The sequence below is a fragment of the Lactuca virosa genome, chromosome 5, assembly GCF_052849685.1.
Source record: "Lactuca virosa cultivar CGN04683 chromosome 5, Lactuca_virosa_CGN04683_v6, whole genome shotgun sequence".
In the NCBI taxonomy this organism is placed as follows: domain Eukaryota; kingdom Viridiplantae; phylum Streptophyta; class Magnoliopsida; order Asterales; family Asteraceae; genus Lactuca; species Lactuca virosa.
This window is the reverse complement of record NC_136430.1, coordinates 67,280,938-67,353,026: the sequence shown is the minus strand read 5'-3', so window position 1 is coordinate 67,353,026 and position 72,089 is coordinate 67,280,938. Positions and strand designations below refer to the sequence as shown.

Genomic DNA, 72,089 nt, shown 5'->3' with positions numbered 1-72,089 from the left:
AGTACTGAGGTAGTACTCAAGACTACAGAGCGGATCCAACAGGCTCCAGACTGCTCAAAGTCGGCAGAAAAACTACGCCGACAAGCGCCGTTCAGACTTAGAGTTTCAGGTGGGCGATACTGAAGGTGTAGTGGCAGCACCGCAAGGGTTCAGAGTGGACATGGGAGACCGAGGAGGAGATGAGGGAGCACTACCCGGAGTTGTTTTCAGACGCAACAGACTTCGAGGACAAAGTCTAAGACAAGTGGGGGAGAATTGTAACGTCCGGTTTCTGGTACGCATTTATTTACAAATTATTCTTTTTTATAGAGCTACTCGACGAGTTGGAATCCCCAGACTCGTCGAGTAGAATTGAGTTTTGGACACGGGTTTTCAGCCACCTACTCGACAAGTCAAGAGCCCTCGACTCGGTGAGTAGGTCTGTTAAAGTGAACCCCTAATTTCGGGGTTTCGCACCTTATTTAAGCATCTTAATCCCCACCTTTTGGCCTCATTTCCAGCCTCCAAGTCCCAAACCCTAATCCACGAAAACCTAGAGCTTTATTTGAGAGTGTGAGCCATTTTAAGTGATCTTTGTGCACTTTTGAAGCTTGTGGAAGAATAAGAAGATAGAAGGCTCAAGAGGGAAGGAGTAGATCCAGAAAATACACTCCATTTGCTACATTTTCTGGTAATCAAGTCTCTAACTTGATCATTCATTCTTTAGATCTACTTACTTCCATTTTATAAGGATTTTGGTGCAAGAACCTTGGTCCTTGGTATTTGGACGTCCCAAGTGACTCATATTTCAGATCTGGAATCTAGGAGGGGTTCCATGGCATAAAGGTGCAAACTTTATGGCCATGGAATCCCCATGCAAGCTTATAAGCGTTAATATGGCCTTTTTAGCCCTAAGAGGCCATGCTTGGAAGGAAAGCTAGGAACTTTACGTGTCTAACTGATGTTCAAAGCCTAGATCTAGAATAGTGTGCTTTGGTTTAGGGTATTATGGCTTGTGGACCAAGATCTATGTTCTATAGAGTGAGGGTTTGAGCTAAACCCATTAAGAAGGACTAAGAGCGGGTAATTTTGGAAACTTTCCCGTTAAAAGTGTATTCCCAGTGTGTAGATGAAGTTTGGAGCTTGGACCTGAAGGGTAGGAGCTTAATCCATTGAGATGGCTCAATCAGACGGAAGAACTCAGCGAGTCCATAGAGGGACTCGATGAGTTGAGTTGGTTTGTCCCGTTTTTAGCTATGGTTTTATTAATAATTAAAAACGAAATTTTTGGTATGTATTTTTGGGATGTTTCACAAAAAGGCCCCGTTATTATTAGAAATATTACCAATAGTTAATGACCTTGGACACTATTCCAACAGTCTCCCACTTGGACAAGTTATCAACTATACGAGGACCAATATTTCTCTAATAATAAACAGAGAGTTAGCCATCCAATGCAACTACCAAACTCTTGATCTAATCAAGTTTCAGTCCTTAGATAAGTGATCAATTATTCCTTCGTTCTATGATATCTGTATGAACTCGAGACATGGATAATGGTCAATCTCAGAATTCAAGATGATGTTTCTCGATATAGATTTGTGAAGATTGTATCTAACTACTAAATTGAACACATCAATTCCAGTCAGGACTCGGCCAAGCACTTTAGATGTCAGCACCAAATCATCGAAGGGCCCGTAGAAACCGCTTCTCCTATTAAGGCAGAAGGAACGAATAAACTTCGACTACATAGTTTTTGTCTATTTCATCATGTCACACATGGACATACCCTTTATAACTACCAGTTACAGATAGCGTTGGAGTAGACCAATGCATAACAGAATCATAGAGCAAAACCCCACATGTATCTAGGTTTGAAGAATAGAAAATATTATCGTCTTAGAATTACTCGTGACTTATCCATGAAGTAATCTCTAAGCGTGGGTTGGTCCAATACTTAAATCTCTATTAAGCACTCATGAGTGTTAGCGCAATCTCTATGCTATGTCCAATCATTATGGACAATCCATCAATACTCATGACAGTCTTGAATCACTACTTACTTCCAAGAGTATGACCGACTGTGGACGTTTGAGTAAATTAATACTCGAGAAGTGGGTTCCAAACATACAAAAATGAGAACACAGTGATAAGCTAATTGAAATGACTGAACTTCATCATATATTAAGATCTCCACATAATAATCGCCAAATCGAATTAACACTTATACTACTTAAGTTCTCAAGTTTAAAACAAACCAAACTTTGAGTGTTTAAGCCAATTCATTTGCAAATCTAATGCCTCTCGACTTTGCCTGGCTGTCAGACTTGGTCAGTGACATTGGCTTATGGAATGGATCGACAAGATTATATTTCGATATAACTTATTGACTATGATGTCTTTACATTTGACTCACTATCAAATGTGTTGGTACTTACTGAGTATGTTTCATGTGAGCTTGTGTGACTTGGGATCCATACTCGAGGTAAGTTCACCCTTATAGTCACAAGAAACTTCAAAAGGACCATCAATGATTGAAATTCAACAAGGATGTCACCAATGAATCTCTTTTAGTCACATTGTTTTCTTTTCATTTTAACCACTTGCAATATAATCTAAGTTTGTTAAATCCAATATGGTATATTTCCTGGTACTCTTCCAAGCTAAAACTTCATCATTCAGAAAAGCATGAATTCTGACTGCAAATGAAATCGTCTTTATCAGTGTGGAACTGAGCATCAATGTAACTCTTACAAAGATCTCTTCCATATTTTCAAGATCATTTCCTCTATCCTCTAGGACACTTAAGAATGTTTTTGATCTTGATTCGTTGATTCTTGCCAAATTGATCTAATTCAACTTGTCATGCTCAAGGCATACGAGTCATTAGATCGGGTACATGTCATGACATATATGATCGCTCCTATAGCAGAAGCATGTAGGACACGAATAAATTGCTTTAGCTAAATAGTAGAACTGGGACATTAGCATCGCTCAATGCCAGGCCATATTTTAATAATCCTAAACTCCTTTTTGAGTTCTGCATGTCGAGTTTCCTCAACATTCCATGTACTTTGGCTCAATCCAACGAATCACTTAGATCTATCTCCATAGATCCTTATTATGTACGTGTGTTTTATCTCCCATGTATATCATAGCGAAGCAATTACCATACCAAGCCAAGCTTTTACACTTGCTAAGTTAGAATATAGTTTCCTATGAATCGTACATTATCTATGTATAATACAAGGGTGACTACAGTGCTCCCACTAGCACTGACATATATATGGCTTATCTATGTTTCTCGAAATTCAAACTCCTTGAACTTTCTCATTGAAACAAAGATTCCAATTACTCCCACTAGCTTTGACATATATATGGCTTATCTTTATTTCTTGAAATTTAAACTCTTTGAACTTTCTCATTGAAATAATGATCCCGCTTGCGAGATGCTTATTTCAGTCCATAAATGAACTTATTAAGCTTACACATCCTTCACAACCTTTCTTGGTTTGATTATGTGTTTGTTCCTATCCATGCTTGTTTCTTCTTGAAGATCCACTTATACCTAATGGTTAAGGCCAAGTGCTTGATCTACCAAGTTTTCACACACATAGACTGAATCTTGCTCTCCATGTCCTCATTCCATGTTTTAGTCTTTAGAGCCTACCATAGCTTCCGATAACTGGTACACTCTGATTGCTCGATACGAGTGACTCATTCACCTTAGTAATATAAACTATTATATAATTAGGCGTATGACGTCCTCTATCGGATCTGTAAGGAAAAAGTGGAAATATGTCAGTTTCCTTAATATCTCTTTCAATTCTGAATTGAATGTTATGTCCAACTTTAGGCTCTTCGTTGGTTGACTCTCGAATCTTATCAAGAGCAATGTGGCTCCCACTAGCCCTTTTGGAAATCAGTCCCCTCTCTTGGAAGACTACCCTTCGAGCAACATACATTTTGTTCTTAGAAGGATTGTTAAACAGTTATCCAAAATGCTTGATGGGTTCTCCAACGAGATAACACATCTCTATTCTAAGTTCTAGATTGTCGTGCGCTTCACGAAGAGCGTAGGCCTCATAATCGTAGACTTCCATATGTGGTATAGAGGACTGAATCCTACTTCACATATCATAGAGTGTTTCATGAACCTTCTTAGTTGGTACAAGACCAAAGGACTTCTCATAACACTATTAATGGTACATTCCATGAATTGTTAGTAAACATAGAGCGATTCATCCAGTACAAAATCAATGAACGATTTGTTTCTCTATCCAACTAACACTCCTAGTGGCAGTATTTTGGGTGGAGATAGATCGTGAAACTCTTGCACAATTACTTAGATGATCAATAAGGTTTTGGACTGAGATTCTCACTATGAGTGTCTCATCTTATTGCCCAATTGATTCTTAACTTCGTTTTATGAGAGCTAAACACCTAAAATTTTCCAGACTCACGTTCATACGCAGTTGGTTTTACCATGTATCGTGGTTAATCTGAACGGTCCATTGGTGCAAACTAATCAGATATTCACATCACCCAATGATGTAATCATCATCTATCTTGATAAATAATATTTGCATTTATCATAAGACTCAAGGTCAAATGATATCCAAAATCCGATCCAATTGGATACTTGGTAATGCATTTCTCATTTATGTATTCAAGACTATGATTCCACAAATACATTTTACCCAAAACTTTTGATGTATTTGAATAAGTACTTATTATGGTCAATCTGAATGGTCAATTAGGTAAACTAACATCAACAGATATTCACAATAACACATCTTATTCAAATATTCGAATCAACTTTAAACTATTGCTACTATATTAGTTTCATAGATTTCATGACTTTCCTTTAACATGTTAGAATGCTCTTACATTTAAATAAGTCAGAACTATCTCATGAATCATAGTATAAACAATTTCAATTATAATACCATAGACTAAACATTTGGAAAAAGTTGTCTTTTGATCCTATCATCAACATACCTTCTCCATGTTTCAGTCTTCTTACTTCATTTTAGTCACTGCACATTATTGCAAATGTTAGTACTTAAACCTTAGTAAAATACTCAAGGTTCAAAAGTAATGTTCTAATGGCATTATAAATTTTATATATTTGATTGAACACCAAACTCAAGAGAACTAGTTATGTTGTGATCCTATCGAAAGTAGCACGGACTCGCGATCCATGATCAAATTTAACTTCTTCACGTTTTAGTCCTTTCACCTCAAATATATATTTTGGGAATGTATGCTTTCTAAGTCCTTTCTTGTTATGGAAACGAATAGCTATCAGAACATGTCTTAGAATAAGCCTTTCTTTGTCCTAGGTATTTGGGCCTAGATTAGGTATACCAACACTAATCACCTTATAAACCATGGGTAATTGGCTTTCTTCCTCTTGACACTTCTACTCATGATAGTAAATTTGTGAGAGTGTTTTGAAGTTTGAGTTTCTCTGAATGGTCATGTTAGTTCCAAAGGAAACCTCAACATGTTACACAACTCCTTTATAGGCATTCCAAGTTGTTCAAATCAAAGTCAGAATAAACAGATTATATGTACATGTCAAATTAGTCAACTCCTAACTCAAGGAAATTCCATTTTACTTCAGTATGTCATTTTACAACGTACATTTGACAATTGCTCTTTCTAATATATTAGAATGCAATGTTTGGAGTAACATAGGAAAAGCTTTATCAAAGGCATGATCTTTCTTTTTGTTTATGAGAACTATTCTCAAACTACGAATTTAGACAAGATTGATCATCCTCATAGCTAATCCTTTCAAAGGTTTTATAGCAGTAGATTTTAGTGGATAAGGTTATAGACATCATTCAATATCAAATTCCATTATAGTTTGTTTTACTTATCCTTAGAAAATAATCACCCTAAATAAACATTATTTTAGAAGGCTAGGATCCATATTTGGCTTCATGATGTGTAAAGGGATGTCGTAAACACACCATAAAGTTATTTAGGTAGGCAAAACCTTTTGCCAATTTCGATCACCACGAAATTCCTAGATCTTTGAGATTCAATGACATGTTAATCTCGGATGATGTTCATCTCAAATTCAATGATGGGTTCACCGCAGATCACTAAACAGATGGTGAATCGACCATTCAAAATCGCATGGTCCTCGGCTCAAGTTACACTTGAGATTCGCGAGTTCCACATCATTCTCTACTTATACTCTTAAATTGAAGCGTCGGTTAACCACACGAGCTCCATCAACAAGTTATAAGGAGAATGTGCAACTTTTATGGATAACATAAGATTCACATTAAATAGATTGTGAATTAACCATGCAAAAATCGCATAGTCCCCGGCTCAAGTTACGCTTGAGATTCGCGAGTTCCATATCATTCTCAACTATACTCTAGATTGATGTGTTGGTTAACCACACGAGCTCCACCAACAGAATATAAAGAGAATGTGCAATTTTCATGGATAATATGAACCTCACATTCTATTAATAAAATGGGATTTTGTTTTATACTTGTATTTGGAATACTTTTAGATTGACCATTATCACTATCAAACCCTTTCGGTAACTCCATTCTCAAAATGCAATAGGGCGGTGAGGGTGGTAAGCGCGAAGCATATTAAAAACCGATCTTATTAGGAATCATAGAGACCTCCTTAGACCCCTACATCAGAATGTGTGATCCTAGTCATGGTAAGACTGATAATGTCAATATTTAAACATGTGAGGGCGCATGTTGTAACTTTCTTATACATATAGTAGATACAATTCTAATATATATAAATATAAGGGGCAAATTTAAAACCTTTTTAATTTAGTTGTCTATTATTAAATTTAATTAATTGCAAGGACGCAATGTAACCATTAATAAATGAGGGATTAATATTCAAATTTATAATCTCTATTATAAATAATATTAAATATTTAAATTCACTATTTAAATAATAAATAAATATATAAATATTCAAATTCAAATCTTTATTAAATAATACTTAACATTTTCCAGATTTAAAACATTTTAAATTTGGGATTTATCCATATTAGATAAAACTTCTAATTTGAAAAATGGAAGGAAAAATCGAAACCCTAATTCTGTCGTGCTCACGTCGTGAGCCCTATGCTCTCACGTCGTGAGCAGCGATTAGGTTTTAACACTTATGAAATTTTCAATTATTCTTCTTTCATTCAATTTCAAACAAGTATTTTTAGAAAATATAGATCTAGGGTGAATGTAATCATGAACCAATGACTCTGGTACCACTGTTGGGTTTTCTACGCATCAAATACACTCTAAACTAGGTAGCGGAAAAATCGAAACTACGATATACCTAAGTGTACATGCAACCTATGGATCTATGGTTTCATGCTAATTACATTTACCCTAGAAAGCATAAAAAAACAAAGAAGAAAAAAACATACCTCTTATGTAGCCCTTGATCTCCATGCTTGAGATCTTGATCCTCCATAAAGTTGCTTGGAGAAGAGGACCCAAACCAGAATCCCTCTAATGTGTAACATCCAAAAATTCAAGACCAAAAATTTTATTTTAATTAAGTTATTATATAAAACCAACAGTATAAAAAACATTCATAATAATATCTCATGTCAAAACCAAAGTGTCAATAATCAAAACATATTATCATAAAACCATATCAGAGTGTAATCCCAAAGATCTCATGTGCGGAAAACATAGTGCGATGCGCTACGAATTAGACCTGTCAATGGGGTGGGTTTTGACCCTTATTCGCTCCAAACCCGTAAGAATTTAACGGGTTTGGATTTTAATTTTTTATTCGTTTACCCGTTTACCCTTTTAGTAAATGGGTCGGGTATGGATCATTGTCGATCCGCTCCACTTATGACCCGCCCCATTTAATATATATATATATATATATATATATATATATATATATATATATATATATATATATACACACACACACGCACACACACACACATATATATATATATATATATATATATATATATATATATATATATATATTTATGACAACAAAATATACAACTCGATGTTTAAGTAAAATGTGATTTTTATTGTATTGGACTTTGAGTATTAATCAATGTACATCTTGTTTAAGTAGACATTTTATCTTTTTGAGAAATATTACTTTGAGGAACACATAAAAATTATGAAAATTTAATATTATAAAAGGGTCGGGTTAATGGGTCGGGTAGTCGTTGATTCGGTGGATACGGGTATGGATTCGACTATTCAAGACCCTGAGGGTTATTGGAGCGGGGCGGGTCATGTTTTTATTTTTTTAAATGGGTTTGGATCAAGGGTGATTCGCTCCAAACCTGCCCCATTGACAGGTCTAGCTGCGATCAAGCCGGCTCCTTTCCTTTGAAAACGAGTACCTGAAACCAAAACTGTAAACTGTAAGCACGAAGCTTAGTGAGTTCCCCAAATACCACATAACATACATATCAACATACTGCCTAACATATATGGGTGCTGGCCTACCCCTTCGGTCTCTTTCAACCGGATATTGTCTAGCATATGAGCACATAAATCACATACTGTCATACATAACCATGAGCCATACATATATCATAATCAATAAAGATGTTATGTGCCAAACATAGTCTTGCCATTATGCCACGGGCCTCCACGTGGTCTTTCTTGCCAAGCCGGGGGCCACCCCCTCGGTCTCACAGATAAGTGCCAAGAGCCACCTCCTGGTCTTCCATGCAAGCATCACAAAGACAACTAGCATACATACTACTCTACTTAGCTAATCAGCATATAGTGTGCCAGGAGTCACCTCCTGGTCTTTCATACATAATAACATACAGTGCGCCAGGAGCCACCTCCTGGTCTTTCATACATATTGCCTAGGGCTAACCCCCGGGTCTTCCTACCATACATAATAACATACTGTGTGCCAGGATCCGCCTCCTGGTCTTTCATGCATAATGCCTAGGGCTAATCCCTGGGCCTTCCTATCATACATAAAATAAATGGGTCGGCATTGGTGCCTTACACCCATACAAACAGTGAGGAGACTCACCTCACACTGTTGAAGTCCCGCGGATAAAGTTGTGGCTGCTGGCTGACAGATTCCCGAATCTGTCAACATCAAAATAACACCCAATTAATAATTGGGTTCCAACAAATATCCATAAGTCCACGCTTGGGGTAAAAGACTGCTTTACCCCTATCTTATCTTGATTCAAGCCCAATGCCCAATCCAAAGGCCCAAAAGTCAACTCTAAGTCAAAGCACAACATATGGCCCAATTTTCCAAATTAGGCCCAAACATTTACATGGTCTTATGCAAAGGCCCAACCATTAAGGACTTAATCCATTAAGGACTTAATCCATTAAGTCCATCACTCTACTAGACAAATCATATGGTGTAATCGGGCTTAATACATAGTCCAATTCCAATGGCCCAAATGTGTAACATCCCCAAATTTCGAGGCCAAAATTTTTCATTTTTAATTAAGTAATTCATAAAACAGTTCACCAAAACATCGTCAATATTACATCAACTTATAAAAACCCTAATTTCGTGTCTCAAAACCATATCATCAGAAGTAATGAAAATCAGAGTACAATCCCAGAAACTCAATGCGGAAACCATGTGTGTGTGTGATGCGCTGCTACACCGCCGGCTCCTTCCCCTTAGGCGAAGAGGTACCTGAAACCAAAACTAAAACTGTAAGCACGAAGCTTAGTGAGTTCCCCCATCATACCCATACCAAAATAATACATGACCCTCAGTATCTTTCAACCGGTAACTGTCAAGCATAATCGGGAGCTGGACTCCCCCTCGATATCTTTCAACCGGTAACCGGGAACTACCCTCCCCTTCGGTATCTTTCAACCGGTATCTGGGAACTACCCCCCCCCCCCCCTTCGGTATCTTTCAACCAGTAACCAGGGACTATTTCACCCCTCCTACTTCTAACACATAATAAGCACAATAAGCATAACAATCATAACTATATCAAGCACAGTAAGCATAACACATATCAAGTCCTAGATAATTATCACAAAGATAATCATCTAACCAGTACTCTTACTTGTGGGCCGGCATTGTGGCCGTAGACCCACCCCTACTAGGAGAAGACTCACCTCAAAGTCGTGTAGTGTCCGAACTGTCCTCGGCGTGAAAACAAACTCTCCTCGACTCCTCAATCCCTACATGACAACCCCATCTAAGTTATCAACTTGTATTGGCAACCCTAACCAGGGTCAACTCAAATCTGGTCAAAGTCAACATCCAGTTGACTTGACTCGCCGAGTTGGTCTACCAACTCGTCGAGTCCATACTTCTCTAAACCAAACCAATCATCGTCTCTACTCGTCAAGTCTACCAAGAATTCGACGGGTTCTTCTTCAATCATACCATCGGGGTCATCTTCATCCGACTCGCCGAGTTCCACCTTGAACTCGTCGAGTTCATCTCCCTCATAAGAATGTGTCCAGTCTATGACTCGCCGAGTTGTATGAACAGCTCGTCGAGTCCATCTTCAAAGATTGGAAGATTGCCTTGGACTAGTCGAGTCTGCTCAAACACTCGTCGAGGCCCATGATTCCCAGGTCTATAATCTCGTCCATCTTTTTTGGGTCCTTCTCTAGACTCAACCAGACCCCCAAATCAGTAAGGGTTGGAGAACCACTACCCGACTCGTCGAGTCCCAAGAACAACTTGCCGAGTCCACTAAAGTCCATGTCTATAAACTCGATTTCTGTCAAGCTCATCTCATCCAAAGGATAGATCTGACCTCCTAGGGCCGATATAGCACGTAAAGCCACGAACTTTACGTCCATGCATGGGTCTTTTAGCCCTAAAGGACTACAAATGATGTCTAAAAGATGCATGGGGCTCTCATGGCCATAAAGTTGGCACCTTTATGCCATGAGACCCCTCCAATGACCAAGATCTGAAGTCAATACTCCCTATAACACTTCACAACCCGGAAATAGCTTAGAAAGCCCTAAATATACCCAAAATCCAAGCACTAAAGATGAATAAACACATGGAAGATCAATGCAGGAGCTTTTTACCTTAAATGAGCTGGAAATGGAACACAATCTCTGGATCTCCAAGCTCCAACTTGAACTCCCAAGCTCCTTTCCCCTTCTCAAGCTTCACAATCCACCAAAATGCACCAAAATGGCCATAGAATACTCAAACAAGGCTAGGGTTTCGATATGATGTCTTCTGGGAGTATAAGGGACGATGGAGGCTGAGATAAGTTGTTTAAATAGGGTGCAAACCCTCAAATTTAGGGTTTCACTCAAACAGTACCTACTCGCCGAGTCGGTCTCCCGACTCGTCGAGTATGTCAATTAAACTCCCCGCGGATCACGACTCTACTCGACGAGTTGGTCCACCAACTCGTCGAGTCCCAGAGAAAAATAAATGAAATTCTTGAATTAAATACATACCAGGAATCAGGTGTTACAAAATGTGGGTCCCGATAAGTCCAAGCCCATAATTCCAAAATTAGGGTTTTCTAAACCCTAATTAGGGTTTCCAACCCAATCATAGCCCAATAGGCCCAAAATTAAGTCCTTACATCCATTAGGGTTCATTAGGCCCATTAGGGTTTCACTAGGCCCATTTTGTCCAAGCATCCAAAAATCAACTACACGCGAGCAAAAGCACACCGCCACCCAACACGGCGGTTGGTGGCGGCAGCCACCACCTCACGGTAGTGGTTATGAGATTTCTTTCCATTATTCCTTTATCGATTACATCATACAACGCAAAAAACCCCATTAACACAAACGAACTAAGCTAACTCACACACACACACAACCACCTTGTGGTGGTCGGCGGTGGTAGATGGTGGCAGCCACCACCTCACGGTAGTGGTGGTGGCTCTTCCGTGAACTCCGTCAAAACACCCAAACACACACTCATCGAAATTACACACGCAAAGCGCACGCACCCAGCCACCTCTCACGGTGGCCGGTGGCGGCAGAAGAAGTAGTATCGGCGGCAGCCACCATGGTTGGCTGCCATGGTGGCCCGAGCGATCTCCGGCCAACAAACGCACAAACAAACGCTAACATGATCTGACACACACACCCATACGTGAAATGACCCACACAACACCGCCATGAACAGATGCGAGTCAGCAGTCAACACCAAACAAAGAAACGCAACCGCAACCACCTTCTCGGCGACGAGCAACAACCAGAGGCGACAACAACATGACGGCGGCGGGCGTAGGTTGAGGCAGCAACAGAAGAGACATGAAGAGGGAGCGTGCGACCCACCCACGAACAGCAATAACACCCACAAACCACGCTTTTCCCGATATCGTCGTGACTCTTCGTCTTCGCCGGCGACGGAACACGGTAGCTGCTCCGGTGATCCTTCAGTGGTGACGAGGAGGTGACGGCTGGGAGGGTGGAGAAGATAAGTTGGCGGCTGAGTTGTTATTAGGTATAGGGTTAGTGAGGGCACTGGAAGTTATATATACCCGACACTCACTCAAACTTCATTCCATAATGTCACAAATGGTCCCTCCCCATAGGATTCTTTTCACAGAAAGTCCATAATTTAGTCTTCCCACCCCTGCTTACACAATTCCTTTCATATTTAGTCCCATAGTTACCATTTAGCCCCTCCTTTACAAATTATTCTAAAATAAAGTCCATATGTTACCCTTTTAACCCCAACCTTCATAACTCTTTACAAATTGAGTCTGAAATTTACCAATTAGCCCTTGCTTCCCATAATCTATCCATTTTAAGTCCCAATAATTTACCAAGTGGTCCCTACCTTCATAAATATTTACAAAACCAATCTAGAACTTACACTTTAAACCCCCAACTTCTAGATTATGCCAATTTACTCCTCGAAACCAACACCTTGCTATATAATTATTGATTTGGGGTTACTATTCGTTCATTAATTTATTTTATTTATTTATTTAATAAACGGAGTGTTACAACTCTCCCCCACTTACCATTCCTTACACGCTAAACCACTCAAGTAACATGGTCAGCATCCTGGCACACCCTAGCCTTCCCCGGGGTAGCCGTGACCAATATTCGTAAAGCCCTAAATCCGCAGGTGAACGAATTCCTCACAACGAGAGCACATCTACTCCGTCTGAAATCTGTTGTCTCGAGATGGTCTGAATCCTTAACAGACCACTCATACTAAATCATTATCGTTGAATCCAGTCTGTTTATCCCTCAACTGATTACTCAACTTCTAATAGCTCGAGGTTCCCACTATAAAACAGGATCACAGACCTAATTATCCCTGCAGATCACTTATACTTGGCCATCACTCAGCTAATCCCGATGTGGGTGTCTTATCACTTACCAACCAATCAGTTTCTTCGTCCGCACCTGCAAGCCTGAAACACTAATACTGCCCGAGACAACATGCTGCCACATGGCTGCTTTCCAAAATCTTCTGAAACCTTCCTGGTCTCAATTCATTTTCCAGTCATCTGAAATACTGGGTTCCGGCCCGACTGCTGAGCCAAAGGACCCCCACTTAGTCGTCTCACACGACTCCTGAACGAAATCCTTCTCTGGAACTAGTTGCCACTAGTTATCGTGTCACTGTGGCTCTAACATCCTTCGGATCTAACTGATCGGATCCCTATGACGAATCCTGACGTTATCAAGTCCAAGGCTAAAAGTGATTACTACATGACTAATGGTAGCTTTATATCATGAACGACTTTAAGCAGTCCACTGCTTCCTTGATCTCATAACTGTAGTGGCGCTCCTACAATCTTATCATTGGCTTAACCAGGTCTAATCCCTCTAGGGAAATCCATAAACCAATCCGTGGATTTGCCACGCCCTCACTGCTACACCCGACTTGTGGGTACTACTGTACCTTTTGCGTCCTAACAACACAATCATGCTATCTATCAACCTAGTGAATGCTACGGCTACACCCGCAGACTTACAACTATCTATCATTATCCGACCGCTAGTGAATGCTACGGCTACCCCCGCAGTCTTACAACACTTTCCATGCTAACTGACTGTTAGTGAATGCTAAGGCTACCCCCGTAGTGTTACAACACTTTCCATACTATCTGACCGCTTGTGAATGCTACGAATACCCCTGTAGTCTTACAACACTTTCCATATTATCTGACCGCTTGTGAATGCTACGACTACCCCCGTAGTCTTACAACACTTTCCATACTATCTGACCACTTGTGAATGCTACGGCTACCCCCATAGTCTTACAACACTGTCCATACTGGGTCGAACACGCACTCGACCTAACACTCAACTGAACTTGAGTCCTAACTGGAGCTCTAACCTGGTTCCCGAAACCTGCTATCTGAGGGTCTCGAAGGCTTCCTGCTGCTCAAGCCCCCAGCGAAAGGCCACCGCCTTCTTGGTCAGTCGGGTTAAAGGAACTGCAATCTCGGAGAAATCCCGTATAAATCTCCGGTAATAACCTGCTAGACCCAGGAAATTCCAAATCTCAGTTGGAGACCTCGGAATCTCCCACTGCATCATGACCTCTATCTTGGCCGGATCGACCAGAATACCCTTCTGGTTGACAAGGTGCACAAGAGATTGCACCTCGCGCAACCAGAACTCACATTTGGAGAACTTTACAAAAAGTCTCTCCCGCACTTAGATTCGACTAAGTCTTCACTGTACGTGAGAATTGAAGGATTCCCAATCCTTCTTACTTCCTGATAGTCCACTGCCGACAATCTGAGCTTACCAATGCTAACGATCAATTACCAGTCAACCTCAAGATCGCCCATTCTCTGAAATCCTGAAGAGTACCCTTGAGATCTGGTCCAGTCTGACACCTCAATCCATCTCCCATTCTGTCAACTGAAGGCCTTAATCTTCACTCTGGCTGTCGAATCCTTGTTTCCACTTCCAATCTCGCAGCACCACTGAACTCTGACCGAACACAACCCATGCGAGAAATGCAATTCTCTTGAACATCCAATGACCGAACACCCATGCGTCTAACACTCGCAACTGACTCCACTATCTTCATGTTACCAGTCCTTCCCTAGCAACGGTAGTGCCTTGAACTACAAAGTTCATCCATAGACAATTGTCGACCATACCTGAACCATGATAGAACCACTAAACGCTAACTTCACTGGAGAACTATCGCTCTAACCCTGACCGAGTATCCTCTAAATAATACTCCTACACAGATCCCGACAAAGATCCAGAATGATAACGGTCCACGCGGAACCCACTCCGCAAGATGCGTCCCTCTGTGGGTTCATCAAGGACTTTTCAGCATGCAGGTTGGCATATATGATCCTTGATAATCCAAACACTAGCAGGAAACCGACTCGAGATCTGACCTATCCAAACTCACTAACAATTCCAAAGCGATACGTATTCCCAACATCCATCTAGCAGCAGTAGAAGATGACATACCCGCAACATATGGAGGAATACTGATCACCTTCTGCTGACATGGCCAACCCTGTTACACTGGTAGCAGCCTAAACCCTTGGAATATCAAACTCCCTTGTGCACTTTCCCGTACGTGTTGCACTGACTCCGGCCCTGCTTGCCTTTCACCCGATGATCAAAAGTCATGGGTCTCTTCCTGGGACCCTCTACTATACGCACCTAACACGAACCTCTCTTCTCAAAGTGCTCCAAATCGACCTCGCATCTGCAACCTCTTGGAAATCATAACCTTCAGGGTCTGACATCTTGCCACGCTCACTAGCTCACTTGCCAATGGCTAAGCTGCAACAACTGGAACATCATCTATCCCCAAACCGGGTCACAAACTTCTCCCCGAAGCTTCTCAGATTCTCCAAGACTCTCACCGATTCGAGTATGGATCCTGTGCTTTCAGTAGTACGGGCTCAATACTACCATCCACACCTATCCATACTTTCCTCAACAATCCTCCCGAATCCTCCAAGTCACTTCCTCAAACTGGTACACCCAAGTCTCACCGAACCTCACTACTAACCCACTGAAACATATCCTAGGCTTAACTAGGTTCCCGAACCCACCCAATCCTCAGCTGCTGAAAGATTCCTAGCTACCTCATGAATATAGTCACATGCAACAGAGATCAGATAATCCTTCGAGTAAAAGACCCATCCCTAGAACGGTTGGACTCAAACAAGAGCTGCACAATAGGGTCAAATCTATCACTCTGAGATTATCCAGCCTGTGGCACATGTGACTTAGCATATTCACTTAATAGTTAGCTCACATTACTAAAAGTCCCACAAAGCACAAAGCAAGCATCATTCAGACAATGGAAAATCTAACCATCATATTCCAATCAAATTATACTATCCTCTAATCAGGAATCTGTACATGCAATTCAAAGGCTCATACAATCAGGCATAACCTAAACAGGCTATCCTATCACTAACTGGTCAGTACTAACATGCAAGTCTACAAGCACATACAATAGGCATATAAGGCATCCTCCTAGATCCTCAACCCTAATCTAGCATGCAGTTCTCATAATCATATCATAACATAACATATCAAAACATGTATGGGTATATTGGGCAAAACTTACTTGAGCTCGGCTGATTGCACGTATCACACATCTTGTTCTTTTTCAAAGTTCCTTTTTCTCTTTTCAAATTCATTTAAAAATTCTTTTTAGAAAATGATTTTCCTTTTGAAAATTTCCATACCAAGTCCTTAGTTTGAGTCCAGACACACTCGAGAGTGTGTCTGAATCCCTCAAACCAAGGCTCTGATACCAACTTGTAACATCCCAAAATTCAAGACCAAAAATTTCATTTTAATTAAGTTATTATATAAAACCAACAGTATAATAAATGATATGTGCATAATTAATCATATGTTTAACATATATTTCTATTCATTTTTGGCTAATTATATGCATAATATGGACAAAAGGTACTTAATAATGCTTATATTGTGTTTTCAGTCCAAAAGACATGCTTGGAAGCAGAAAGGAAAAAAGGAGAAGTAATTAGAGACCAAAAAATGAAGAAAAAGGGAAAACTACACACCTACTCGGCGAGTCCACGCATGTACTCGGCGAGTTCATTAGAATGTTCCCGAAAGAAAAGTCAAGATTCCTTACCGAACACGGATTTCGCACTAGTACTCGGCGAGTCCACGACCTACTCGCCGAGTAGCCCCTGTTTTGTGATAATTATAAATAGCGGGTCTTAATCCGATTGAAGGACTTCTGGAACCTTTGGGGAGAAGCAAGCTGCGATTGAAGAGCCAGAAGAACCCTAGAGAACGAAGATACAACCTAGAATCCAATTCCGAAGAAGATTTGAGGCACATTCTCATCATTCTACTTAATCTATTGTTTCTCAATTATGGTTAGATAATTAGAATTCGTTTTATTGCTGTTAATTACCTCAATCATGAGCTAAAACTCTTAAACTTCTGTTTGGGGATACAAAATTGATATTATGGTTTGATTAATGGTAGGATTAATTAAATATTGGTGATTTTGTTAATTTTAGCAACATCTTTTAATTATCAACCCCATATGTTTATGTGACCACTTTATCATATGTCTAGGACTAACGAACGCGAAACTAGAATTAATAAGAAAAATTAGGTAAATTCATGTGTGAGCTTGTTTGATGACCATCAGCAAGAGGTTAACTAAAGGACCAATTTAGTTAGCTATTATAAGTCTAAATTAACCCGAATAAATAATCTAGTGAATTAAATTAAATTAGACAACTGATCACTGTTTGAGTTAGTTTGTTTTCTAAGGATTATCGTAGCGAACGCAAGGCTAATCACTTGAATCGGTAGCCAATAGAAGAATTAATCCATTGCACTATTACCATAATATCAACCATAGGATCAATTGAGTTGAACTAAACAGAAGTCCCTTTTATTATTAAATTCAGTTAAATCTTTGTTTTTCTAGTTCTTAGCCTAAGTAGTATTAGTAAGTTTCTAGTCTTGTAAAACTAGAGAAAACCCATATTTACTATTTAATTTAGATAAAATTAGTCTTTAGTTTTAATTTACCGTTCCCTGAGTTCGACACTCTACTTACCCAACTATACCACTAAAAGACAGGTTCACTGCCTTTGTGTGCTTAATTTATAACTCAAAAGTAGGATTAAAACCAATGCATTTCACACACATCAATAAACATTCATAATAATATCTCATGTTAAAACCAACGTGTCAATAATCAAAACATATTATCATAAAACCATATTAGAGTGTAATCCCAAAGATCTCATGTGAGGAAAACATAGTGTGATGCGCTGCGATCAAGCCGACTCCTTTCCTTTGAAAACGAGTACCTAAAACCAAAACTGTAAACCGTAAGCACGAAGCTTAGTGAGTTCCCCAAATACCATATACCATACATATCAACATAAAGCCTAGCATATCTGGGTGCTGGCCTACCCCTTCGGTCTCTTTCAACCGGATAATGTCTAGCATATGAGCACATAAATCACATATTGTCATACATTACCATGAGCCATATATATATCGTAATCAATAAAGATGCTATGTGCCAAACATAGTCTTGCCATTATGCCACGGGCCGCCACGTGGTCTTTCTTGCCAAGCCGGGGGCCACCCCCTCGGTCTTCTTCCAAAACTGATCCATCAACCCCAATGTGAGTTCATACCCCCTATTTTCGGTTTTTACTATGTTTTGGGTGAGAATACAAGTTGTTTTGTGTAGATCTATGTGTATATGCATGATTTTGTATGCTTTTCATGATATAAGTGTGATTATGTGTTATAAACTTCATGAACTTGGAATTATGCTAAAATATGAGGATATTTGTAGAACACAACACCTATTACAACTTATTATGCAAAGAGAAGGTTTAAAACACATCACAATTGTTTAAAACTAAGAAAATTGCATGAAAGGGCCAAAAAATGACAAAAAAAATCAAAGTGAGGTTATTATATATACATCTCATGGTTTTAAGGGACCAAAAATGAATTAATTTTGATAAATATGAATCTTTATGGTATTTGTGATTTTAAAAGGGCTAAAAGTGTAAATTTTCACAAATGGGCCTCATTTTGGGCTTTCACGGTTTTGGGCTAAAATTTGTAGATTTTTGGGCTTTTGTGGACTTAAGTGTCATTTTAAATAAAGTTGAGCCAAAAATGTAAACCTTTGGTTTTAAAGGACCTAAAGTGTCATTTTTACTAAAAATGTGCCTTAATTGTAAATTATCGGTTTTAAGGACCAAAAATGTCTTTTTACAAAAACGGGGCCTTTTATGTCATTTTGGAAAACAACTAAACTTAACAACCAACGTAACAACAAACAGATCAATTACGTCATTTTACATGTTTATTGGGCCTGGAAAATAATTTACATGCTTAGTGGGCCTTAGTTGTCCACTTACGTGTTTATTGAGCTGTAGTGGTCCATCTACATGCTTGTTGACTTCACACATTCACATACATACTCGTTTGGCTTTGTAAACTTAAAACTTACACGGAAACAATATACACTGTGCAATTCAATATTCGTGTAAATACCGTTAAGGATCTTGTGAGACATTGCGTTTGACACCTATCGAGTGTACAACCGTAGCCTGTAGTCATAACCAGAGTCTCCTGGAGGGAGAGCGGGAGTTTGTGTATAGATCTATACGGGGGTGACACCCCACACCTGAGTTGTTCGCTACAGTTAGACTAGGCCAGTCTAGGGTGACAAACCTTACCTTAAACAAGTCGGCGTCTGAAAAATGTCATGACAGGCGGATCAATCATTATCAAGTATTGTTATAACGAATCACATAGAGGAATTAACACCATTATAAAATTTACGAAAAACAATTTTTGTTGATAACAAAGTAACATACACGCACTGGTACTCAGCCTCGAGTGTTGAGATCACCACGCTTTCATAAGCAGACAACATCGGGTTGTCTGGGATCATTCACTTTATACTCTTACAAACATTAACACACATGCATTAATACAAGATCGGACACAAACATTTCAAACCATTTTTTTTGGAAAATATCAGATTTTCTGGCAGTTACAAAGTAATACAAAACATTTTACTCAAACATGCTTATGAACTCACCAACATTATATATGTTGACCTTTTAAATTAACTTGTATTCTCAGGAAATCGTTGAGCAGGTTGGTCGACAAGAATACCTGGATATTTTGTTATGTTTTGTTATCATCATACTTTGGATATTTTGGCATGTAATATTGAAGTACAATACTTGATGTAAACCAATGACAGTTGTAATATTACATGTGTGATGATGATAATGTTATGTTTCATATATATACACTGTGATGATACTACAAGAATGAAGTCACTCAAGCCCCCAGATGTTTCCGCTATCTGGTTCGGGGGTGTGACAGATTGGTATCAGAGCATTGTTTATAGTGAACTGACATATCTAATCATACAAGATATGCAACTATAAATACAATGGGACTAAACTACTCTGAACAAAATAATTAAAATACATACCTGGGTGTGCACTAATACTATAACACTAAAAGTCTCTGGAGGAAACTGAACACCGTGGTTAAACTCGGATAGTTATGTAGTCGTATTGGGGATAAATAGAGTCTGATCAACTATATTTATTCAAAATACGACCAACATGTGTTTGGGAGTGATCATGGTGGGCAATGAATCTAGAAACTTATCAACCTTGTATCCAAAAAGATTTTAAGGAACTCAAACATAAACAATTAAAAATACTATAGGAGTATTTGGAATGCTATCTACATACACTCCCCTTACACACTTCTCACCCCTCCGTTTCTCGCGCAGTCATCATGGAAGAGTTCTAATAGGGTGTCCTTGACTATCATGCCTTGGTGGCCAATGGGTTGATCGAGGGAGAACCTGGTATGATTCAAGGAACAGATCTAGGTTAGGACCTGAGGAGTATGTGGAGACAAACTATGAGTACAAGAAATCCGATGAGGAGATGGATGAAATAGGGGACATTAAGGAAGTCCCTAGCGAGCCTCACTCTTCAGAGATGATACAGGACCATCCCGCAACACCAGAGGATTTCACCGATCGACTACACCTCTTGGAGGAGGAGGTAGCCACTCTTTGCGGAGTCGTACAAGCAGAACATAGGGATGGAGACATCACTCGAGAGATGAGTGAATTGGCTGACCTTGTGGCGCGATATTTTGGCATCTGAGCACCACCACCAGATGCATCCACCCACGATTAGGATCATCTCCACCCCCCACTACTATTCATTATGATTCTCTTTCGTGTACTAAGATGGTAATTACTAATGAAATAATTATGTGTTTTCCCTAATTCATGTTATTGCATGAATTCACTTATATGCACAACCGAACCCCTGAAACCGCTAGATACCCAAGGATCTCGAAACCAAAATAATCTATGTACTCTATGGATAGACTTAATATTCGAGCAAAATCTACGATTACTTACCACCATAAATACATCATAGGGATGTAGGTTCAAACATTTTGAATCATACAACAAAACGCGAAATTTATAGAGTACAACCAGAAATGACCATCGTTACTTACGATCTTGCTTGTCATCATGCAACAGAAAATGTCATCCCACAGAAATAACAAGCATACCCGTGAGACACCAATCCTGCAGATGGACTCTGCTATATTCCAAGCTGCTGCACAGCTGTCGTAACCGTTGCTATGGCACAACTCAACGCAAACAACACTAACAGAGGTGGCAATAGTGTCGACAACTCCGACCGAAGTAACAACCACGGAAACCAATGAGTGACAACTTATCAAGGCACTCCAAACCCCAAACTTAAGAGCAGGAAGCGAGATTCGGGGAGTAAGAGAAAGGGATAGCCAACTCAAGGGTCCTCGAAGAAACAACATGTTGTTGCTGTCCATGCGGCCATGATACCCACTACATCAACACCAGCGAGACCATATGCTGGAAGCCTTCCAAAATGCAACAAGTGCAGTTTCCATCATAAGGGGGCCTGCCGGAAGCTGTATTGCAATAGATGCAACAAGAAAGGACACACCGCCCGTTACTGCAAGACTCCGGCCCATCACACCACTCCAACCTTTGTATCTGGAATAAAGCCAGTATGCCACAAGTGCGGTGAGATGGGACATTTCAGGAGGAATTGTCCAACAAAGAGTAATGACAGGGAAGCAGGAAAAATATAACAATTGGACGTGAAGAAACAAAAAGGAATCCTACCTAAATTCTTGGTACGTTCTAGAACAACAATAGTTAAGCACCAAACTTTTACCAAATCAATTAAGAATCACTAAATTGTTATCTCAACTGAATAAAAACTCTTTCAATCATAACAACAAATCCTTGAACACTCTCTAACAACTAGGCACGCTAACATTTAGGCGAAAGACACTACACTCCTGCCTACCCCCACGATAATGATGGAAAAACCGAAACCACAAAAGATATATATACACAGGGTGCACTCTCATGTTAAATAATCATTCATCCCCAATAAATTTGATGCCAGTAGATATTAGGAGCTTTTATGTGATTATAGGCATGTATTGGTTAAGCCCCACCATGCCGACATTATGTGCCACAAGAAGGTCGTTCGCCTTCATCTCCCTAACCAAGAAACCCTAATCCTCTACGGCGACAAGCCTGACGTAAATCCTCGTCTTATCTCGTGCATTAAGGTACAAAATTGCCCTGCACAAAAAGAATTATACATTTCTCGCTCACGTGGTGGATAAGCAAAAAGAAGAGACGGACATCAATGATATCCCAGAAGTGCGAGACCTCCCTGGTGTATTCCTTGAAGATCTCCCAGGAATACTTTCCTAGAGCCAGGTTAAATTCCGAATTGATCTTGAACGTGGAGAAATGTCAATTGCCAAATCACCCTATAGGTTAGCCCCGCCGAAATGCCAGAATTATCGAGCCAGCTAAGTGAACCTCTGGATAAAGGATTCATCAAGCCGAGTTTCTCACCATGAGGAGCTTCGGTCTTGTTTGTCAAGAAGAAAGATGGATTCTTTAGAATGTGCATCGACTATAGGGAATTGAATAAACTTACCATCACGAACCGGTATCCACTTCCGCGAATTGATGATCTATTCGATCAGCTTCAAGGAGTTAGTTATTTCTCTAAAATAGATCTGAGACCCGGTTATCATCAACTCCGAGTCCGTGAAAAAAAACTGAAGCCATCCGGTCAAGGGAATGACCCCGAGAGTATGAGAGTTACCAAACCAAGACTTGAACCTCAAAGAACGCCTATCCAACTCATAAAGAGGAAAGGCTAAGTATCCATAGGACCACTGGCTACTAAGAATCAAACAAACCCCTCCTTGAGGATCAATATCCCCCATCCCGAAACGAAGACTTGCTCGACCCGCCCCTAGAAACAAGCAAAGATCAACATCCTACCAGTTCAGAATCCCACAGTAAAAAGCTCCAATGGCAGCCTAAAAAGTATGAGGCTAACTACATCACGCGACCTTAACCCTAGCGATAATAGTGTTCACTTTAGGGTTTAGAGGTACTACTTTCGGGACGTCCAGTACACGATCCTCATTAACCATGACCATCAATCCACCTCACCATAGAGGACGTGAAGGCATAATACCTCTGTGTTGGACTAAGATGACCAACACCCAACTAGCAAGAGGACAAGCACCGAACAACACTCTTACAGACTTTGAGATCATTCAGGAAACGACGGAGAAAATAGTTCAAATCAAGGCACGACCCCAAGCATCGCGAGACCGAAAAAAGAGCGATGCTGATAAACAGTAAAAGCCTCTGGAATTTCAAGTAGGAGAGCGGGTGATATTGAAGAACTCTCCCTAGAAAAGGAAGATCCAAGTTGGAAAGCGGGGCAAGCTAAACCCATGATACATCGGGCCGTTCGAGATTCTTTTCCAGATCGGTCCGGTGGCCTACAGACTACCGCTACCCTTAGAACTTAACAACGTACACCCAGCATTCCATGTATCAAAATTGAAAAAAGGGGGGTTCCTATCAGATGAAACCCTCACCATTTCCTTGGATGAGATCGAGATAAACGAGAATCCCCTGACCGTCAAAGAGTCGGTAAAGATAATGGACAGGGAAGTGAAGCGTACAAAACAAAGCCGCATCCCGACTGTGAAGGTTCGATGGAACGCTAAGCGTGGACCGAAATTCACATGGGAACGCAAATACCAGATGAAGCAGAAGTACCCTCACCGATTCTCTAGGTCATGGTTTTATCTTTCAAAAAGAATTTCAGGATGAAATTCCCTCTAACGGGGGGATGATGTCACAACTAGCATTTTTGGCTAGGAAATTCAGTCTTCATGAAATCAACCCTGATGTAACTTGTAATCTAAGTTGAGGTTATGAACAAATGTTCATTCCAAAAACAATCATTTGAATCAAAACTCACTCGTGAAGCTCAAAACCTAATTCAATACATCTCATATACTCAACAGTAGGTTTGAAACCCTAATATCTCGGCTCAAACTCAAAATGGACCAGGATCCTTTTTTTGGGCCTAATGGGCCAATAAACCCTCAACTTGATTCTTTTAAGCTAAGAGTCTTCATTTGGGCCCTAATTGAACCCACACTCATTAAGTTATAGCATTTGGGCTTTAATGGGCCTAAAATGACTCACTTCATTTTCATGGGCCATAATGGGCCGTGAACAACCTTCTTGAACTTAAATGGGCCAAAACCCATTATGTTCACCCTTTTTGGGCCGTAAACCCATAGGAGGGCCCAATGGGCCGAAAACCTTCACTTTGGGCTTATGAATTTCGAATATACTCATAATGGCCCAAACAATTCCTTTCTTTTCCCTCCCATCTCTAATTCTCGGTTTACAAAAAAAAAAAAAAAAAGAGAAAAAGATGGGATAAGATTAAGGCTTGACACCTCATATTTGTTTAATGGGTATCCATGCAATTATACAACATGTATCTAGGCAAATCTCATGTTTCAATGCAACACCTTGTCACTTCTCTCTTCTCTTCTTCTCCCTTCTTATTCTCGGCCATCCTCCTTCTTTCACTCTCCATTCAAACTTCAAACACACCAAAAACTCTTTCTACACTCTCAAGAAATATCCACTATTTCCTCCAAGATTTTTGTGTGTATTTGTGTGTAAATCCAAGAATACTCCACCAAAAATCCACTCATCTTGGTAAGTTACTTTCTCATCAAAGTGTTTAACTTCATTTTATGATAATTTTCACTCCTTAACACTCTATTCCATGATCCATGCTCTTAGAACTTCTTAGAACTCGAAAATCTCTTCAAGGAAGCTTGTTAGAGCCGAAAACTCCTCCAATCTTCTTCCAAAACCGATCCATCAACCCCAATGTGAGTTCATACCCCCTATTTTCGGTTTTTACTATGTTTTGGGTGAGAATACAAGTTGTTTTGTGTAGATCTATGTGTGTATGCATGATTTTGTATGCTTTTCATGATATAAGTGTGATTATGTGTTATAAACTTCATGAACTTGGAATTATGCTAAAATATGAGGATATTTGTAGAACACAACACCTATTACAACTTATTATGCAAAGAGAAGGTTTAAAACACATCACAGTTGTTTAAAACTAAGAAAATTGCATGAAAGGGCAAAAAAATGACAAAAAAATCAAAGTGAGGTTATTATATATACATCTCACGGTTTTACGGGACCAAAAATGAATTAATTTTGATAAATATGAATCTTTATGGTATTTGTGATTTTAAAAGGGCTAAAAGTGTAAATTTTCACAAATGGGCCTCATTTTGGGCTTTCACGGTTTTGGGCTAAAATTTGTAGATTTTTGGGCTTTTGTGGACTTAAGTGTCATTTTAAATAAAGTTGAGCCAAAAATGTAAACCTTTGGTTTTAAAGGACCTAAAGTGTCATTTTTACTAAAAATGTGCCTTAATTGTAAATTATCGGTTTTAAGGACCAAAAATGTCTTTTTACAAAAACGGGGCCTTTTATGTCATTTTGGAAAACAACTAAACTTAACAACCAACGTAACAACAAACAGATCAATTACGCCATTTTACATGTTTATTGGGCCTGGAAAATAATTTACATGCTTAGTGGGCCTTAGTTGTCCACTTACGTGTTTATTGAGCTGTAGTGGTCCATCTACATGCTTGTTGACTTCACACATTCACATACATACTCGTTTGGCTTTGTAAACTTAAAACTTACACGGAAACAATATACACTGTGCAATTCAATATTCGTGTAAATACCGTTAAGGATCTTGTGAGACATTGCGTTTGACACCTATCGAGTGTACAACCGTAGCCTGTAGTCATAACCAGAGTCTCCTGGAGGGAGAGCGGGAGTTTGTGTATAGATCTATACGGGGGTGACACCCCACACCTGAGTTGTTCGCTACAGTTAGACTAGGCCAGTCTAGGGTGACAAACCTTACCTTAAACAAGTCGGCGTCTGAAAAATGTCATGACAGGCGGATCAATCATTATCAAGTATGGTTATAACGAATCACATAGAGGAATTAACACCATTATAAAATTTACGAAAAACAATTTTTGTTGATAACAAAGTAACATACACGCACTGGTACTCAGCCTCGAGTGTTGAGATCACCACGCTTTCATAAGCAGACAACATCGGGTTGTCTGAGATCATTCACTTTATACTCTTACAAACATTAACACACATGCCTTAATACAAGATCGGACACAAACATTTCAAACCATTTTTTTTGGAAAATATCGGATTTTCTGGCAGTTACAAAGTAATACAAAACATTTTACTCAAACATGCTTATGAACTCACCAACATTATATATGTTGACCTTTTAAATTAACTTGTATTCTCAGGAAATCGTTGAGCAGGTTGGTCGACAAGAATACCTGGATATTTTGTTATGTTTTGTTATCATCATACTTTGGATATTTTGGCATGTAATATTGAAATACAATACTTGATGTAAACCAATGACAGTTGTAATATTACATGTGTGATGATGATAATGTTATGTTTCAATTATATACACTGTGATGATACTACAAGAATGAAGTCACTCAAGCCCCCGGACGTTTCCGCCGTCTGGTTCGGGGGTGTGACATTAGATCCATTAGGGTTCATTAGGCCCATTAGGGTTTCACTAGGCCCATTTTGTCCAAGCATCCAAAAATCAACTACACGCGAGCAAAAGCACACCGCCACCTAACACGGCGGTTGGTGGCGGCAGCCACCACCTCACGGTGGTGGTTATGAGATTTCTCTCCATTATTCCTTTATCGATTACATCATACAACGCAAAAACCCCATTAACACACACACACACACTAAGCTAATGCACACACACAACCACCTTGTGGTGGCCGGCGGTGGTAGGTGGTGGCGGTGGCTCTTCCGTGAACCCCGACAAAACACCCAAACACACACTCAGTGAAATTACACACGCACCCATCCACCTTTCACGGTGGCCGGTGGCGGCAGAAGAAGTAGTATCGGCGGCAGCCACCATGGTTGGCTGCCATGGTGGTCCGAGCGATCTCCGGCCAACAAACGCACAAACACACGCTAACATGATCTGAAACACATACCCATACGTGAAATGACCCACACAACACCGCCATGAACAGATGCGAGTCGGCAGTCCACACCAAACAAAGAAACGCAGCCGCAACCACCTTCTCGGTGACGAGCAACGACCGGAGGCGACAGCAACATGACGGAGGCGGGCGTAGGCTGAGGCAGCAACAGAAGAGACATGAAGAGGGAGCGTGCGACCCACCCACGAACAACAATAGCACCCACGAACCACGCTTTTCCCAATCTCGTCGTGACTCTTCGTCTTCGCCGGCGACGGAACAAGGTGGCTGCTCCGGTGATCCTTCAGTGGTGGCGAGGAGGTGACGGCTGGGAGGGTGGAGAAGATAAGGTGGCGGCTGAGTTGTTATTAGGTTTAGGGTTAGTGAGGGCACCAGAAGGTATATATACCCGACACCCACTCAAACTTCATTCCATAATGTCACAAATGGTCCCTCCCCATAGGATTCTTTTCACAGAAAGTCCATAATTTACTCTTCCCACCCCTGTTCACATAATTCCTTTCATATTTAGTCCCACAGTTACCATTTAGCCCCTCCTTTACAAATTATTCTAAAATAAAGTCCATATGTTACCCTTTTAACCCCAACCTTCAAAACTCTTTACAAATTGAGTCCGGAATTTACCAATTATCCCTTGCTTCCCATAATCTATCCATTTTAAGTCCTAATAATTTACCAAGTGGTCCCTACCTTTATAAAAATTTACGAAACCAATCCGGAACTTACACTTTTAACCCCCAACTTCTAGATTATGCCAATTTACTCCTCGAAACCAATACCTTGCTATATAATTATTGATTTGGGGTTACTATTCATTCATTATTTTATTTTATTTATTTATTTAATAAACGGGGTGTTACATAATGGTATCACACCCAATGCCATCAAAGAGTGGAATAAAAATAAGTAGGAGAATGGTCAATTTCACAAACCCTAAGAGGGTTAGAAATCGTCCCTATGGGAGGAGGAAGAAGGGTTGACGAAATTTCAAGCCAAGGTGCAAGGAAGAATGAAATCCCTAAGATCCTATTTATAGCATTGGATCCCTTCCAGGGTCCCAATTTTTATTATTCTTTTTTTTACTAAATAAATTCCAAATCATAAGCCACATCAGCTTTAACCTAGTATATTAGGTTGCAGTGACCAAAAAAACAGGTCGACATCAACTTTGTTCCCTTAAAGGGCATGAAAAAAACTTTAGGGACTGAAAGGGTAAAATCGAAATACATAGTAGGGCCGTTGCGTCATTTTTCCTTCTTATAATGTTGCTTTCTAGAGTGGGTTCATTTGTAATATAATCCATTTGAGTTATTTAGTGGAAAAAAATACTTAAAATGTAATATTGTTTTTCGTTTTGTATATATTTAATTAATTATGTTTTTTTTTTCTTTGAAAAATATACCAGTTAATTTATTGGTTTTGTCCATATCTAGTTCTTTTGACCTGCAAGTCTAAGTTTTGCTCTAGTGGCATTGTGTACACTGTACAACATAATCACTATCATACATGACATATTCTATAAGGAAAACGGCTTAAAATGGTAAACATTTTTTTACATATTAAGTCCTTTATGATTTTTATTTTACATAATACACTCTAATGTCCTCCAATACTGCTATCAATCTATCATTGATTTTTTTTGTTATAATTGATAATCTTGATTTTGATAATAATTAACCGATATGTGTTATAATAATAAGTTCAGAGTTGAAATGTTTACGACTTTCAAATTATAAAGTTGAGGAAGGTGAAATGTTTACGACTTTCAAATTATAAAGTTGAGGAAGTAAAAGTATATTATTTTTATAAAATTCACTACTCAAATTTGGAAAATGCATCAATAAACAACCCTTAAATAAACTATCCATCGAATAAGACCACTTGTCCATATTTGTAAATTGGGTAAGGCCAATAAACAGTGTTAGCCGTTAGGTGTCAAAAATATTTTAATTGACAAAACGTGTTTTAAGGCTACTCATGTGAAATGCTACTATACTTTTAATCATGGTGGTTAAGATTTCGATTTTGATCTTAAGATCTTATGATTTTAAAATCCTACAAATTAAAAATGATACCGATCACATTATGATCAAATTTCACCTCATTGGTTTTATTATATAGTCAAGTCTCCAAATTCATCTATTCAATTTGAAATTGAACATCGTAAGTTGCAAAAGTCTTGTAGAACATCACCATTACATCAATTCATCTTAGATTTAGGCATAATATACTATTAAGAATCCACTTATGATTTTTTTTAATTAAGATGTTATCTTAATTTTTAGGGTTTACAACAACAAAAATTATGATTCATACTTAAGAAATTAAAGTTGATTCCACTATACATGTCTTTCTTAATCAATATCAAGTTATAATCTATACATCACACCAATGACTTTGCGAGCAAATTTGATATATAAGTTCATTTTGACAGGATATTTCGATCTCAATCACAATTTTGGAAAACGTGAAACGATATCAGGTAAGATTTCGATCATAACAACTTTACTTCTAATACATACATATTTCAATCCAATTTTACCGGATTTCTACTAGGATCATAAAGTTTGTAAAGATTAGTTTTTTTTTAATCGAAGAATGTTATATTAGAGTAAATAATTCTACACATTTATTTTTCTCTCTATTATACGTCAAACAAGAACTTTGAAATCACTTTCAAATTACGGATCAACTATAAATCAAATTCAAGAGTATCATAAAATATATATTTTCAAAAAGTATGTCAAACAACATTATAATTGCGACAACTTTGGAATATACGTGACGATGAAACGAATGTTGGACTTTATGTTTATGAGTTAAGTAAAACATAAATAAGATATACGTATAAATAATAATTTAAAACATTTTGATCCAAGTAAATATATCTAACTTAGTGAAATTCGTTTAAAACATATGATTAGAATATTGGGACCACAAATATAAAAGTATTAAATAACTTAAAACGTTTAGAACGTGTGATGCCACTGTTATGCAGTACAATAAATAATATTATATTTTATTCTTCGTAAATTAACAAAGAATATAGAAAAGTACGAGAGATCATAAAAGCATTTATTATTTTTGTGTTTATATTGTTGAACTTAAATTAATTAATCTTATGTTGTTTTTCTTAATAATTTACGAAGAACGAACTAAATACAATAATCGAAAAAGCTGGTCACTGTTCTTCCTTCCCCCTTTCATCCCCCATAATCTCCTTTGTGTTACGTCCAACAGAAATCAAAAAAATTTCAATTGCAGTGACGAAATTCCCAGAATCAATTGCAATTTTTCCTCACTCCCCTCACTTGATAGATTTCCCTAATCATCGAATTCCATATAATCAATTCATAGTTGTATGCAATTTTTTCGATCGTCATTATCGTGCCCATGATTTCTCAGAAAACCCTATCAATCTTGCTGTCACTAAACACATTAATTTCTTAAATTCTCTCCATAACCTGAATTACGTGCATTTATCATAATCATAATACCTCACCTAGACACAATAAAAACACTTATTTTGTGGGTGGTCTTTTCAATTGAATTGGTGAATGAAAGCTTTCCGTGATCACATTCATATTATTGTTTTGTCGTCTAATTTGACGAAAATTGGAGGATTTCAAGATCGGTTTCTACATGACATGGTCAACATTTATGAACAAGCGAAATTGGGGATATAGGGAATCAACATTTGGGATCCGGTCGGGAGGGTAACAGCGCCATTCAATGGCGCTGTTCAGACGCTTCTTTTATCGTAAGCCGCCGGATCGCCTCCTTGAGATCACCGAGAGGGTTTTCGGTACGTACGCTACATATTTCATGTCCAATTCTCCCTCAATTTTCTAACTCATGAAAAGCAATCAACCTCCTCAATTCTCAAATTCGAGTTTTAAGCTCATGCATGATCATAATTTATATTTCGTTTTTATTCCTTGATTGGATTTACGAAGTTGCGTTTGCAAATTCCTTAGTTCAGCTACCAACCGTGTTTTTTTTTTGTTTACAGTTTTCGATTGCTGCTTCTCGACTGATGTAATGGAAGCAGATATATACAAGACCTACATGGGGGGCATTGTAACTCAACTCCAAGACTATTACCCTGAATCCGCCTTCATGGTCTTCAACTTTAAAGAAGGTGGTGACAAAAAGACCCAACTTTCTGATGTCTTATCTACATATGAGATGAAAATCACGGAGTACCCATGGCAATGTGAAGGGTGTCCGATGTTACCATTAGAGATGATGAATGAATGTTTAAAATCCAGTGAGAACTGGCTATCACTTGCAGGAAACAGAAACGTGCTTTTAATGCACTGTGAAAGAGGCGGGTGGCCTGTTCTTGCTTTTTTACTTGCTGGGCTTCTTTTGTTCAGAAAACAGTACACCGGTGAACAGAAGACTCTTGAAATGGTGTATAAACAAGCCCCTCGTGAGCTTCTTTATCTTTTGTCCCCTTTGAACCCTCAGCCTTCACAATTAAGGTACCTTCAGTACATTACAAAGAGAAATTTAGGGCTTGAATGGCCACCATTAGATGCACCTCTAGCTTTGGATTGTATCATACTTCGTGTTCTTCCTGTAATTGGTGGAAAGGGTTGTAGACCTATAATCCGTGTATATGGTCAAGATCCATTTTCATCAGTTAAAAGCTGTAAGCTTTTGTTTTCAACCTCAAAAACCAAGAGACATGTTCGTATGTATAGAAAGGTAAACTTATGAAAGCCCAAGTAATTACAAGTTTTTCTGTGACATAGATAGAATCTTATAGATGAAATTTTGCAGGATGAATGCCAACTGGCAAAGATAGATATTCATTACCGTGTAAATGGGGATGTCGTTCTTGAATGCATACATTTGGATGACGATCATGTAAAGGAGGAGATGATGTTTAGGGTTGTGTTTCATACAGCTTTTGTCAGAGGATATGTATTGATGGTAGGACGTGATGAAGTTGACCATATGTGGGATGCACGCGACCAGTTGCCTAAGGACTTCAAGGCGGAGGTAGGCCGCCGGCCGTTGACTTTTTTTATCTGAAATTCTTTTTTATTTTAACAAGTTTGGTAGAAGTTAAAAAAAATGCATACTCATATATATTTGTATCATCAGGTACTTTTTGTGGATGCTGATCATCTACCATCTATTATCACCACAGCAGGAGTTGCAGAAGATGAGAATGAGTCAGAAGGAAGTAATTCAGCTGATGAGTTCTTTGAGGTAGAAGAATTATTTGATGCATTCGACTCACATCATGACTTTAAAGAGGAACCTTTTTTCCCGGAAGAAAATGAGCCGGATGTCGAAAGTGAGGAGGTTGATCCTGGTATCCATTCGGTCAACGACGTTGACTTGAAATGTACAGTGGTATTGGAAGAAGTTGATTCAAAGCCTATGGTAGCAGAAGGTGTTGATTTGAAAGCTACGGCGGTGGCAGTGGAGGATGTGGATTTGAAGGGTAAAGTGGTGATTGGTGACGAATTTGACAAGATGGAAGTAAAATCGGAGGGTGTAGAAAAAGAAATAAAAAGTAAAAAAGACGGAGAAGAGAATCAAGAGGTGAAGAGGGTGGAGGATTTGCATGGAAAGGCGAGTGGCCGGAAAAGTACGGCGAACTCAAAAGCAGGGACAAATGTAAGACAGGCGAAACCAGATGCTCTGTCTAAATGGATTCCTTCTAATAAAGGATCTTATACGAATTCAATGCATATATATTATCCTCCAACAGCATCGAGACATGTAAGTGCACCTCCTGTTCTAGCCCAATCGAAGGATCCTAGATTAGTGGAGAAGAAGGTAGTGGGAACGGGAGGGCGTGCATCAGGGAAACAAGCTTCGTGTCCGCCATCGTTGGATGTTGAACGAGTTAAAGTTGCAGCAGGTGCTTGCCGACCTTCTGATGGATCACTTGACTTGCCACAATCTTTGAACAATTTAAAATCAGATGCGGGTCCGGCCCATTCCCAGGTTCAGGCCCAAGCCCAAGCCCATAACCATGTCACTCCATCACCGGTAGCGGCAGTGGCTCCTCCACCTCCAAGTTCCGTTGAGCCTGAAACGTCAACAGCGAAAGCTACAAGTCAGATCAGTCTTCCACAACCACCACCGGTAGTCCATGGGGTTCTTCCGACTGAATCAGCAGCTGGTGTTTCTAAAATTGAAAAACCTATACAAGCTGGTGTGGTTGTTCCACCCAAGGATAACCTAAAACCTCAACAACCGGTGGCTCCTGTATCTCCACCTCTTCATGAAGCTCCATCTAAACCTCTGGTACAAGTTGCTCTACCAAAACCTGCACCTGCACCCCCTACACCTCCCGTGTATGATGCTCCTACGACTCAAGTATCAGCACCTGCACCTTCCTCACAAGTTGCTCCATCAGCGCCGCCTCGGACTCCTCCACCAATTAGCCATGTAGTTCCATATGCCGCACCACCTCCAACGCGGGGACCCACACCTCCACCACCACCCCCCATGATTGAAGTTCCCCCTCCAGCTCCGCCGAGTAGAACACTACCTCCCCCACCCCCGGTCCCTGCACCACCTCCTCCTCCTCCGTTGCCTGGAGGTGGTCCACCGATGTATGGAGCGCCACCACCACCTCCTCCTCAATCGATGTATGGAGCACCAGCAGCAACTCCACCTCCTCCGCCACCTCCGCCAATGTATGGTGGAGCAGCAACAGCACCTCCTCCACCACCTCCGCCAATGTATGGTGGAGCACCAGCACCACCTCCACCTCCACCGATGTATGGTGGAGCACCACCACCACCACCTCCACCAATGTATGGCGGAGCACCACCACCACCACCTCCACCAGGTGGTTTTGGACCACCTCCATTACCTGGAGGAGCACCTCCGCCTCCACCGCCACCTGGAGGAGCACCTCCACCTCCACCGCCACCTGGAGGAGGACGTGGACCTCCTGGACCTCCACCGCCGCCTGGAGCACCTGGACCTCCTCCACCACCTGGAACACCTGGACCTCCTGGTGGGCCTCCACCTCCACCTGGAGGAGGGCGAGGTATGGGACCAGGTAGAGGACGAGGACGTGGAGGGCCGGGAGCACGAAGATCTAACTTAAAGCCATTGCATTGGAACAAAGTGACAAGGGCATTGCAAGGAAGCTTATGGGAAGAATTGCAAAGACATGGAGAGCCCCAAAGGTTTGTTGTTGCCTCATTCTTCTTTTGTGTTTCACTTCACATATGACATATGATAACTCATGACTCATGTCATTAATTAACTTCCTTTGTATTGTATTGTAGTGTGCCAGAATTTGATGTATCAGAACTTGAGACACTCTTCTCTGCCATAGTCCCAAAGAAAGCTACTTCTAAAGAAGCCGACAAGAAAAAGGCTGCAGGTTCAAAACCTGAAAAAATCCACTTGGTAATGTAAATTGAATTGAGTACCTACCTAATCAATCACATTTTGCTTTCTTTTTATGTGTCTTAGTTTTAGACGGTCCTTTAGTTTTCATGGTTGCGTTCTCAATTACTGTAGATTGATCTGAGGAGGGCCAATAACACAGAAATCATGCTTACTAAAGTTAAGATGCCACTTCCTGATATGGTGGTAAGTGTGTGCCCTCTAGTTAATTGACTTGTGTTCCCTTTTCATTCAGACTAATGTAATGAATGACACCTTTATCCCTCATCTGCAGAAGGCAATGTTAGCTATGGATGAAGAACTTGTAGATTCCGATCAAGTAGAAAATTGTCTCAAATTCTGTCCCACCAAAGAAGAGATGGAGCAACTCAAGGTGAAGAAGCATTTACTTGGTAGATAATATTATTATGTAAAAATACTTGTACTTGTATTGATCTTCTTCTGCATTGTGATTGTTCAGAATTTCACAGGTGACTATGAGACACTTGGCAAGTGTGAACAGGTCAGCATCAACCCGCCATAACTTTGTATTTCATATCTTTCAAGAATTTATCTTATGAAAATGAAATTTTACTGCAGTATTTCCTGGAGCTAATGAAGGTGCCACGTATGGAGGCCAAATTAAATGTTTTTATGTTCAAAATTCAATTTAACGTTCAGGTTTGTGTTTGGTTAGCTTGTAATTGTTATTTGTTAATGTAATATTTTGGAGTGATTATTTATTGTTGATTTTGATTATATTTGGGTTGGGATTTTGTTTCAGCTTACAGAATTCAAAAAGAGTCTAAACACAGTAAACTCTGCATGTGATGAGGTGAGGTGGTCTACTATTATGAATTAATTCTACCCTCTTCTGCTTTTACTTAGTTGATATTAATTAATTGTGTTGTTGGATTTGTTAGGTGCGGAAGTCCACAAAGTTGAAAGAAATCATGAAGAGAATTTTATATTTGGGGAACACATTAAATCAAGGAACTGCTAGAGGTAACAACATCAACATCAACATGATTAGATAAATAAATAAGTTTTATTGATGTTAATATCCAAATTTTGCAGGTGCTGCTGTTGGATTCAAGTTGGATAGTCTTTTGAAACTGACTGATACACGATCTTCAACTAGCAAGATGACCTTAATGCATTATCTCTGCAAGGTACTAAACTACTCAATACAAAATGTGACATATTTAATGCGTTAAATTTATTAATCATCAACATTTGTGTATAGGTTCTTTCCTCCAAATCCCCAAGCCTTTTAGATTTCCATGAGGATCTTGTTAGCCTAGAAGCTGCAACCAAGGTTTGAGTTTTTTTTAATCTGTTTTAATTGCATAGATTTATCGCTAGTATATAATAAAACCAATGGAAGTCTTTTTTTTTTTTTAAATTTGCACAGATACAACTGAAAGTTTTAGCAGAAGAAATGCAAGCCATTCTGAAAGGGCTAGAAAAAGTTAAACAGGAACTAGCTGCATCGGCAAATGATGGCCCCGTGTCTGAAGGTTTTCATAGGGTAGGACAACTAATAAAAACTTTAAATTTGAATCTATAAAAGATTAGAAATTCTGATGAAGGTTTTTGTGGCGTTTAGACATTGAAGGAGTTCATTGGGCAATCTGAAGCGGAAGTGACAAGTGTAACAAATTTCTATTCCATTGTGGTAAATGAATGGCTGAATTCACCACCTTTTCTTTTCTTTTCTTTTTTGGATTATTTTATTAAATGTTACATACATTACATACAGGGTAAAAACGCTGATGCATTAGCCTTGTATTTTGGTGAAGACCCTGCTCGTTGCCCTTTTGAACAAGGTAACTTTGGTGCTGTTTCTTTTATACTTAATGGACTTAACAAGGAAAGGACATATATGAGTATGGGTGTTTCTTTTTTACTTAATACACAGAGAGAGAGAGAGAGAGAGAGAGAGAGAGAGAGAGAGAGAGAGAGAGAGTATCACTAAAAGCCAACCAACCAACCAACTAATTCATAAGATTATTTAGAGAATAAGATGAAGATAGTTGTTGATTTATTGGTTTGGGATTGTGGTTGTGATTGTGCAGCTACTCAGACCCTTTTAAACTTTGTGAGGCTCTTCCGAAAATGCCACGATGAGAATGTTAAACAGGCGGAACTTGAGAAAAAGAAAGCAGAGAAGGAGGTGGAAATGGAGAAAGCAAAGGGTATTAATTTAACAAAGAAGGGTGGTGACAAGTAGGGAAGCATTCAAATTTTTACTTTTTTTTTAAAAAAGAAATCCATGAAAAAAAAAATATATTCATGGATTTTATTCTTCATAAGATCAAGCAAAAAAGTGTGTGGTCAATGAAGAATCTACTGCAAGCCAAGTAAGTGCCAACAAAAGATCCAAAAGGAATTGTTATTCAAGTGAAACAAACAAACAAACAGGGCTCAGAGTCCTTGAGGTGGCTTGGCTTACACACACAGCTCTGGTGTAAATACACACACATATTCACAGAGCAAGGTGAAGGTGAAGGTGCATTTTCACTATTGAAGGATGCAGACCGTGAAACCATAACACAACCATGGTGATGGGGATGGGGATGGGGATGGGGAGTCTATGTTCTCGGGAATGATACAATGAAACAACATCTGGACTTTACACTTGGCATCTCATGGAGTCAGGTGGATCGGTGGTGTATAATAGCATAACCATAACCACAAACATGTACAGATAGATAGATAGATTTCTAACCTAACCATAGTCTACAGCCTAACTTATTCATTTATTTATTCATCTCTGTATCATAACACAACACAAATTATTTTTTTCTTTGGTTCCCCATGTAGCTAGGTTAGAATTTTATTAGTGGGAAACCAAACCAAAATTTGTTGTATATAAAACTAGGAGTAGAAGAGCGAGAACAAAAAAAATATAGGCTATTTGAGTGTAATTTTTTTTGTATACATTATAGGCGATTCAAAATGAGGAATTTTTTTACTTCATTATTTATTTCTTGGATGATTTTCATTTTTTACATTAACATTATTACTTTACATAAACAAAATGTTATTCGTCTATATCACCATAACTTTATGCCTTGTTAAAGCAAATGCTACTCAACTTTTATTCTCCTTAATGGGACCTATTTTTTTTTCTCGTTAATGGGACTAGGGTACAGAGAAAGCAAAAACAGAGAGAATTTAAACTGAAAAGTTGAAAGCTGAAACAAAAAACTAGAATGGGACCTTTTTTATTTTATTTCGGTTAGCTTTAGATTTCTATTTATACAACTCCTTTCAGATAACATGTGAATTGCCTAAACTATCCCTATTTTTTTCACTAAAGCCCGTGGACTTATTGTAGGTCACAAAAAAACGCCCTACAATAGAGGGACTCTTTAGACTATCCCTATTAGTGATCTTTTTTGATTGATTCACCAAGAAAATTTAAAAAAATAAAATAAAATAAAACATATTTGGTGATTTAGGCTGTCCCGAGCCTGTTCACCAAAGGGTTTGTACATTTTTATTTCTTTATGTTATCAAGTGTCCCTTTTAGATAGATGGACTTAAATTAACTTTTATATCTAAATCTAATTAATTTAGTTAATAACTATATTTTATACTTGGTAAAAAAATCAAATAAAATATACCGAAATATATAATTTATTTTTCTCTACAAAACAAGATCAATAACTAATATATATTTATATATATTTTTTTAATATAAAATTGGATTGGTTTTGATTGTTAATGGGTGTGAATAATTGGATTGAACTGGGTTGTATAGGCGGAGGAAAGAGAAATTAATTTTTTATAAAAAAATTGGGTTGGATTAGGTTGCTAATGGGATATTCTTTGTCAATCAGATTTTTAAAAGAATAAGAAAATTAGGGACTGAATTGGCATAATTAAAAGTGAGGGTATAGTTGTTTTTACATGTAAAATCAAGGGGGTATACTAGAAAATCTAGATCACGGCGTATGCATATCCATCGATTGTTGGAAAAGTAATGAAATATATTCAACTCCCAATCAAGGACGATAATAACGTTGATATCTTGTTTGATGTGCTTAATCTCCATCAATAATTAAGCAACATTAATCTATATTTAGAGGTTAAAGGCAATAGAAATAAAAATCACACGAATATAACACCACACGGAGGTAATAAAAGTCATATTATACATTAGTTTTAACTTTTACTTATATAGTTGTTTCGTTGATTTTGTCTTGTATATTAACTCTAGAAACGAAGAATAAGTTTTGATAGAGTAATAAATGAACTCCAATTTGTTACCTCCTATGAATGGACAATGGATTTGAGTGCTTGTGTCTCTCTTTCTTTAAGTACGGGTCACTATATTCATCAATATTACTCAAGTTACATTTATATTTATAGCTTTTGATGTCTATTTTAGTTTTGTTATGATTTTATTCATAAAAATTAAAAAGCTTAATATAAAATGAACTGTGGACGATAAAAAGATTAAGAAAAAAACAATTTTTGGTATTTGTTGTTTGATTTGGCTAAAGATTTTTTAATACGTAATGACTTCTAATAACCACTCAGTCAAACCAACGTAGTTGATGAGAATGATTTTTACTATAAGAAAAAAAATAATATAATAATAATAATAAGATTATTTACTATTTTAATTTTATAATATAAAAAATAATTTATATTGTATAAGTAATAATAAATAGATAATCACGTGATATTTAACATACATTTAATTTAGTTTAAGTAGGTCTGAAAATTACTTAAATGTGAATTGACTAAACTATCCCTAATTTTTTTCACTAAAGCCCGTGGACTTATTGCATGTCACAAAAAAAAAACGCCCTACAATAGAGGGGCTCTTTAGCTCTTATTTTATTTTGGACAGTCTGTGTCAATCAGATTTGTAAAAGAATAAGAAAATTAGGGACTGAATTGCCATCATTAAAAGTGAGGGTATAGATTGGTTTTACATGTAAAATCAAGGGGGTATACTAGAAAATCTGGATCACGGCGTATGCATATCCCTTTGTGGCTTTGTCTATGCTGACTCAGAGTTGAAAGTAAATCAATCTTGAGGATTAAACTTCATTATCAATCTCCTGCTTCTAAAAGTTCCGTGAATTACACCAACAACTGTTCCTCGGATGTGATCTTCTCCTAGCAAAGGTATTTTGATTTTAAAAATCATGTTTTCTTTCATTTCAGAAATCGTTTATGAGCTACTTATTATTGTTCGCCTTCTACTTCAATCTGATTCGATTCCGTGGATCGTTTTCTGGTTTAAATTAGTTTCTGTCGATCAGTTTGCTCTTGGTAGGGTTTAATCTGAGTAACTGATTCAAATCTCTTTGGCTTGTGAAAGAACGCTAATCCGGATTAAAAAAATTAGACCAAAAACCCGAAAATAGGATCCAAATGCAATTAATCGGTTCTTGCCTATTGGTTTTTGTTTGTTTTCGTTTTCCCCGAATTTTATCAGCACTTCATGCTTGAAATGGTGTACCTTGTATCTTGAACCTGTTTAATTTGAGGTCAACTTTGGGGACCTCGTATGAAAAGCTTGCAGATATTTAAAAAGATCTTATTTGGAGTTATATTCAAATCCGAGTTCTATTTTGCTTTCGATCTTCTTTTTGTGATGGTTTTCCAAGAAACTTGTATAAAGAACAATTTCCATTATAGATGTCCGATGGAAATCTGACCATTTTACTTTCTTGAAAATTGTTAATGTAGAATTACAGATTTACCACTTTGTAGTAGTTACAACTTACAACTAAAACTAATCATCTCATGTGAATGGCAGAAATATGGATAGAACAAACAGGGGAGGTGGCAGCATTGAGACACTATTACGTAATTACAAACTCGGGAAAACTCTTGGCCATGGTTCATTTGGAAAAGTCAAAATTGCTGAACATGTGTTGACCGGCTACAAGGTAGCAGTCAAGATTCTTAACCGTCGCAAACTTAAGAACCCTGAAATGGAAGAGAAAGGTATGAAACCATATATACATACATTGCTTATCTTTTTAATTTATTTTATTTTTTCTGAAACTTGCTCTTTCATATGTGATTTTTGTGTACAGTAAGACGAGAAATCAAGATTTGTAGGTTATTTGTACACCCACATATTATAAGACTTTATGAAGTGATAGAAACCCCCCTCGATATATATGTTGTTATGGAGTATGTGAAATCCGGTGAGCTATTTGATTATATTGTAGAGAAAGGGAGACTTCATGAGAATGAAGCTCGCAAAATTTTCCAGCAGGTATCAGAAAGAATTGTTTTTTGATTTATTTAGGTTGCATTTTTTCATATGAGGAGGGCATTTACGTCTTTTGCCCCATTTACATCAGTCTAAGTCCGATGCATGTCAAACACGCATTGATTACTTGTTTTGAGAAAGTTACATTGAGACATCTTTTTCTCTGATACAGATTATCTCTGGAGTGGAATACTGTCACCGGAATATGGTGGTTCACCGGGATCTTAAGCCGGAGAACATTTTGTTGGATTCAAGAGGGAATGTTAAGGTTGCTGACTTTGGATTGAGTAATATAATGAGAGATGGCCATTTTCTTAAAACAAGTTGTGGAAGCCCAAATTATGCTGCTCCTGAGGTAGTTTAGTTTATGCTATTTTTGTATATGTAAAAGAGTGTTTGCTTCACGTGTTTGGTTGGCAAGAAATGAAATGGAAATATGGAATGGAATTTCCAACGACACACTGGAATCCTTAATTCCAGTTCTGTGGGAATCCATGAACCAAAACATACCCTAAGTTTTTTAATCTTGATTAAAAATATATATTGCTACAATCGGATCCTAAAGTTGGTGCCTTTCATGCAGGTTGTTTCGGGTAAACTTTATGCAGGGTCTGAGGTGGATGTTTGGAGCTGTGGGGTAATCTTGTATGCTCTTCTATGTGGCACTCTTCCTTTTGATGATGAGAACATTCCCAATTTATTCAAGAAAATAAAGGTATAGTCTTTCTTTCTGTTAACAATCACATGAAAATTATAACATTTGTACTCATGCTTAAAGTTAGGTGATATTTACATTTATGATTTATCTGTTGTGTGTTTCAGTCTGGAATCTATACCCTTCCGAGTCATTTGTCAGCAGGAGCGAGGGATTTAATTCCAAGAATGCTGGTGGTTGATCCAGTGAAGCGAATAACAATTGCTGATCTCCGACAGCATCCTTGGTTCAAAGCTCAGCTTCCTCGATACTTAGCTGTTCCTGCCCCTGATGCAACAGACCACCTCAAAAAGGTATTATAATTAACAAACACTTACACTTCATCAAATCAACACATATACATAAATCCCATTTCCCATTTTTAATTGAATTGTAATCGCTTCTTTTACTTTACCTGTCAGCTTGATGAAGACATAATTCGAAAAGTTCTCAACATGGGCTTTGAAAGGGCCCATCTCACACAATCACTTCAAACCCGAATACAAGATGATGTATCTTTCTTTTTTTTTTTTTTTAAATATCTTTGGCTGTTTTTATAACTGAAAACTATTTGTATCATTCAGGCGACAGTTGCGTATTATCTGCTCTTTGATAACCAGTCTCGTGTTGCTGGTGGGTATCTTGGAGCTGAACTTGCAGAGAATCTGGTGCGTCATTTTTTTGTTAAATATTTTATGTTTATAAAAAAAATAATAATAATAATAAAGGAACTGTGTGTCTGTAATGATGACAATGGCAAAAGGGTAATTTTAAAGGTTAAACGCAAGAAATACCAGCATTCTAAATGAGACTAAATGACCATTTTACCCTTGCATTCTAAAAAACAAATGTCACAATGATCTATCATTTTTCACATGAGAGGAGTTGGGAGAAAAAAAGGGCAAAAAGGTAAATGTTTAGTGTCGTAATACATTAAGCTACATTATTTTGGCTTAACCCCTTTAACTCGTTATGTCCAGATTAAGTATACAAAATGTAATGTCCTATTAAAAAAGAAAGTTAAAGTAGAATGCTATAATTTGTTGCAGGAGGGTGATCTTGCTACTATGCATCTAGACAACATACCAGACAGGGCTACAATGAATAATAGATTTGCTAGAAATAACTCTGTGAGGCCTAACTTACCTGGTGAAAGAAAATGGCAAGTTGGAATGCAGGTGTGCATAATAAAACTGTCTTTTACATTATATATATATATATATATATATATATATATATATATATATATATATATATATATATTCAATAGATTAGTATGATCCACAAGTTTTTTCTTTTTGAAGATTCCAGCAAATCCACGTGAGATAATGACACGGGTTCTTGAAATCCTGAGAGATTTAAACGTCTGCTGGAAAAAGATCGGGCTTTATAACATCAAATGTCGATGGCTTTCAAGCATCACTCATGAGAACCATTATATTACTTCTGGTATTACACCGAATGTTGTGAAATTTGAAATTCAGGTAAAAAAATAATTGTAAAAAGCTTTCGTTATTTATTTGTGTAAGTGTAAATAAATGAAAATTAATCTGGTCTTGATGTAACAGCTTTACAAGACTCCAGAGGATAGCTATTTGGTGGACATCCAGAAGATAACAGGTCCTCAATTGGTGTTTCTGGACTTCTGTGCTGCTTTGATTCTGCAGCTAGAGAGTGGCATCTTGTAGAATCTTGAGTACATAATGATTTGATGCTTGTAAATACTATGTTTTTATTGTTACAAATGATTATGAAATCCTCTTTTTTTTTTTTGTAGGTCATTATGTTCTGATAATTAAATGATGTATGTTTTAAATTTTGAATGGTATGATATACTATGATCCATTTATCAAAATAAACATATTTTCACCTTTGGACAAAGTAAACATAAATTGTTCTCAAATTTAAACGATCTCACGATATACAATATTGAAATGGTTAAAAACATCATATTTTCACCTTTGGACAAAGTAGGATTTTACAAGATATTCAAAGAAGTTCTTCTTTACTATGAAAAATATAAAAAGATTGTATTTTTTTTTCTTTGTTCTTGGCCAACAAAAGAACAAATAAGAACAAGAAAAGTAGACGTTTACTTTCATTGCAAGCCACAGCCTTGTTCTGCTGCTTTCAAGTAATGATATGCCCTCCTTAACCTCTGTAATTAATAGTTCATGCTAGTTAATGACAATGGAATTATGATGACAGATGACACTTTGACAGCTGGCATGTCGTAGTATAAAATGATAAAAAAGAATTTAAGAAATGTACCGCTGTTGTATCTTTCATGCGAAGGAGGTCCAACCTTTCTTGTGGTCTTCGATTTGATAAAGTAGCAAGCTGCATCCAGATGATTATATCTCATAAAGATTAAAAAATTTGGCTTTTATGATTTTATAAACAAAAAGTTTAAACAATGATTCTTACCCAAAAACTGAAGGATTCAAGATCCCTTGTTGATGGCATCATACCTTGTGCTTTATGTAGTTCTGTGAGTCTCATTTGATCTTCATCAACATATAACACAACCATAAGAGAGGGAGAAACAAGTAATGAAAAAAAGACATCAAAATGGAAAAGATTTATAAAAGTTTACCTCCTTGCGCTGCTTCTTGAGCTAACCTTATCCAAGATCGAGCATATTCTGCCACTATATCCGTCATATCCTGCAACTATAACCACCAAAAATATACAAAAAAACAACATTTTCTTACTCATATTCCCATCATACCCTTCAAATTTGGTAAAATTATAAGTCGAGGTAAAAGTATAATTACATCGGATCTCTCTTTTGTCCCTTCGGTTGGAGATAAATCCTGCACCCATTCAATCTCAGCAACACGGTACCTTCATTATATATGGGAAATACATATCACCAACTTTAAAACCAAATTTTAAATCTTGAAAATGAATTCAAAAAAAAAAAAAAAAAGTCATGATAAGAATGATGCTAACCCGTCTTGATCCCAGTTTCGAAGGATGTGGCACCTTCGCCTACTTTCAACCTGCAAAAATTTTGATCTCTTTAGCATAAAAAATAACAGTTAGAGCTTCATTTTCAAAATCTTTTATGATACCCCTGAGTTTTCTAAAGTCTAGATCAATCATAAAGAGGATACAAGAAATGAAACAATTGATATTTTATCTCACCTCCAAGAAAAACCTCCCATCTGGAAGTGGCTCACAACTGCATGATTCAGAACAAATTACTACTAATGATTAAATCCGCTTGACACAAACCTTAAAGATATAAAGACTGATGATTGAAAAAAATACTCTGTAATTTCCACTTCACATGCATAATCAGCTACAGATCCGGTGCTAGTGTCAAGTATAACCTACATTATATGCAAAAAAAAACAATGTGTTAACGAGACTCTAACAATCTGCTTTTATCAATGGATCCAGAAGAAGAACACACAAAATATCTACCATTCCCATTCGTCGATTTCCTTCCATGATTCTCCTCACCTGTGATTTAAGCATAAAGATAAATCAAATATATTAAAGCAGATGTGTTGATAGCATGGATTAAAAAACTCACCATAAGTCTATAACGGGCTTCAAATATATTTAGGTGGAACTTCTGGCAAGGTAGCACAACATCCATCACAAAAAGAGGTAACAAATCAGGACCCATTTTAGTCAAACTGTCATTCTCCAATTTCCTTTCTGCATATTCCACAGGGAAGTTCCTCTCTATTATACTTTTCAGTGTCACACTGCTCAATAAAAGATTGTATGTTACTTAAGTTAAGACTTAAGATGGTTAAAAAAGGGCATATTAAATATTTATCTGCTATAAGGAACCGATGTCAACTCACCTTATTGCACAAGTTCTTGGACTGATAAACAGAACTGTTCTACACAATGGGCATCTGTTTCCTGAAACAGATATTCAAAATCCAAAGAAAATTAGTGAACTCAAGTGTGGTAAGAGAAGTTATAGAGAAAGAATGACTCACAGCACACTTACCCTGGTCCATTGACTGGAAGAGGCATGAACGACAAAAGGTATGCCCACATGGAGTTGTGATTGGATCATAGAGTAACTTGAAGCAAAGAGTGCAATCAAAGTCATCAGTACGTGGTGTCTGAATCTGACCATGTGTTCTTTTCCCAAATATATCGACTGTAAACCTTTCTAAATTCTTTAGAGCATTGCTAGAGAGAGAGAGAGAGGGGGCGAGAGAAAGAGAGAGCATGTGATGCATCAAGAAAAAAACATGAAATTCTTAAAGTGGACAAGAATATTGCAAAAACATACCTTGAAGCATCGAGTTGAAGACCTGTAAGAATTACATCACGGGCTTGCTCAAATCTTTCTAACTGCCAAAATATATGATCAAGATGAGTGTCATGAATAGAGGTATGATATAGGAACTGGGGTCTTATTCTTACCAAAATGAGTGCATTTGCCTTCAGTATGTATGCCATTACAGTGTGATTCTGTAAGTTCATAAAGTGCTCGGCATCCTTTAATGCAAGCTGAATAAAGTTCATGGATTCAAAGGATTTTGTGGTTACAAATGTAAACAGAAACAATAAAGCTTGAAAAAATAAAGATGATGATTCGCATACACTGGCATGGGTTGTAGGATCAAGCCCACTTAATGGTCTAAGTTCAGATGCAGCAGCTGGTCTGTGTTTCAGAAAGTGGCCAATCTTTAGGTAAGCAGCACATCGGTTGCTAAGAATGATAGGATCATCTGGCTTTATATTATGAGCTCTTGAGTAATAATTCACTGCCTGATTAATTAACATTAGTCATTAGGAACTAGGAAGTTTGTTAACTCATTTTCAGGCTCAAAAGGAAGAAACAAAAGAACAGAATGTATAAAGCAACTAGTTTCATTACTTACCTCTTCATACCGATTCACTCTGAATGCTTTGTTGGCCATTTTCATTAGATCAAGAAGATGAGTAGAACGCCCTGTGTCTAAAGACTCTTCTTGATCTCCCTGAATTCAAACTTTAGAAGTTCAGATAGCAATAAACCAAAACTTCAAACTTCCATAGATATCCATTATCAAGCTAAAACACAGAAAATGCAAGTGAACTCAACCACTGAATTACATCCCCTCCTTGGGGGCAAAAAGAGCTTCGCTTCTATATCGATATCAATTTCCCCAAAATTTTCATCAACATTGTTATAGTTAGCAATAAAAAAAATTTGCAGACAAAAAGTAGAATTCATTGTCTGCCAAAGTAAAGTGCAAATCTCTTTTCTGCACATAGATCACATAAAACTACGTTGATACGAAATCAATGATAGTAGAAACATTTTCCCAGCATTTAATTGCTATTTAAGCAATTTAGGGTGAATAATCCTAAAAACTCACCAAAACAAAATCCTCGACGTCTTCAATTCCTTCCAAGCTAAATCCAGCTGATGATTCTTCATCGGTAGCCATTTTGCAGACAGGCCAAATTGGAGAAGAACGCAGCCACAAAAAGGTGTATATAATATAGTATATACAATAATCTAGCGAATATGGAAGCAAAGAAGAGAGTGAAAGGAGATTGTTAAAGCATTAATTGAAGATGGAGGATAAGAGCGTGTTCTTTCAAGAATCCTTCGTTCCATACACGGACGATATTCATTTACGTGTACTCTTCACTTTCTCTTTAAATCTACTACATGTAGGTGATTAAAATTTAGAGCTTTCGCTCTCAAAATGTTGGATTCGTTTGAAGAATGACAATTCTACAATGACAAAGTGAAGTTTGTTGGACGTTGACGTGTATTTTGACTGTTCTGTGTGGTTCTTTCATCATCTTACCCAAAGAAATCCTAGTGATTTAGTACATAATTTTATAAAATCATTTGATTTTAAAAGATGCAAATTTTGATAACTTGGAAATGAATATTATATTTTATGTGTTAAGGTTGAATGTTTAAAATAAATTGATTAGCTATAAAAATGTGCTTAAAAGTAATGTAATTTATTGTGTAATACTTACTGGTTTTTGTAATTGTATTCAACACGTTTATTTTCTCCTAAAAAAAGTAAACGACTGATGACAAAATATTATTCATGATTTCCATGTTTTTATTAGAGAAATCATAAGAAGTTTGATTGAACTTTGATTGCTATAAATATATTATAAATGTCTATCTCACATTTAAGGCCGAACCAATATCTCCAAGTTATTAGGGCCCTAAATTTTAATGCCCGAGATTATAATTGTCTTTGATAGTGAGGATAAGCATAAGCCAAAAGGAAATAAAGGTCGACCATGGAGTGAAAGTTGGAGAAAGCTAAGCGTCAATCGATTCTTCAGAAATTTAATTGCGTTCTCCAAGACGCTAAGACCCCAACGATTATTCATTTAGGGAGGTGATTCGTAAACGTGTTTAAAAATACCCGAATCCAAAAATCCAAATGAAAATCCGAAAGCCCGATCCGAAACTAACCGAAATTTCAGATATCCGGATTTTTGGATATCCTAAATTGGATATCCGAAATTTCGGATTCGGATACGGATAGTGATTTTATAGATTTTCAAACCTTTCGGATATCCAAAAATATGATTTTTTTAATTAATATTAAATTTATTACTTGAAAATTGTAAAACCCCTACTTAATTATCAAATGAGAAAACATTCGGTACGTATGTTTCTCCATATTAAGGGAAAATTGCAATAAAGTCCTTACATATTGGCCTCATTATCGATTTAGTCCATATACTTTTTTTTATTCATTTAAGTCCCAAAAATCGGTAATCGTATTCAATTTAGCCCTTTTACCCAGTCAACGGGTCATCCAACTTTCAAAAATTACATTTTTGGCTCAGATTTTAAAAGTTATTACAAATTTGGTCCAAAATTTACACTTTTAGCCCAGATTTTAAATTTTATTACAAATTTGGTCCAAAATTTACCTTTTTGGCCCAAGTTTTAGAATTATGTTATGAATTCATCCTAACTTTAGCTTTACAACTTTTTTCTCAAAAAAAAATTCGAATATGTTTTTTCTTTATAAAATCATATTTATGCAAAAAAAAAAAACATATTTTCCCATAAAAAATCTTATATTTTCTATATAAACACTAGATCGGTTTTATCCGATTTTTGGTTGAACCGCCGGTTTTTTCCGGTTTGTTTACAAACGGTTTTTTGGCTCTAAAAAACCGGTAACCTGACCGGTTCCGGTTGAACCGACCGGTCCGGTTCAGCTTTCAAAACAGTGCTTGGAAAAGAAAATTAAATATTCGATATCTTGGTAAATGTGAATTCCACATAAGATACAAAGAGTTATAGACATGGGACAATCATACACATATATACATAGGCACTACACTTTTTAATAAGTGAATTTTACAAAATGATATAAAAAAATGAACAGACAGAGTATTACAAACCAGTTGTGATCCCAACAAGAACAAAATAGATACAAACCAATTGAAATTGTTTTACGACATGATTCACTATAATGATGCAACAAGATCATATCTTATTTTTTTAATCCAAAAAGCCAAATGGGTAGCACATCTAACGGTTTACCGATAAAACTTTCATTTCGTTCCACCAATCAAATAAAGTAACAAGAGAATACATGCACAACCTACATCTAGTACGTGATTCCCCATATCAAAACCAAATTTAACATTCTTTACACTATAATATGATATTATATGATATTTTAAAACTAATCTAGAGCACCAGGACAACTGCATATATACACAATAAGTGGCAAGAATTCAAAAATACATAAACATTAGCACCTAATTTTAGAAAATACATAAAAATTAGCATCTAATTTCAAAAGATACATAAACATTAGCATCTATTTCCGAAAATACATAACCAATAACATCTAATTTTAGTATAGATTCTAATATGATTCTAGAAAAAAATGATTGCTTACTGTTTGACTTGGTAAGATCGTAAATTCTCATATGGAGATAGCTGATTTGGTGAGATCGTTAATTCCTATATGGAGACAGCGAGAACATGAGAGTCTTGATCGGTGTTCAATTTTAGATGAAGAAGCTACGAACAAAAATCACCAAGTAAACAATCAAGGAGTCAAGAAGTTCAATTTTAAAATTAAATAATGTATTACGACATTAGATAATATGTTTAAATAAATTTTTAAAATAAAAAAATAATAATAAATTTAGAGATAATAAAATAAATAAACAAACTATTTTTAACATTTTTTATTATATTAAAAAAATTGATTATATATTAAAAAAGATGCTTATATATATATATATATATATATATATATATATATATATATATATATATATATATATATATATGTTTAGGTTCTATGGAAAACAAAAAAACCCTAAAATGAATAAAAAAAATACTTAGAGATCACAAAAAAAAAATTTCAATTTTTTTATCAAAAAATCGCAGCTTTTAACATAAAATCGCTGAAATTTTTTTTGAAAAAAAAAATTTTTACAAAAAAAAAAATGATTTTTTTTCAGCGAAATTGTCAAAAAGGCTGCGACTTTTTGTAAAAAAAATTCAAAAAAAAGGTTTTGTGATGTCTATGTATTTTTTTTATGTATTTTTATGATTTTTAGGGTTTTTTTGTTTTCCAAAAAACTCTTCCCTATATATATATATATATATATATATATATATATATATATATATATATATATATATATATATATATATATATATATATATATATAGGACTAGCTATATGCGATTTTTTGATTATATTGTGAAAAAGCGTTTTTTTTTGGATATTTTTTAAAAAATCATTAAGGTTTTTGACTAAATTTATAATGTTCTCTTCTCTGATCATTACCTCTTTATATATATATATATATATATATATATATATATATATATATATATATATATATATATATATATATATATATATATATATATATAAAGAGGTAATGATCAGAGAAGAGAACATTATAAATTTAGGACAAAATTTCACAATCGGTCCCTATGGTTTATAGAATATCGCACTTTGACGACTTCCTAGCAAAAAGTCACGCGACTGGTCCCTGTGGTTTGTAAAATTACATGAAAGGTCCTCCTGCCGTTAAATCTAACTTTTAAGCTGTTAGATTTTAATGGAAAAGACTATTTTGCCCTTGTACCAATATTACAATACACTACAAATCTCAAGGACCATTCGCGTAATTTTATAAACTTGAAATTTTATATATATATATATATATATATATATATATATATATATATATATATATATATATATATATAAATAAATTAAAATTTTCGCATTTTGTATTTATATAAATTATAAATATAAATTTTATATATATATGTATATATATAATTTCAACAATTTGATATATATATATATATATATATATATATATATATATATATATATATTATCTTTTTGACATTTTGTTTTCTATTTTTGTTTTATAGTTTTAGTTATTTATGGTTTTTTGTTATATTTTTATTTATTTTGAATCAAGTAAATAAATTTAAATTCGATAGACCATGTCGAAATTATTTTTTCTTTAATTTTTCTTATTTGTGAATTGAAGCGTTAATATTTTTTTATTTTTTTATTTTTTTTTAATTTTATGTCGTTACTGTTCATGTTTTTTTATGCTCCATAGTTAATATCGTTAGCAACTTTATGTTTGCATTTATCATTATCATTATTTGACCTTTTGTTTTTTATTTTTATTATAATTTTAATTATTTATTATTCTTCTATTGTTTTTATTTATGTTGATTCAAGTAATGAAAAATAGAAAAACAAAAAACAAAAATTCAAACACCAAATTCTAATATACTCTAATATATTAATACATTTTACATTTTCATCTTTTTTTGGTTTTTTTAATTTTTTAGTATTATTTTTTTAAATTTTTTCATATTATTTTTTAATTATTTCCTATTTTTATTTTTTTCGTTGTTTCGTTTTATTTTCATCAACTTGATGACTTTTTTTTTACCTTTTCCAAAAAGTGTAAAATGTATGAATATATTAGAGTATATTACAATTTTGGTATTTAAGTTTTTTTGGTTTTTTTATAATTTTGGTTTTTTTAAAATACATTAAAAAAATCATAAATAACTAAAATTATAAAAAAAAATAGAAAATAAAATGTCAAAAAGATAAAAAAAAATTTATCAAGTTGTTGAAAAAATATATATACATATATATAAAATCTATATTTATAATTTATATATATACAGAATTCATATTTATAATTTATATATACATAAATTTTCAAATTTATAAAATTACACGAATAGTCTTTGAGGTTTATAGTGTATTGCAATATTGGTACAAGGGCAAAAAATTATTTTCCATTAAAATCTAACAGCTGAAAAGTTAGATTTAATGGCAGGAGGACCTTTCATGTAATTTTACAAACCACAGGACCAGTCGCGTGACTTTTTGCTAGGAAGTCGTCAAAGTGCGATATTATGTAAACCACGGGGACCAATTGTGAAATTTTGTCTAAATTTAGTCAAAAACCTTAATGATTTTTTAAAAAATATAAAGAAAAACGCTTTTTCACAATATAATCAAAAAATCGCATATAGCTAGTCCTCATCTGCGATTTGCTCATTCTATTTGCTATTTGCTCATTTTCATCTACGATTTGTTCCATTAATCCATTCCATCAGTTATTTGTAGTTGAAAGTGACGAAATGGCAGATGAGAGTAACAAAACCGCAGATGTGGCTAGGGATGCAAGCGGATCGGGTATTACCCGCTACCCGTGGGGATCCGACCCTAACGGGTCGGGTATTACTCGTCTTAACGGGTAACGGAGCGGGGACGGACGTAAATATTTAAACCCGAAGCGGGGATGGGTCGGAGACGGTTATGATACTATCCGCCCCGTTTAAAACCCGATTATATATATATATATATATATATATATATATATATATATATATATATATGTTTATGGGAATTGGGAAATCTTATTCAGAGTATCAAGTTCAAGACGACGCTTCAAAAGTTCAATATTTCGACTCCTCGTGTCTTTAAGCATTGAATCACCATTCACCGATCTCATTCTCTCTCTAGTCTCTTATGATCTATTCGGCTTCTCCTAGAATCAAGAACTTATTATAAAAGATGCAGCCACACACGAAAATTATTCTTCTTCACTTAAGCCCTTCATTCCTCTTTGATTCTTGTTCAGTTCAATATTCAAACTTCATCTTATTTCTGGAATCGGCCCCTCGTTCTTCTTCAGTGAATCTTCACGACGAGTCGACGACATCAATCCTTCACCTTCGCTTCAACCTAGTCTGCACTCATGGAATTGAAGGAGAATAGCGTACAAGAAGTTTTGGCTTCATCAGAAAATCCTAAGCCCAGGTAATCGATTTCAATAAATTAGATTAAGTTGTGACTAATTAATCCTTTAGTCGATTTTCTTGCACTCGGTTTTGGTTATTACTCACTCGATTGAGTGATTTTGGTTGTTGAAACCTTATTAGACTATGGTTTTCTAGAAACCTGATTACCCACTTGCATCTATTTTGGTCTATTTTGGAACTGATTCACTCGATTTTCTTGTACTCATTTTTAGTTGTATTAGTCAATTAATTCAGTGATTTTTGTTTCAGAAATGTGTCCATCTGCGATTACTAGATTTTCATTAACTGGATATATATGAATTTGGTTTCTTTTTCATGAATCATGAAAAAATATGTAACTTTTTTGTTGCTGATTGGTAATATATTTCATGAACTTGGTTTCTTTTTTGCTTTGGATATGAATGTACACTAAACTGATATGGCTATTTTTGTTGTGGTTATAATCTGTCCATCTTAATTTTTCTAACTTATATGTGTTGTGGTTGTAATCTGTCCATCTAAAATTTCCTGCACTCGACTTTTTGTTGTGGTTGTAATCTGATATGGCCTTTTTTTTTTTACCTTGAGCTTGACAGTGGTGCAATCTGTCTATCTGAGTTTTTTCCCCCTATAACTACAATATATCCATATTTAGCTTTCTTTAAACTTATATGATTCAAAAAAGAATCATGTTTATTGTGATGTTGATTAAATCTTATTTATCCTTTTGCAGTGACATTCAAGATCAACAACCTCCACAACCAAGTGTTGAGGCTGTTGGAACAGCAGATGGACAATTGGCTGGAACAACAGATGGCGAGGGGGCTGGAACAACAGATGGCGAGGGGGCTGAACAGCAGATGGACAATTGGCTGGAACAACAGATGGCGAGGGGGCTGGAACAACAGATGCAGAGGTTGTTGAAAATACAAAAAGAAGATTAACTTCAGAAGTTTGGAGACATTTTAAAAAGCAAAAGATTGATGGTGTTGATAAGGCGATAAACAAACTTGAATGTTATGAATTTTGTTTTTATTTTAGTTGTTAAGTATTGGTTTGTTGTTATCTTTTTTACTATTTCGTGTATGAGAATGAAGTAAGAACTCTAAATTGTATTGGTTATCATGATTATTATTATTATGTATTTTTTTTTATATATTTTTCAGATTTACAATTTTTTTTTACTAAACGGGTATTCATCGGGTTCCCCATATCCGGTGGAGATTTTCCCACCCGAACCCGTCGGGGATTTAGCGGGGTGGGGGCGGGGATGGATATGTGTATCGGAGGTAGGGTGCGGGGACGGATTTTGTAGTATCCGCCAATATCCGCCCCCGTTTGCATCTCTAGATGTGGCTAATACATTTCATTGGTTATTTTATGAAAATTGTTAACTTTTGGTATTTTTGAAAAGACTAAACTACACAAATGGTCCCTGTGGTTTGTCGAAAATTGTCACTTTGGTCCAAAAAGGTTTGGACTAGCACTAGTGGTCCAAAAGTTTGATTTTGTTGCGAGTTTGGTCCAATTTGAGTTTGGTCCAATTTACTTTGATTTTTTTTAAAATGACAGATTTGCCCTTTTTTTAATTTTATTTTCTATTTTTTTATTTTGTTATATTTCTGATTTAAATTAAACAAAAAAGAAAAAAAAATCTATTTCCAGTCGTCCCTCCTGTAAACAACAACACCACCACCGATCACCATCTTTTTCTCTCTCTCTCTCTCTCTCTCTCTCTCTCTCTCTCTCGTTGGAACACCTCCGATCTCAACCCTCACCAGCATGCTCTTTGTTTCTTCTCCGGTGATGGAAACAAATCTGCAAATGAGGGTTTGCTTCGAGCTAGGTTTTGCTGAGGAATAATCAAGTCGAAGGAGAAGATGAAAGGCGGCGAGAGGAAATATGTTTGCTTCTGACGGTGGTATCCCACAAACCGGCTTCCAGATCTGGACGGAAGAGGATCTGGGCGGAGGAGGATCTGAATCGTCGCCACCAGATCTGTCGATTCCGGCTTTGTAAGGATGCATTTCAGATTCTCGGAGTTGGCTTCGTCTAGAAACCCTCAAGATCGACGACGTTCCAGATCTGTAAATGCCGCTGTCTTCACAAATCGATGATAGCTTCGTCTGGAAACTTGAGCCACAAACGTCGTCTCCGTCTCTCGCTCCTTCTCCAGCGAGTCACGTCTCTCTCAATCCGACGACCAGTTAGGGTTTTAAGATCCGACAAGTTAGGGTTTTAGATCGCTCACGTCCTTCTTCTTCACTGAAAACCCCAATCCATACGAGATAAGGTGGCGGCATTAGGGTTTCATAAGTTCGTGATGGTTTTTGTCAAAAATCGGGGTTATGGATATGGTTTCCGGTGGAGAAGACGAACCAAGAAAGTGACAAAAGGGTCTCCGGTGGTGGGAATTGATTAGGATTTGTTGTAGGTGATGGCGACTTTCAGATTTGTTGGAGGTTGCTGGTGACAGAGATGATGGGGGATGAAGGCGGTGGCGCCAACGACGAAGACGATGGTGGCGTCGGCAATGATTTTGGATGACGGTGGTTTCCGTCGGTGACACCAGTTTCCAGCGATGACACCGGTTTTTGGGCTTTATGAACTGTTCTTGAGAGCCATGAAGAACAAACGAAGAGGGAATGAGAAATATTGGGGAATGAGATATATATATATATATATATATATATATATATATATATATATATATATAGAGAGAGAGAGAGAGAGAGAGAGAGAGATTTATTTTTATTTTCTTGTTTTGTAGAGAGAGATAGAGAGACTTATTTTTATTTTTATTTTATTGTTTTTTTTTAAATTTGAAAATCAGGAAAACAAATAAGAAAAAAGATAAAATAAATTAATAGGGGCAAATCTGTCATTTTGAAAAAAATCAAAACAGATTGGACTAAAGACGCAACAAAATGAAAGTTTTGGACCACTGATGCTAGTCCAAATCTTTTTGGACGAAAGTGACAATTTTCGACATACCACATGGACCATTTGTGCAGTTTTGTCTTTTGAAAATTCAATAAGATTTTTTTTTTTTTTTTTTTTTTTTTTTTTTTTTTTTTGGTACGATAAACCCTTATATACAAATGGCATGTCAGCTGGCTCCCACCATCCTAAAGAGGTGTTCAAATGCAGTCGGCCGACTTTTTACGGCAACGGAGGGGCGTCAAGAGACTCAAGATTGTGGCCTGTGGTTCCCACTCTCCAAAACTCCCCATTTCCTCTTTTCTGTAGCCACCCGTTTACTAAACCCGCTCCTCCAATCTTACGTGTGTCAATCACATCTCAATTCACCCACCCGTCATTTTCCGACACCAGAACAATCTTCATCTTCAATTCCTTAATCTTCACCCAAATTACACTCATACCCAAAAGATTTCGCGTGAAGATACAAAAGATTGCGCCCTTTTAGGCTATACCCACCAAGTGTTTGTTAAAAATACTCATTTTAAGAACTTTGAGAATATAAAATCCGAAAACAAATGGCAACTGCTACTTTGGGTTCATCGACTCTAATCCAATCGCAGATTAATGGTTTTATAAAGCCGTCTATCTCCCAGTGTAACACGCTCTCTTGCACAAGGTATAGTTTTACTTCCCTAAATTGGTGAGGATCTTGACAACATTCCAAAATAATGTAGTACTCATAATTTTCAAATTCATGATTAAATTTAAAGGAGAGCCATTAGAACAGTCGTGAAGGCTAGTTCTCGAGTTGATAGATTCTCAAAGAGTGATATAATTGTTTCTCCATCGATTCTGTCTGCAAACTTCTCAAAGTTAGGAGAGCAGGTATTATTCTTTATTCATGCATGCTTCTTGACTCTTGTTAGATATAAATAGTTTTAGTGATATGTATAGGTCAAAGCCGTTGAGGTGGCAGGTTGTGATTGGATCCATGTTGATGTAATGGATGGCCGATTTGTTCCAAACATAACAATCGGACCTCTTGTTGTTGATGCATTGCGCCCAGTTACAGACCTCCCATTAGATGTTCATTTGGTAATTAACTCTTCTTTTTGCAAATAATAATTCTCATATATCAATATATCATTCAAAGTTTCAAACCAATCTAATGAAAACTATAAAAATGGCAGATGATTGTGGAACCTGAACAACGAGTCCCCGACTTTATAAAAGCTGGTGCAGACATAGTCAGTGTCCACTGTGAACAATCTTCCACCATCCATTTACATCGCACTATTAATCAAGTGAGATTTCAGACATTTTCTTGAAATCTATTTCTTTTTTATTTTAATGTTCCTTTCTTCATTCAGATTAAAAGTCTTGGAGCAAAAGCTGGAGTAGTTTTGAATCCTGCAACACCATTAACAACCATAGAATATGTCCTAGATGGTAAATTATACACAATTTAGTACATTTACGTATCTTTTAATGGAATTATCGAGTCACATTGTTTTTTTTTTTTTTTTGTTGTTGTTGGTGTTGAATAGTGGTGGATTTGGTGTTGATTATGTCTGTAAATCCTGGATTTGGTGGCCAAAGCTTTATTGAAAGCCAAGTGAAGAAGATATCAGATCTGAGACGAATGTGTGTGGAGAAGGTAATCTTGCATTCTCACTTTTTTTTTAAAATTTTAAAACCTGAAAATCCTAATAGGGAAATTAATAGTTTGTAATGACAATTTAATTTATATCCACTTTGCAGGGTGTGAACCCATGGATTGAAGTAGATGGTGGAGTGGGTCCCAACAATGCATACAAGGTATTTCAATCTATGTCCATGTTTCTTTTATAAAGTTCTGTATGGGTGTGAGTAAATGACCATTTTACCCTTCTGTTTAGAACACTAACAATCAGTTTGAACAATTTTAAAACATTCCATGTTTGATGACAGGTCATCGAGGCTGGGGCTAATGCGTTGGTTGCTGGTTCTGCTGTTTTTGGAGCTAAAGATTATGCTCAAGGTAAGGACTCTTTAGTCTTTTCCACTCTTCATCTGTAACCAAAAACTTGAGTAAAAATCCTTAAAAACATGTTTATTTTTATCCATTTTTACAGCAATAAAAGGTATTAAAACCAGCACAAGACCCTAAACATGTTTCTTATCCATTTCTGTATGCGATCGGATGTGTTTTTAACAGCAAAAAAAAGGTATTATCTCAATGTAATCACCACTTGGCATTATATGAATTTAATTATTCAAGTATTTGAAGACAAAATGTTGGATTTGCAGACAACAGGGAGAGGATTCTATACCAAATACCACATTGCTTCATGATGTTGTGAGATTACTCGTATAAAGAAGATGGATATTGAAAAATGGCACAAGGTGTGAAAATGCAAATGTGTATAAAAAGTTCCATTTTTGCCCTTCACTTCTACACCTTGTTTAGCTAACATTCGAGAGGTCTGGAAATTGTTATCAAATCATGATGTAACTGAAACATAATAGGGAATGAAGAAAAAGTGGCAATTTTATTATTTTTTTTTGAAAACTTGATTGTTATTGAATGCAAAGAACCCTAAAGCATAAATTATATTCCTTATAAATTTCACCACAACTACAAACTCTCACATTGAACAAAAGATTCTTGTCTGGATCCTGAAACATGAAGACCCAATTCCAGAAGATCATCAGAACACTTGAATGCTGATTTATAATCCCCATTTTCTCTATAACCCCTAGCAAACACACCATAAATCACATCATTTGGGATCAAACCAATCTTAACCATGTCTCCATGTAACATCATCACTCCATACATATGTTTCATCTTAAAATGCCACTCTGTAATCACTGCATAAACATCCAAATCTGCCTTAAAACCAATCTGTCTCATGTCTCTAAAAAACTTACCAGCTTTGAAAACTTTCCCATCATTGCAAAGTCCTATAATCAATGATGTGTAAAGAACATTATTTGGGTGACAATTCTCATTTTCCAAGAAAATCTTGATTGCATCATTAGTTAAACCATCTTTGCATAATCCATCGATCAAACAAGTAAGAGTGAAAACATTAGGAGTTAATCCTGACTCCATCATCTCCTTGTAGATCTTTAAAGCCGATTTTGTATTGCAATCTTTAAAATGGCCATCAATCAAAGCAGTGTAAATCACAACATCAGGCACAAGATCTTTGATCATCATTTCTGTGTATAAACCCATTGCACCCTCCATGTTCTTTACCTTACAATAACCATCTATTAATGTAGAGTAAGTAATGATATTAATCTCAACACCATTACTCATCATTTCACCACACAACTCAAGAGCTTTCTCCATGTTTCCTTTCTTTGAGTACCCATTGATTAATGCATTGTAAACTGCTGAATTAGCAATGACTCCCTTTTTAGTCATTTCTTTTAACAAAAGATTTGCTTCTTGTAATCTACCCATATTGCAATGGCCATTTATAAGTATACAGTAAGTGTAAACATCATTTGCAATACCCAAGGTTTCCATTTCGGATAACAAATTAAGGGCTGCAGAAAGATTTCCTTCTTTACAATATCCATCAATTAAACAATTATAAATGTGTGAATTAGGTATCTCACCAAACTTAATCATTTGACTGAGACAACTTTGGGCAGATAACATGCTACCCACTTTGCGAAATGTGTCAATTAGGATACCAAATGTGACAAAATTTGGGATCAAACCAGTGATCAAGATCTCTTTGTAAAAGTCAAGAGCTTTACTAACATTTGCCATCTTACAATGGCCATCCATTAGAGCATTGTAAGTGTATAAATCTGGAGCCACTCCGGCTTTGTTCATTTCTGCAAACATGCTTTCGGCTTCTGATATTCTACCTTCACAACATAGCCCACGTATGAAAGTTGTGTAAATGACAACAGTCAGGTTCATACCTCTTTCAAGCATTTCATCAAACAGCTTCCGGGCTTTCTTGATATCTCCTTGGTGACAACAGGCATCGATTAAAATCCCATACGTGACAACATTTGGTGGCATGTCATGAGAAGTAATGTTTTTGTAAGCCTCCCACATTGAATTATACCTCCCCATTTTCAAAAACCCATCTAAAATCCTGTTGCAAACATGAACAGCAGGCAACTCATCTGTTTTCTTGAGCACCCAATACGCCTCATCCACAAATCCAAGTTCGGTTAAAGCTATGATTAACACTCCAAACACTTTGGTTTTGGGTTTGCTGAGTTCGGGTTGATCAAGGGCATGGTAGAGCAAAGAACATACTCTATTAGGAGGGCAAGATCTGTGTAGAGTTTCGATGAGGTCTTTCATCAAACACCTGGCCTTCAAGTATAACCTTGCATTGGTCAAGAAATGAATAGTCGCTGAATGCAGTTTTAAATTCTTAGTGGTATCGATGTTCTTGGAAGCTGAATAATACAACTGAAGCGCTTCACTTGCGGATTTGGAGTTTACGATTTTATCTGCGAGGTTCGACTGAAAGGATGAAAACGAGGCAGCTGAAGAGAAGACAGGAGGATTTCTGGAGCATGAGAAATTGGTTTTAATGGCGGAAATCTTCATCGTCGCGCAGGCAAGGTGATTTCTTCCATGAATCAGATTCATCTGCCGTTAATTAATTCTTTGATCCAAGTCTCAGCCCAAAGTTGCTCTTGCTCCTGCTATGAAATCACAACACTTTTAATCATATACTTAGAAAAGAATACATTACTAAAATACCCTCTTATTTGAAAATAATTAATGAAGTTGTAAACTAAGAAAAGGATCGATGGTTCTCGGAGTTTTTCATAACCTTCTTTACTCATTAGCCCTCACCCACCCATGCTTCCCTCATACGTGCCTAGCCTTAGGCCCCTGTATATCTGACAACTAGGTATGACAATTGAAAGAGTTTTGACCATAATCTCATCCAAACCCTTAAGAATCGGTAATGATCCATAGACGACCCTTTTAATAAAAGGGTTAGCGGGTAAACGAATCAAAAACTATGCTCCAAACTCATATAATTCTTAAGAGTTTTTCATAACCTTCTTTACTCATTAGCCCTCACCCACCCATGCTTCCCTCATACGTGCCTAGCCTTAGGCCCCTGTATATCTGACAACTAGGTATGACAATTGAAAGAGTTTTGACCATAATCTCATCCAAACCCTTAAGAATCGGTAATGATCCATAGACGACCCTTTTAATAAAAGGGTTAGCGGGTAAACGAATCAAAAACTATGCTCCAAACTCATATAATTCTTAAGAGTTTTTCATAACCTTCTTTACTCATTAGCCCTCACCCACCCATGCTTCCCTCATACGTGCCTAGCCTTAGGCCCCTGTATATCTGCAACTAGGTATGACAATAGAACGAGTTTTGACCATAATCTCATCCAAACCCTTAAGAATTATATGAGTTTGGAGCATAGTTTTTGATTTGTTTACCCGCTAACCCTTTTATTAAAAGGGTCGTCTATGGATCATTACCGATCCACTCCGTTTATAACCCCCCCCCCCCTCCTATAAATTTTAGAATTATAAGTTTATATTTCATACTGCGTAAAGTTTAATTTTAATTTCAATAGAAAGTCCAAAGGGCAAAAACTAAAGTTCAAACTGTTTTTACATAAGACTCAAGGAGTCGACTTATAGACTTCCAGTTTTCTACTAAGAATTATGATGTCATTTATCAACCGGAAAAAATTTTGTAATTGCTATTCTCTATCACTACAATCGACAGTCAAAAATCAATCAAAAGTTACTACAATAGTGATTTTTAATTCCAATCGAAAGTCCTCGAGTACGTAATGTGTTTTCTAAATCAACATTTGTTCTATTTAAGAAGTATTATTTTAATATTTAAGTAAAATGTGTTTGATAATTCAAAAAAACATACGGGTTACGGGGCGGGTTTGGATAGTTATTGATTCGGTGGATAAGAGTATGAGTTAGATTATTCAAAACCTTATGGGTTACAGAGCGGTTTTGGATTGGATTTTGAAATTAGTTAAAAGGGTTTGGATCAAAGTCGATTCGCTCCAAACCCGCCCCATTGTTAGGTCTGCCTGCAACGAAGACAATCTGCAACTTAGGTGGCAGCTAGACCACAATCGTACATACCACCTCCGGTGCCACGACAATAACGCTTCGTGCAGAGTGGCACGTGAGGGCACAAACAATTGAGGGGTAACATTCTCTGTCTTTCCCTACCCCTCTCTTGCTTCCTTGCTTCTCTTTCTCTTCTCATTTTTTTTCTTCGTTGGGAGTACACCGGACACCTACAGTGGTGGTGTTGTTGGTTGATTTGGAAGCTCACCACACCAAGGAGCGTGGGGAGTATACCGTTCAGCCTTACACCTTGATGTCTAACCACCATTGTTCTTGATTTCTGGCTGCATCTTTCTTGATGCCCACTGGTTGTATTTCTTCCATTTTGTGTTATGAGTTATTATAAAATCTCATGCAGCTCACTATTATATGCCATACTAAACAACACCGTAACTAGTGTCCGAGTCATTCAAACCTCACCATATCATTACATCTCTCAAACAAAGAGAATGAAATAAAAATCGAACATTAATATTAGTGTTATTTTTATGATTCGTATGTGACTTGTCAATGAATCAATATTAATGTTTTTTGATCTTATCTATGTCAACTTTTTTGTTTTTATATTGAAATTTTTTGATACTAAGGCGATGGTTGGTTTTTTGTGAGGCAAAATGTATATAGTTTGCGGACCACATCTACAGACCTCTACAGTAGAAGAGGTGGACCAAACGTCTGCAGTCTGAAAGAAGAAGACTGTTTGTTTTTTAATGTCTAAAGACTGCTAAAATAAACTAAAATATAAATAAACTCATTTTTCTTAAACTTAAAAGAGTTTTTCAATACTTTTATGAGTTTATTATAGATAATTAACAAATCTAGATCAAAATTTATATATTATTATATAAAAAGTGAAAATAAAATGATACGATTTAACCATAAAAAACCAATAAGCTTTAGTCACAAAGTATGCTTAAATATTGTAATAAGGGATCAAACAATTTGACACATAATGGATGTAATTAGACTTCGATTTTAAAATAAAATTTTTAAAATTTTCATTTTATTTTTTTAATTAAATCAATTAAAAACTGACCATAAATATTTTTTTTCTAAGAAATTATTGATACCGCATTAAATAATGTTTTATAAATTTTGACACAAAAATATATAAAACAATATTAAGATTTGTTTAATATCTATATAAACCGCTCCAACAACCATTATTGTAATTAAATGTTTATTTATAAATTTGTCACAAAGTTCATTCTTGTATCGTCAAACCCTTTTTTTTAAGTGTTGTATTTTTTTTTTCAAATTGTTTATCAAAGATAAAGTTTGAATAAATCTAAGTTTTAAAAAAATTAATAAAAAATAAAGATATATGTGTTTTTCTGGCTAGAAGATGTCTCTGCGCCAAAAAGATGACGCACAAACATTTTTAGGTCTGCATGTAACGCCTGGTTCCCTGGTACGCATTTAATTTAATTATCTACTTATTTTAAAAGAAGGACTCGACGAGTTGGTGACCCTAACTCGTCGAGTAGAGGGCAGAGTATACGCGAGGTTTGAGTTATCTACTCGGCGAGTCGAGGTCCCTGACTCGACGAGTAGCACGGCCAGGGTGAAACCCTAATTTCGGGGTTTTGCACCCTATTTAAGCATCCTAATCCCCACCCCTTGGCCTCATTTACAGCCTCCTTGTCCTAAACCCTAATCCACGAAACCCTAGAGCATTTTGGGAGTGTGTGAGTCATCTTTGAGTGTTTTGTGTGTTCTTGAAGCCTAGAAGAAGAAGAAGGAGCTTGAAGGTTCAAGGAGAAGGTTATAGATCCAGGGATTTTGTTCCATTCTCATCACTTTCTGGTAATCAAGCTCTTAACTTGCCTTATAGTTCCTTAGATCTCTTTGTAGTCACTTTTATGGGGTTTTTGTCCAAGTAGCATGACTTATGAGTCATGGATGTCCCAAGTTGATTATATTTTCAGATCTGGAGTCATTAAGGGCTGTAAAGGCATAAAGGTGTAAACTTTATGCCATTTGAGTCTCATGCAAACCGTAAGGATGTTGTTATGGCCTTTTAAGTCCCAAAGGGGCCATGCATGGAAGCAAGCTCGAGACTTTATGTGCTTAACTGGTATCTAGACCCTAGATCTAGGTCTTCATGCTTTGGTTTGGAATACTAATGCTGTTTGGACAAGATCTATGTCCTAAAGGAATTAGGGGGAGACTCGACGAGTTAGATCGCGATTTCAGGATCTAAAACTCGACGAGTTGATGGAGTAACTCGACGAGTTGGGTCAATCAGAATGTTGACTTTGACCCAAGCGTTGACTTTGACCAGGGGTAAAATGGTCATTTTACCCTAGGAAGGATTATTAGATTTTGATTAAGTGTTATTATGAAATTGATAGTCGGGGAGTCGCCGGAGCAGCATTCAGAGATTCCTCACTCGAGTTTTCAGCAGTCAGTCTTGCGAAGTGAGTTTTCCTCCAGTAGGAACGGGTCAAAGGCACCAATGTCGACCCGTTTATGTATGTTAGTATGTGTCGGGCTTCGGCCGATACCGGGGCTAGCCCGATGTAGAGTATGTGTTCTGGACCTCGATCCGATGCCGGGGCGGTCCCGAGAAGTATTTATGTATGCTTGATGTCTTTATGATTCATGCATATTATGTGTTATGTGTTTCGGGCCTAGGTTCGATGCCGGGGGAACCCCGATGTATGTTAGTTTATATGCTATGTGTTATATGTTTCGGGCTTCGGCCCGATGTCGAGGAAAGCCCGATGTATGTTATATGTTTATGTTATGTGTTTATGATATATGATATGCAGTGTGTATGTCGGGTCAAGCTCGATGCCGGGCGAGGCCCGATGCCAGACGTGCAGGAGTACGATGTCGGGTAAGCCGATGTCGGGTTCGTCCCGATGCAGCTGGGCGTAGTCCCAACGTTATTTTATATGTTATATGTGATATGTTATGTGGTAGTTTGGGGGACCTCACTAAGCTTCGTGCTTACCGTTTTTAGTTTTGGTTTCAGGTACTTCTGCTAGCAAAGGGAAGGGATCGGGATGATCGCATGGCACACACCACAGTTTTCTAGCCTGGGATATTTCACTCTGATATTTGATATGATATTATGATACTTTGACAGTTATGATGATGTTTTTGAGATACATGGTTCATGATGTTTATTTGATGATGATATTTATGGTTTTAATAATGAATTAAAAACGAAATTTTTGGACCGTATTTTTCGGATTTTACAAGTTGGTTTCAGAGTCTTGGTTTGGGGGATTCGGGCACACTCTCGGGTGTGTCTGAAGTTAAACTAAGGACATGGTATGAAAATTTTCAAAAGAAAAATCATTTTTACAAAAAAAAATTAAAAGAGAAAAGAACTTTGAAAAGAGAAAAAAGGTGTGGTGCATGCAATCAACCGAGTTCAAGTAAGTACTCCCAAATTTCCCATAGAAGTTTATGTTATGATATGTTTATGAGAACTGCATGCTAGATTAGGACTAAGGATCTAGGAAGGATGCCTTATGTGCCTTTTATATGTGTAGCAGCTTTATGAGAATTGCATGCTAGATTAGGACTAAGGATCTAGGAAGGGATGCCTTATGTGCCTGTTATGTGTATCTCAGCTTTATGAACCGCATGCTAGTACAAATTAGTCAGTGATGGCCTGAATGTGATATGCTTGATTATGTGTACTCGGTGCTCGAATGCTGCTTGCTTTGTGCTTTTATGAGTTCTAGTTATCTCTTACTAACTAGTAAATGAATATGTTAAGTTACATATTGCGAGGATTAAATAATTTCAGAAGGTTAGGCCTAGCTCTATTGCGCAACTCTTGTTTGAGTCCAACCGTTGTAGTGTAACAACGTAAATTTTCAAACAAAATTTTCAATTTAAAATCACATAATTCTCATAACACGTTTCACAAAATCCCATTTATTTAGTTTACAAAACACAACTCCATAAATGTTTGATTAATAATCCAGGATCCTCAAAGCATAACTCTTTCTCTGGTGTGTACAATCGAACCGGCGCCCTCCCGGGATCCTGAGAAGAACCTAAAACACATATCACATAACACGGTAAGCATGAAGCTTAGTGAGTTCCCCAAAATACCACATATCTCGTTAGCCTCTCATGGCTATACTCAGATAAGACCCTCCGGTCAATGTGTCTCAGTGGGACCCTCCGGTCCTAACTCAGCAAGCTCAGAATAATACACAACATAAATCACATAGACATAATGCAGGATATCACAATTCTCAATATAAGCACATAAGACAACTCGGTCACACAAAGATACCACTCATGGTAAGTATAGTGAGAAGACTCACCTTGTAAGAACTCGGACAACCTCGAACTCGAATCACCGGTCTAGCCTCCGCCTAACACATACGATAAATATCTCTAATTATTACGCTATTCATGACTCTAAATAAACCCAAGGCTATTTCTCTTTCTGTCAAACTCTTGGAATGGGTAAAAGACCATTTTACCCCTCTATGGCTTTCCATTACTCATGTTGACCAAACCATAAAGTCAACAGAAATCAAACTCGAGTCAACAGTCCATGTTTGACCTGACTCGCCGAGTGCACCCATGTGACTCGTCGAGTCCACTATTGTAACAAACCGTTATTTCAAACCTATGTAATAATGTAGGTCAATTTATAGTTCTTTTTAAAACAATAAAGAGAAATTTTAGCATACTGTGTATATTTACATAATTGACCCTCAAAAATAAAATATTAAACAATCTCGATTGGGATGAACCAAGTGGTAGAGATTGTAACAAGTTTTCCAAAAATATAAAGAACACTAAAATCCGAGTTATAACGAAGAAGTTATGACCAATCGAAAATCCGCGACAAAACCGGCAAAACACTGTTCAGTGTGAAAACTGAACTTTCAATAAAAGGATTTTTAGCCTTAACAATCTAAATGAAAGTTGTAGTTTATGTTAAACCGAGAACTTTCGAAAAAAGAACATCAAAATCTGACTTCGTATGAGGAAGTTATGATTTTTCTAAGTTTCAGTATAGCAGTATACAGCTAAAAACTCGAAATATCGATCGAGTCATTTTTAGCCGACACAACCTAAATGAGAATTGAAGGTCTCGTCAATAGTAGTATAGCGGTAAAAAGACAGACAAAAACGGACGTCGGATGAAGAAGTTATGAATTTTCAACGGATTTCCTGTCCCGGTCTGTTAAAAATAATAATATTAAAAATAAAGTCAAAATTAGCCGACGAAGTCTAAACGAAAGTCGTAGAGTATAATTTTACCTACGCGTGCATATAAAGAACGTCAAAAACGGAGTTCGTATGTGAAAGATATGAATTTTAGAAGTTTTTGGCTCAAAAACCGAGAAATAATGGATAATACCGGGAAAACTCGCATGAACAGTAACCGCCACACCCGGATCCGCCCCGTGTCGTCTTCTTATTGGACCAAAGTTCGGTCCGCTCCTGATCCGACGTGCGCCTCGCACCGTGGCTGCTTCCGAACTCGCACCGTGTTGCCTTCCGATTCGGCCGAAGTCCGGTCCAATGGCCATCCGACACGCCGAGCCAGCTGTCCGAACCGAGCCCCTCCCCCTCGCCACTTGTCCGGACACGCAGCAGCCTCCCCTTGCTTCGTATCCGAGGCTTCGGCCTATATAAGGCCTGCGAGACTTCTCGGATTTTACCCATTTCTTTCACCATTTTTCACCCTTTTTCACCCCTTTCACTTCCATAAGCTTACAAATAACCCCCAAAGCCTCGGTATCATATCTCAAACCCTAAGCAAGCCTCGAAGCCCCGAGATTCTCGAGAAAAACAACTTTCTCTAGTCGAAACTCTGCTCGATTTAAGCCGGTTTTTCGTCAAATAAACTCATTTCCAGGAAACGAAACGCTGTCCAAATCACCACGTATCAAGTGAGTTCATACCCCCGTATTTTCATAATTTTTACTGTTTTAAGGGGGGGGGGAATACAAGTATAACACAAGAACTTTGTGTTACAAATAAATGATTTCAAATCATGATAGAACGACATTAAGGCATCAAAAATACACAAAATATTGAACTCTTTTATAAACTTATATTTTTCCCCAAAATTCATATTTGTATATATATATATTTATATAAATAAAATTTAAAAGGCTTAGGACTGATAACTTGTTATGGGTCATTTTCCGTGTTTGGATGTGGGCTTATAGTACCGGTTATTTGTTCGAGTGTCGTTTAAATTTTACTTATATATAATTGTATATGTATATGAATATAAAAGTTATTTCATCAGTTTAAATACCCTTTGTAACATGTTGAGCAAGGGGTTACATACAAAAATAGTTAAATACCGATTCAGAAAGTACATATAAATTATAATAGGTATAATTTATGATACATAGAACAATAATACATGATTCAAGCATACTAGAATACACTGTTTTACAAGAAACAAGGGTTTTGATTCAAAACAAATCAATGATTTACAATTGTCAAATACATGTTCGGAATACTAATCCATGAACATACAATCAATCATTATTTAAGGATGATTGGGTTTTCTTAAAAATACATGTTCGGAATACTAATCCATGAACATACAATCAATCATTATTTCAGGATGATTGGGTTTTCTTAACCATTATACATGTAACATTTATATGTTTTTTATAAGACACCGGTAAAGTCCTGACATTATAACCAGAATCTCCAGCCAGGGGATCGAAACAAGTTGTGTGTAGATCTATGTTGGGATTGACAACCCCACACTCAGACTGCTAGCTACAGTCAGGCATACACGCCAATGAGTGACAATTGTTATCAACAGTTTAAACGCCTACAAGCGTTTGTTTCAGGCCATCCAGTCATAGTATGGTTATAAGAACTCATTAAAAAGATATTAACAATACGTTAGTGTATAATCAACTGAACGTAGGTACATCTTCAAAGTACCAATTTACAAAATACAAACTTCAATAACTGCTGGTGGAACCAGGCACACTCCCAGTCACAAGTTTTACAAATACAGAACAATGGTTTACAAATGGAACGGTTTTATGGGAATAAAACTACTTTTCATATACAGCAGAAAATATAGGATTTTCTGGAACAGTTTACATATTCGAGATACCGAAACATTCTTTTAAACATATATACATATGCACTCACTCAACTTTATGTTGATACTCTCTTTTCAAATTACTTGTATTCTCAGGGAAACAATAAACAGGTACTCCCCGAGCTTTTTGAGAAGATGGAGCTACTTTGAGTCATATCTTCTTCTTTTGTATAACTATTTTGGTTTCAATATACAATAATGGAACACATGTAAATACTTATACTTTTTAAATACAATGGTTGTTTGTACTTTGATTACTATGATGCATGTGTTGTGATACTACAATTAAAGTCCTCCACCCCTGGACGTTTCCGCTGTCTGGTTTGGGGGTGTGACAGATTGGTATCAGAGCATTGTTTATAGTGAACTCAGTATATCAATCCATAAAAGATATACAAACTATAAATACATCGGGGCTAAGAGCTTTGACTACAAGTATACTTTTTTAAAAATTTATGTATTTTTACAAGAAGTATACTAACACCCATACCTACAAGTACAATATCACAATCATAAGAACTTAAAAGTATTTAAGTGTTGAACAATATAGTCAAACCTGGGCAGTTATGTAATCATATCTGGGATTAATATAGCCTGATCAACTATATTGATTTGAGATATGACCAACATGTGTCTGGGAGTGATAGTAGTGTTGCAACATTTCTAAAACTTACCAACAATACAAATTCAGAAGAACTATAGAACAAATCACATAAATTAAAATACTATGGGAGTATTTTACTATCCTTACCTTTAATACAGATAATATGGCCGAACACAATTTACCTGGGGACCCCTACAATCAACAAAATGCGGGATGGATTTCAGACTCAGATGAAGAACCCTCTAAAGACAGTGAATCAAGTGGTACTGACACAGAACCACAAGTCTACAATCCTGGGGAACGTCCCCTAAGACAAGGTGAAGCAGAACCCATACCAGAATGGGGCCAGTGTATAAACCACTGGAGTAGGCAAGATGGTCTACGTCCTCCTTACGGGATTGCAAGAGGTTTCTATAATGTTTCTAGAGGAGGAACAACCGATAGAGCTCTTCCAGTTATAGTAAATCGAATAGCCCGCCAAGCCAAACAAGCAAGGATTTCGATCAATTGAATCCTACAAGTAAATACGGTTGCGCAGGTTAATACTGCAGATATCCTTCGTCTTGATGAAATGAAGGACGACACCCAGCATCATACTGAAGCCCTTCAAAGGCAACTCAATGTTGTTCAATCTGAGATAAGGGATTTAAGAGAGCATCAAGATGCACAAGAAAGGCACTGGAAGGCACAGGAAGAAGCAGGACCCAGCAACCGTCGTAGCAACCGCCGCAAGTAGTGTTTACACTACTTCTACTTTCTAGTTTAATACACTGAATGTATAGACTACTTTTCGTGATATGTACAAAACCGAGTATCAATAAAATAATAAGCGCTTTACTTCAACAAGAGTCATTACAATTTTCATAAACATCCTATTTCAAAGTTTTGGATTACAGATATGTTCCAGTGTTATTTTTCATGCTTTTCAATACGACCGCGAAAATTTTATTTTCGGTAGGTCGGTTTGATGTCGACACTTTCTCAATATTGTGGTATATTATAGACCTACTTTAAGGTCAAGTTTTCCTGACCTTATGTACTTAATATACCAATACAATCGACATGTACTTTCATACTCTTTGAAAAATAATCACTCAATTTCATATTATTCTGTTGCAAGTTGTACTTGTAGTGGATTTTTATTTCCAATTCTTTACAAGATTCATGTTGAATTAAGTGTTCAGTTCAGAGATATCAAATTCATATTCATTCTTGATATCTCACTATCTTTTTATCTATTGACTTTTATAGAAAAAGATGCCTCCTCGTAGAAATCCAAGACGTAACAATGTCAATGAAGCACCGACGCCACCACCACCTCCTCAATTCGATGCCGCTATGTTTCAAGCGGTAGTCATGGTAGAGGTTGCGGCTGCCATGTCTCATATCAATACTCCTGGTGCTAGTGGGTCGGGAGTCGGTGCACATCCTTCAAACCATGGTGAGAGTCATGAGCACTCACGAGAGTGCACTTATAAAGATTTTTCCAATGCCAAACCCAGGACCTTTAATGGAACTGGAGGAGTGATGGTTTTAAGGCAATGGATTGAGAAGACAGAAGCAATCTTTGAAATTTGCTCATGTCCAGAAAGCAGCAAAGTCAAATTCACTGCTTGTACCTTTTCGGATAGAGCTTTAACATGGTGGAATGGCCACATTAAGTCACTTACTCTGGTAGTGGCTAACTCGATCAGCTGGGAGAACTTAAAAGCCATGTTAATGCGGGAATACTGTCCGCGAGGGGAAATACAGAAACTAGAGCAAGAACTCTGGAGTCTTACAATGGTTGGTTCTGACATATCAACCTATACCAGTAGGTTTTGTGATCTGGCAATTCTTTGTCCGGATATGGTTTCTATGGAGGGCAAAAAGATTGACAGATATATTTGGGGTATGTCGCCCCAAATTCAGTCAAGTGTTTTAGCTTCGAAGCCTGTTATTTTTTACAGTGCCAAAGAGCTGGCACAATCTCTTATCGACCACGGAGCCCGTCAAAACTCAGTGGTTGCTCTACCAGAAGAACCGAAGGGAAACAACAACAACAACAACAACAACAACAACAACAAGAAGGGTTGGAACAAGAGGAAGGGCAAATCTCCTCTGGAACCTTCAAAGAAGCAACAAGTAGTGGCAGTCCATGCCGCTACTATACCTGCTACCATACCTACCACTGTACCTGCTGTTGTCCCTAATAACCTTGCACCAACTAAGCCCTATGCTGGTAACCTCCCTAAATGCAACAAGTGCAATTTTCACCGCACCGGAAATTGCCAAGAAATGCAGTGCCGTAACTGCAACAGGAAA

The 72,089-nt window shown here is 36.9% G+C and overlaps 5 protein-coding genes across 5 annotated transcripts; 3 read left to right on the top strand and 2 right to left on the bottom strand.

Moving 5' to 3' along the window:
- The first annotated feature begins 30,662 nt into the window (after positions 1-30,662).
- Positions 30,663-37,839, top strand: LOC145112670 (formin-like protein 20). The gene is made up of 17 exons (XM_079048805.1): positions 30,663-31,281; positions 31,489-32,189; positions 32,265-32,486; positions 32,592-34,645; positions 34,748-34,871; positions 34,986-35,057; positions 35,146-35,244; positions 35,332-35,373; positions 35,451-35,531; positions 35,635-35,685; positions 35,774-35,855; positions 35,928-36,022; positions 36,097-36,168; positions 36,265-36,381; positions 36,460-36,528; positions 36,613-36,679; positions 36,929-37,839. The coding sequence occupies exons 1-17, from the start codon at positions 31,209-31,211 to the stop codon at positions 37,081-37,083; spliced, it is 4,176 nt and encodes a 1,391-aa protein (XP_078904931.1). The 5' UTR covers positions 30,663-31,208; the 3' UTR covers positions 37,084-37,839.
- A 2,015-nt stretch (positions 37,840-39,854) lies between these two features.
- On the top strand, positions 39,855-43,570 carry LOC145116841 (SNF1-related protein kinase catalytic subunit alpha KIN10-like). Its single transcript, XM_079053156.1, has 11 exons — positions 39,855-39,998; positions 40,636-40,826; positions 40,919-41,103; positions 41,273-41,455; positions 41,684-41,815; positions 41,923-42,108; positions 42,217-42,306; positions 42,379-42,462; positions 42,844-42,972; positions 43,099-43,278; positions 43,363-43,570. The coding sequence occupies exons 2-11, from the start codon at positions 40,640-40,642 to the stop codon at positions 43,480-43,482; spliced, it is 1,476 nt and encodes a 491-aa protein (XP_078909282.1). The 5' UTR covers positions 39,855-39,998; positions 40,636-40,639; the 3' UTR covers positions 43,483-43,570.
- Positions 43,571-43,729: 159 nt separating this feature from the next.
- On the bottom strand, positions 43,730-47,501 carry LOC145116842 (zinc finger (C3HC4-type RING finger) family protein). Its single transcript, XM_079053157.1, has 17 exons — positions 47,137-47,501; positions 46,657-46,755; positions 46,376-46,543; positions 46,196-46,282; positions 46,062-46,123; positions 45,771-45,958; positions 45,619-45,679; positions 45,339-45,516; positions 45,227-45,265; positions 45,071-45,132; positions 44,945-44,981; positions 44,750-44,799; positions 44,572-44,641; positions 44,391-44,466; positions 44,222-44,301; positions 44,066-44,134; positions 43,730-43,952 (listed from the first exon to the last, which is right to left on the bottom strand). The coding sequence occupies exons 1-17, from the start codon at positions 47,206-47,208 to the stop codon at positions 43,893-43,895; spliced, it is 1,458 nt and encodes a 485-aa protein (XP_078909283.1). The 5' UTR covers positions 47,209-47,501; the 3' UTR covers positions 43,730-43,892.
- An 8,732-nt stretch (positions 47,502-56,233) lies between these two features.
- LOC145115114 (ribulose-phosphate 3-epimerase, chloroplastic) lies at positions 56,234-58,557 on the top strand. The gene is made up of 10 exons (XM_079051289.1): positions 56,234-56,682; positions 56,777-56,891; positions 56,961-57,101; positions 57,197-57,310; positions 57,377-57,455; positions 57,554-57,663; positions 57,768-57,824; positions 57,957-58,026; positions 58,121-58,213; positions 58,296-58,557. The coding sequence occupies exons 1-9, from the start codon at positions 56,582-56,584 to the stop codon at positions 58,153-58,155; spliced, it is 822 nt and encodes a 273-aa protein (XP_078907415.1). The 5' UTR covers positions 56,234-56,581; the 3' UTR covers positions 58,156-58,213; positions 58,296-58,557.
- Positions 58,558-58,585: 28 nt separating this feature from the next.
- On the bottom strand, positions 58,586-60,831 carry LOC145115113 (Pentatricopeptide repeat (PPR) superfamily protein). The gene has a single exon (XM_079051288.1). The coding sequence runs from the start codon at positions 60,619-60,621 to the stop codon at positions 58,624-58,626; it is 1,998 nt and encodes a 665-aa protein (XP_078907414.1). The 5' UTR covers positions 60,622-60,831; the 3' UTR covers positions 58,586-58,623.
- Positions 60,832-72,089: the final 11,258 nt, after the last annotated feature.

What these genes read in the sequence shown, in the direction of transcription:
- LOC145112670 (XM_079048805.1), top strand. Translation starts at nt 31,209, where the DNA reads ATGGCGCTGTTCAGACGCTTCTTTTATCGTAAGCCGCCGGATCGCCTC. An exon ending in GATCACCGAGAGGGTTTTCG is followed by an intron (nt 31,282 to 31,488) that starts GTACGTACGCTA and finishes TTTTGTTTACAG; the next exon opens with TTTTCGATTGCTGCTTCTCG. An exon ending in CAAATTTCTATTCCATTGTG is followed by an intron (nt 36,529 to 36,612) that starts GTAAATGAATGG and finishes CATTACATACAG; the next exon opens with GGTAAAAACGCTGATGCATT.
- LOC145115114 (XM_079051289.1), top strand. Translation starts at nt 56,582, where the DNA reads ATGGCAACTGCTACTTTGGGTTCATCGACTCTAATCCAATCGCAGATT. An exon ending in TCTCAAAGTTAGGAGAGCAG is followed by an intron (nt 56,892 to 56,960) that starts GTATTATTCTTT and finishes TGATATGTATAG; the next exon opens with GTCAAAGCCGTTGAGGTGGC. An exon ending in TACATCGCACTATTAATCAA is followed by an intron (nt 57,311 to 57,376) that starts GTGAGATTTCAG and finishes TTCTTCATTCAG; the next exon opens with ATTAAAAGTCTTGGAGCAAA.
- LOC145115113 (XM_079051288.1), bottom strand. Translation starts at nt 60,621, where the DNA reads ATGAATCTGATTCATGGAAGAAATCACCTTGCCTGCGCGACGATGAAG.
- LOC145116842 (XM_079053157.1), bottom strand. Translation starts at nt 47,208, where the DNA reads ATGGCTACCGATGAAGAATCATCAGCTGGATTTAGCTTGGAAGGAATT. An exon ending in CTTCCAGTCAATGGACCAGG is followed by an intron (nt 45,680 to 45,770) that starts GTAAGTGTGCTG and finishes TATCTGTTTCAG; the next exon opens with GAAACAGATGCCCATTGTGT. An exon ending in CGAAACTGGGATCAAGACGG is followed by an intron (nt 44,642 to 44,749) that starts GTTAGCATCATT and finishes TATATAATGAAG; the next exon opens with GTACCGTGTTGCTGAGATTG.
- LOC145116841 (XM_079053156.1), top strand. Translation starts at nt 40,640, where the DNA reads ATGGATAGAACAAACAGGGGAGGTGGCAGCATTGAGACACTATTACGT. An exon ending in CAACAGACCACCTCAAAAAG is followed by an intron (nt 42,109 to 42,216) that starts GTATTATAATTA and finishes TTTACCTGTCAG; the next exon opens with CTTGATGAAGACATAATTCG. An exon ending in AAACCCGAATACAAGATGAT is followed by an intron (nt 42,307 to 42,378) that starts GTATCTTTCTTT and finishes TGTATCATTCAG; the next exon opens with GCGACAGTTGCGTATTATCT.